This window comes from Gracilinanus agilis, chromosome 2 (assembly GCF_016433145.1).
Source record: "Gracilinanus agilis isolate LMUSP501 chromosome 2, AgileGrace, whole genome shotgun sequence".
Lineage (NCBI taxonomy): Eukaryota > Metazoa > Chordata > Mammalia > Didelphimorphia > Didelphidae > Gracilinanus > Gracilinanus agilis.
Genome location: NC_058131.1, coordinates 290,213,542 through 290,285,630, shown reverse-complemented (window position 1 = coordinate 290,285,630; position 72,089 = coordinate 290,213,542). Strand labels below are relative to the sequence as shown.

The following is a 72,089-nucleotide window of genomic DNA, read 5'->3' as shown; positions in this document are numbered from 1 at the left end:
AGGGATTAGGAAATGTCTCCTGAAAAAAAGTAGGATGTGTGTTTTAAGGAACCCAGGGAATCTAAAGGGGTAAGAGTATTCCCAGCATGAGAGAAAACCAGTGCAAAGGTTGTGACATTTTAGAAATGGAGTGTCATATGTGAAAAACAGCAAGTAGACCTGTGTAATTGGGTGGTAAAATGCATAGAATGAATAAAATGTAAGAAGACTGCTTCACAGAAACAGCTAAGGTAGCTCAGTGGATAGAGAGCCAGATGGGAAGTCCTAGGTCCAAATTTGACCTCAGATATTTCCTAGCCATGTGATCCTGGGCAAGTCACTTAACCCCAGTTGCCTAGCCCATGCCCATTCTCTGTCTTGGAACTGACACTAAAAGAGAAAGTAAGAGTTTATTGAGAAAAGGAAGAAGACTGTTCCTGGAGGTAATAGAGAACTGCTAGAATTTATGAGCAGAGATTAGAGGTGATTTAGTCAGACTTGACATTTTAGGGAAATCACGTGGGCAGCTGAGTGAAGGATGGATCAGAGTGGAGAAGGCTATTGTAAAAGTTTCTTCGATATTAGGTAATGAGGACCTGCACCAGAGTGGTAGCTATGTGAGTGGGAAGAAGAAAACAAATAAGAGAAATGCAGTGAAAGTAGGAATGATGAACGCTTGGATATGTGTGGGGAGGAGGGCAGGGAGGAGTAAGAATGAAGAGTCTAGGATGAGGGCAAGGTTTCTAGTCCCTGAAAAAGATCATGGAACCCTTGATAGTAAGAGAAAAGTTCAGAAGAAGAGTTTTGTGGGGAAAGATGAGATCAATTTGGACATGTTTGAGATGGCCATCCAGTTGAATATGTCCAAAAGGCAATGGGTCATTTAGGAGTGTAGCTCCGGAGAGAGATGGGAGCTTGACAGATGTGAAAAGTCATCTACATAGAGAAGAAAATTGAACCCAGTAGAGCTGATGAGATCATCAAGGGAGATGGGATTAAGGGAAGAGAGAAGAGGACCAAGGATAGTTCCCAAGGAGATATTCAGGGGACATAACGTGTATGGATAAAGAGCCAGAAGCAAAAGAGGCTGAGAAAGAGCAGCCAAGAGAACCAGGAAAGAGTAGTGTCATGAAAACCCAAGGAGAAAGTATTCAGGAGGAAAAGATGATCAATGATGTCATATGCTGCAGAGAGATCAAGAAAGATAAAGACTGAGACAAGGCCATTAGATTTGGCAATTAAGACAGCATTAGTAATTTTGGGGAGAGCTAGCTCAGTTAAATAATGAGGTTGAAAGGCAGATTGCATGATAGTGCTGGGATTCCTTCTGGATGTAGGTCTCCTGGTTTCCAGGCAAAACTCTTTTTAAAAGATTTCTTATAATCTTAATATGAACACCAAAATAACTAATTAAATTGCATTGAAATCAAATACGTTCATTAGATATTTATTGATGCCTTTTGTTTCTTAAATGTTTATATATTTTGTCTTTACACTACTTAAATTTCACCCAGCATCTTCTTTCCTTCCCCTCTCCTAAAGAGCCATCTCATATAATTAAAAAAACATTCTTTTTAAAGAAAAAGAATAAAATAAAATCAGCAAAACAAATTAATACCTAAGAGTCTGAAAATATAGGCAGTGTTCCATTCCCATGAACCCCCCACTTTTGCAGAGATGTGAAGTGAAGCATCTTCATCTCTGGGGTGATGCTTGTTCTTTGTAATTTTGCAACATTGACTTTGGTGGTGGTGGTGGTTGTATTATAATCTCTCTACTTACTTTACTCTGCATCAATTCATGTAAGTCTTCCGATGCTTTTCTATATTCATATTTTTTTAAATTTAAAATTCAACTTTATTTTCAGTTCCAAATTTTCTCCCTCCCCACACCCTCAGTCATCACATATTCATCATTTCTTTTAGCACAGTAATATTACACATGTACCACAATTAATCATTACCCAATTGGTGGGCACCTACCTTGTTCTCACTTCTTTGCTACTAAAAAAGTACTGCTATAAATATTTTAGTGTGTATGGGCGTTTTCTTTTTAATCAATGACCTCTTTGGAGCACATACTTTGTGGTATATCTATGGATCAAAATGCCACATTCATTTCCAAATATATCCCTTCCCACCCCATTCAGCTGTCCCCTGTAACAAAGATTTTTAAACAAACAAAAACGAGGGAAAAAAAGAACAATCCAGCAGAATTAACATTGATTTATGATGGTATACATAGCATTCCACACTAATAGTTCCCCACTTCTGTAACAGTTTACATTTAAATAAATGCATTATTTTAACACATAAAATAGCTTATTTCTCTTCATCTCCATCAGGTTTCTTTATCCACCCATTCCCATTCACTTTTCCTTTTATGTGGTGGTTGTTAGTGTGTATTCTCTTCTTGTAGGTCTGCTTTTTGAAGTTTTTCATCATTTCATAAAATCTTTGCAAATTTCAGTGTATTCCTTTATATTCTTAGTTTATTTTAATTGCATTATAGCATTCCAGTGTACCTATTCCTCTACCACCTGGCCAATGCTCTTTTTTAAAATATCAAAATTAATGTTTTATTGATATTTCACAAAAAAATCAGTCACTCCCCAATGGCACCTCTCTTCCCCCACACACCTATATATTAGAATCTTGGGGGCAGCTGGGTGATTCAGGGGATTGAGAGCCAGGCCTAGAGATGAGAGGTCCTAGGTTCAAATGAAGCCTCAGACACTTCCCAGCTATGTGATCCTGGGCAAGTCACTTAACCCTGCCTTGCCTAGCCCATACTACTCTTCTGCCTTAGAGCCAATACAGAGTATTGACTCCAAAATGGAAGGTAAGAGTTTAAAAAAAAATACGTATATATATATGTAAGAATCTTCCCCCTTAACAGAAAAGTATAGGAAAGCGATACACAGATTATGCTTTTTTTTTAAATTTAAATATTTTATTTTTTTAGAAAAATTTTCCATGGTTACATGTTTTTACTTTCCCCTTACTGCTTCCCCCCATAGTCGATGCGCATTTCCACTGGTTTTAACATGTGTCATCAATCAAGACCTATTTCCATATTATTGATAGTTGCATTGGTGTGGTAGTTTCGAGTCTACATCCCCAATCATGTCTGCCTCAACCCATGTGTTCAAGCAGTTGCTTTTCTTCTGTGTTTCCACTCCTGCAGGTCTTCCTCTGAATGTGGGTAGCATCTTTACCATAAAACTCTCAGAGCTGTCCTGGGTCATTGCATTGCTGCTAGTACAGAAGTCCATTACATTCGATTTTACCACAGTATATCAGTCTCTGTGTACAATGTTCTTCTGGCTCTGCTCCTTTCACTTTGCATCAGTTCCTGGAGGTCTTTCCATAGATTATGCTTTTAACTACATGCCTTATCTATAGTCTATATCTTTAAGTCAAGGGAAGGAGGTATGCTTCATTATAGATCCCCTGAAGTAGAGATCAGCTACTGCATTGTTCAGAGTTTTGGTGTCTTCCAGTGTTATTTTCCTCTATATTACTGTGGTTGTGATTTATATCCAAAGCATTCTCTTGGTTCTGCTCACCGCACTTGCATCAGTTAAGCTTCAAATTTCTTTGAATCTTTCCCTTTTATCATTTCTTATGGCACAATTATGCTCCTCTATATTCATATATTACAATTTGTTTAGCTATTCCCCAGCAGCAGGGCAACCACTCTATTTCCAGTCTTGTGGTACCTATCCCCAGAAATACTGCTAGGAATGTCTTAGAATATATTGCACAAGAATATAGATCTAGTGTGTGGAAAGGACCTCAGAGACCGCATAGCCCAACTTCTTGATTTTGTAGATGAAGAAGCTACATCCCAGAAAGGTTAAATGACTTGCACAGAGTCACACAGGTAGTGAACATCTGAGGCTGGATATGAATCAAGATCCTCTGACTCCAGAACCAGGACCTTCTTCAGTGTCCAGCCTCATATAGGACTTTTTTGTCCTTAACTTCCTTGGGGTATGTACCTAGTAATGGGATGTGCAGTTCAAAAGGCCTGAATAGTTTTGTGACTTTTCTAGTATAATTTCAAATTGTTTTCTAGCATGGGTGGAAGGTCAAATACTGAAACTGAAGCTTAAATACTTTAGTTACATAACAAGAAGACAAGACTCATTGGAAAAGACCCTGCTGTATGGAAAGACTGAAGGCAAAAGGAGAAGGCTACAGCAAAGGATGAGATGGAGAGATAGTATTATGGGAGCAACAAACATGAGCTTGGACAGACTTGGGAAATAGTGGACAGAAGGGCCAGCGTGCTATGGCCCATGGGGTCATGAAGAATCAGACACAAACAACCACAAATGGTTGGAGTTATTCTACCAGCAGTGTATTAGTCTGCATGGCTTTCCACAATCCCTCCAACCTTCATCACTTTTGTCTTGAGTCTTTTGGATCCTCAGATAGATATGAGATGAAACCTCAGAGCTCTCCCAATTTACATTTCTCTTATAATTATTAACTTTAGGTACTCTTTCCTATGATTATGGATAGCTTGCATTTCTTTTTCTTTTTTTTTTTAAACCCTTAGCTTCCGTCTTGGAGTCAATACTGTGTATTGGCTCCAAGGCAGAAGAGTGGTAAGGGTAGGCAATGGAGGTTAAGTGACTTGCCCAGGGTTACACAGCTGAGAAGTGTCTGAGGCCAGATTTGAACCTAGGACCTCCCATCTCTAGGTCTGGCTCTCAATTTACTGAGCTACCCAGCTGTCATTTCTTCTTCACTCATTCCTCCCCACATCCTTTTATCACTTTTCCAATAAATCAGCACTCTTATATGTTTGAATCAGTTCCTCACATGTTCCCAGTGCTCACTCTCTGCCCACTCTCACTTTTGCTCATTCACATATCTGTGGGAATTTCAAAAGGGGCTGTGTGTGATTATGCCTATTTAATTATGCCCCAGGTATGTACAGGTCAAGAGGAGAACAGTCTGCTATAGATATGATGATGATCTAGTCAACTGAGAGGAATCCTCATTTGACTGAACAATGCAGGGGCTCTGTGTCTTCTGGGGATTAGAGGAGGGAGTATGGGTGAGCAAGCAAGCTAAGATATATAGGAGGTCTCAAGAGGTTCAGATAGTTAACCTCTAGGGGTTCAGCCCCAGGCAGTGCTGAGCACCAGTCCCAAGATGAAGCCTTACAAGTTGGCAACAACCAGTGACCATCTGTCAATGAGATGGCTCAGCTGCATCTGTTCCTAGGGCCTCCGGCAAGATGCCTGGTAGAGCAAGGATGTTAGAGGGGGATGGGACGAGGATGAGGGACATTCTCTTGTCTCCAGGCCCCTTCCAACCCTGCCCCCCACTTCATTTTTTTTCCTGATCACAGAAAATTGCTTCATTTTTTAAAAATCTTGCTTAAGTGACAGCAGCATCTCATAAGTCTTCAGCCCATGTATCCCTTTCATTATAGTCTGAGATCCAGCTCTGTTCTCATTACTAAGCATCAGCATCAGAGCCCTGGGACCACTTTAGCTCCCCTCGGTGGCTGTTTTCCCTCCAGAGGGACAAAGAGATGGCTGGGGGAAAGAGGGAAAGAAGCCCTGTTATGGAATCAAAATAGTTTGGTCGGTGTAAACAGCCATACAAGCCAAGCCACAGGCTTCTCCGCTTCATCCCAGCCCAGGGAGTGATGGGAGAATCCAGGGAAGGAAAGAAGCACTTGGTGGAAGCCACCTGTGGTAGAGGGATAACTTAACTCTTGGCCTCAGGATGCTCCCGATCCAACTCTACTACTGACTGATCCATCCCTGGATGACTGAATTTCAAAGGTTAAGACACAACAGACACACCAGAACTAGGTCACAAATGATCTCTGATAACCCAAGAGGCAACTCTGGGTGTGCTGCATGGCCCCAGAGCCATCATCACAAGCATCAGTTCTCAGGATGCTGGTTAATAACATTTAGAGCAGGGGACAGCTAGGTGCCTCTGTGCTTGGGGTCAGGAGGACCTGGGTTCTAATCTGGCCTCAGATACTTCTTAGCTGTGTGACTTTGGACAAGGCACTTTTAACTCCGTTTGTGTAGCCCTTGCTTTTCTGTCTTAGAGTTGTTACTGAGACAAAAAGGTAAGGATTTTTTTTAATAGTACATGAAATAGTGTTGGATGCCCATCGTCGGTGCTCAATTAACATTTGTTGATCAAATGAATGAATGATAGAATATATGAGTTGGTGATTGAGCAAACAACTAAAAACAGATTGTTGAAATGACCGAATGGATCGTTGTGGTTAATAGAAGGCTGGGTCATAATCATATTGCCTGCATAATGCCTCTTTGAAGGTTGTGTGTGTGTTTGTACAAAGTATGTACATAAATAGAGGCCGTTTGGATGGCTTCCTGAAGAGCACTTTGTGAACCTTAAAGCGAGCTCATGTTAATAATAGGGAAATTTTCATTTCCCTTCTCATCCTTCGCCGTGCCGCCAAGCGCTTCCTTAATGATCATTGGCCCACTAAGGAGCATCCTAGCACCATAGCCTGCCCAACACCAGATACCTGCTCATGGGCATCTATAAAAGCTTGTTGAATTGAATTGGACCATATTGCCTTGGGAAGCAATCCAGCATATATGATAGCAAGAGGGCCTTGATGTCTTTTCATTGAACTCTTGCAGGAACAAACACTCTGGTGCTATGGACTTAGAAGAAACATCCAAGTTCACTTGCTGGCTCTGTCATTACCTTGTTGCATGACTGAGCAAGTTACTCCTCTTCTCAGGGCCTCAGTGTTCCTATCTGCAAAGTGTGTATATGAGTGAGGGATGGGAAGTGGACTCGGTGAGACTCTTAAGAGAATCTAAAACTCATCTTCCTGGCTGGTGCCCTGTTCCCTGTGCCACCTCGAGGGCCCTCCTCTATATCCAGTGTCAGTAGAGGGGCATCTCTGTGGGAAGGCACTACTAGAGTGAGGGTGGGAAAAGCCTCCTGCAGAAGTTGGTATTTGAGGAAGTCAGGAGGAACCGTATTTCAGGCATGGGAAGAAAATGGAGCATCCTGTGTAAGGAAAGGCAAGAAGGCCAATGCCACTGGGCTGTAAAGCATACAGAGGGAAGTAGGTATAAGACTGGAAACAGGAGTAGCTGGGTAGAGCTCAGCAGATAGAGAACCAGGTCCCAGAGACGGGAGGTCCTGGGTTCAAATGTGACCTCAGATACTTCATAGTTGTGTGGCCCTGGGCAAATCATTTAATCTTCATTACATAGTCCTTATAGCTCTTCTGCCTAGGAACTGATATTTAATATTGATTCTAAGATAGAAAGTAAGGGTTACAGCAGAATTGCTCATCAGCTCTGGGAAGGGGGAGGGAGGAGGGGAAGGAAAGAACATGAATCATGTAACCATGGAAAAATATTCTAAATTAATTAATTAAATTAAAAAATTTTTAGAAGAAAGTGAAGGTTAAAAAAAAAAGACTAGAAAGGAAGAAAGAGGCTAGGTTTTTTGGCTTTTTTTGTTTGTTTTTTTTAAACCCTTATCTTCCACCTTAGAATCAATACTGTGTATTGGTCCCAGGGCAGAAGGATGGTAAGGGCTAGGCAATGGGGGTTAAGTGACTTGCCCAGGGTCACACAGCTGGGAAGTGTCTGAGGCTAGATTTGAACCTTGAGGATCTCCCATCTCTAAGCCTGGCTCTCCATCCACTGAGCTACCCAGCTGCCCCCTGTATAGTTTTTTAAAGATTCTTAATGGGGGAGTGACAATAGGGAGGAGAAAAAAATGTGAAGGCAGAAATACAAGATGTGGCAACTGATTGGAAATGTGGGGTATGAGTAAGAAGTTAAGGATAACACCATGATGGAAAGCCTGGGTGACTGGGAGGGCAAGTGGTGCCCTCCACCACAACAGAAAAAGTTGGAAAGAGAAGAGAATTTGGGGGTAAGGAGTCTGTTTTACTACTTTCTGGGGGATTTACTTCTGGGACAAAAGAATTCATAGAAATGAAATGTTTCACTACTTTGTAAGAGTAAAAAAAAAATAACTTAAAATTGTAGTCATTTTAAACCCTGGGTTTATGGGCTCTCCCAGTCAGCAGCTACAACCCATCATCCCCATGCTAGAGGCTTAAACAGCTGTGATCGGAGGCAGGCCAGAAAGCTCTGCAGCTGCCTGGGGAAAAGCCATCCTTACTAGCTGTAGCAGCTAAGAGCACATCCGTGAAATACTATATGCCCATACAGAAAGATTCACATAACGCTGTGATGATTCAACATACGCCCAGTGAGAGAGAGTTGACTACCTAGAGGCTAGGATCCCCCAAATCTGGATACTGTGAAGCTAACTGTGGCAGTCTTCCCCTTCTCTCTAAAACAGCTGTTTTGTCCATACGCTGTTATTGAAAATAGAGCTCTAAGAATAAGCTTGTTCATATTCCTTTGGTTAAGTAAGATTTGTTACTAATTTGAAAATAGGAAAGGGGAGGGTCAAAGTTTTCTTAACAGTCATTAGTCTCTAATAAGCTGGGTGATAAACCCTCTTTATCCACTATCAAAAATGGACAGCCTTGGGAGCACCGAACCCAGTCATCTGGGGGAAGAATGGTCCAAGGGAAACTCAAACCAAAGTATTGATTACTTTATTACAAATGGCAAAACTACCAAGGGAGTTAGCTGATAGGTGGCCAGCTTGGGCACAGAGCATACAGGTATGGTACCTCCTTTCTCTCTCTCTTTTTTTTTTTTTTAAATAACCCTTACCTTCCATCTTGGAGCCAATACACACTCCAAGGCAGAAGAATGGTAAGGGCTAGGCAATGGGGATCAAGTGACTTGCCCAGGGTCACACAGCTGGGAAGTGTCTGAGGCCAGATTTGAACCTAGGACTTCCCGTCTCTAGGCCTGAATCTCAATCCACTGAGCCACCCAGCTGTCCCCCTCCTTTCTCTTAAAGGATCAGAAAGATCTCAAGACCAAGTACAGGACCAGCCACCGAGGTGAGAGGAAGGGCCTGTCTCATCCAAACTCTGGTTTTCTAACCAAATTTGGCCTTGCTGCTTTTCCTCATACACCATAATTACTGTCCTCACACCTTCACAGTGATTGATCCCCATATTTGAAATGCATCCCCGCTCACCCCCCACCATCTCTTTTTTAGTATCTTTTATATCATTCAAAACTCAGCTCAAGCATCCCCTTTTTTTACCTGAAGCCTAGCCTTACATTTCCCAGCTGCTCTTGTCCTTCCTCTCCCCATTTTGGGGTTGTTGTTTAGTTGTTTCAGTGTTTCAGTTATGTTTGATTCTTTATGACCTCATTTGGGGTTTTCTTGCCGAGGATACTGGAGTGGTTTGGCATTTCCTTCCCCAGCTCATTTTTACAGATGAGGAAACTGAGGCCAACAGGGCCAAGTGACAGTGTGCACATAGAAAAATTTGAATAAGCCTGTGATGATTCAACTTAGACCCAGTGAAAGAATAGAATACCTAGAGCAGTGATGGTGAACCTTTTAAAGACCAAGTGCCCAATCTATAACCCTCCCCACCTTACCCTAGACAGGACAGGGAGGAAGCATTCCCATTGGGCTGCTAGGCAGAAGGATGAGGGAAGTGAGGAATGTTCTCAGGAGCACGCAGAGATGGGGAAGGAAGGGGCCCCCTCTGGCACGCTCTGGCATACATGCCATAGGTTCACCAATACAGACCTAGAGGCTAGGATCTCCTGAATCTGGATATTATGAATCTGAGGCATTCTTCCCCTTCTCTTTTAAGCATCTGTTTTGCCCATTCCTACAACTCTAAGAATAAGCTTGTTCATATTTCTTTGGTTAAGTAAGATTTGTTATCATTTTGAAGATAGGGAAGGGGGAGGGTCAAAGTTTCCTTAAAAGTCATTCATCACACAGCTAGTAAGTGTCATAAGCCAGATTCGAACTCAGGGAAATGAGTCTTCCTGACTCCAGGCCTGGCACTCTTATCAATTGGACCATCTAGCTGCCCTCCCTTCCCTACTACCTTGAATATGTTTATATGTACTTATTTATGTCCCTGTTGTCACCTCTGACAATCTTTGAGGAAAGAGACCATCTCATCTTTTGCCTTTACCCCCCTGGATCCTGCGTAGAGCTTGGCACAGAGCAGACACCTAAAAAAGGATGGTCATAACTCATTAATAGAGACCTTTAAGGTTTGCAGAGCACTTTATGTTTTAAAATTTTGACTCTCACAACAGCTCTATGAATTGTCCCAAATTATTGCCTTATCTATTTCATAAGTGAAGAAATTGATGTTCAGAGTAATCATTATAGCTAGTATTTATATAGTCCTTTAAGGTTTGGAAAGTGCTTTACAAATATGATCTCATTTGAGCCTTACAAGATCCTGAGAGGTAGGTGCTAATATTCTTCCCATTTTCGAGATGAGGAAACTAAGGCAGACAAAACGGTTAAAGTGATTTGACCATGGTCACACAACTAGTGAGCGTCTGAGTCTGGATTTGAACCAGATCTTCTTAATTGCAACACGAGTGCTTGATCTCCTGCCTAGCTCTCTCATAAAGTGAAGTGAGTTGCCCATAGGCACACAGTTAATGAATGGGAGAGATAGAATTCAATCCCAAGTCTCTCCTGACCCCATGTTCAACATCCCACTTTACTATGCTTCCTCAAGAGACAGGCCATTTCTGGTTTTCCCCACGGTGGGATGTTTTCATTAATTTCCTCAATTATCCACAGGTGAGATTGTACATACCCACTAGCGAATCCCTGGCCAACCTTTGTTCATTATTATTTTGATTCCTCTAACATCAGCTAACGTTTTGGGGTTTTTTTTTTTAAATTTGTTTTTAAAACCCTTCCTTTCTGTCTTAGAATTGATACTAAGCATCAGTTCCAAGGCAGAAGAGCAGTAAGGGCTAGGCAATGGGGGTTAAGTGACTTGCCCAAGGTCATACAGCTAGGAAGGGTCTGAGGACAGATTTGAGCCCAGAATCTCCCATTTCCAGGCCTGGCTCTCCTTCCACTGAGCCATCAGCTGCCCCTAGCTAGTGTGTTTATAGAGAAATGTAGGCTCACTTCTGCATAAGCTGGATCCAAGTATGGCAGAAAGTAAATGAGAGTACTTGGAGTCCAAAGATCTGAGTTTGAGTCCAGCTGTGGCACAGAGTATCTGAACTTAAGAAAGTTATTTAATATCATTAAGCCTTAGTTTCCTCCCTTGACAAATAAGAGGAAGAGGCTAGATAGGGTGGTCTTTCCCAGCTCTGACATCCTATGGATCTATATAAAACCTAAATTAGATGTTTACAAGTTTAAAAATGAGTGTTTGTGTGCATCATGTACACATGCAAACATACACACGTGCACCCTAAGAAAAACACGAATGATGTTCAGATCATCAGTTTTAACTTTGCCGCTGCATTTTGGACTCTTCTTCTACTAGTACTGGTAATTAAAAGCTGGCTGAACTGGCCTGTTTTCTGTCCTCCCAAACATCCCTGTGCTCTCCCCCATTTCTGTTTTTATTTGTGTTGTTTTCGGTAACTCCCCTTCTTTGCAAAATTCCTCTACTTTAAAAAAATATGAATTGATTCATTTTGTTTTTGACACAAGATACTTCGCAACAAGCTCTTAAGCCTCTCCTGCCCCTCTAAAAACAATTAAGCAAAATCTAACAGCAATTGTGATTCCATGTCACTTCCCACGTTATACAGCTTACCAATACTGCGAGGATGTGGCAGAATTTCTGCGAGTAGAAGTATGGCAGCCTGCAAGCAAGGGCTAGTACAGAACCCTTTGACTCAGTGACTTCCATGAAAGTGATTTTGCTCTTTGCCCTCAAAACATCCCCAAGGCACCCATCCACGAAACATACCCACAATTATATACATATATAAAATGACTGTATTTGTATACATGTCTTCATTTGTTCTTTCATTAACTGTATTTATTTTGGTTTTTTGTCGGAGGGTTTTTTAAACCCCTACTTTCCACCTTAAAATCAATACAATGTATTGGTTCCGAGGCAAAAGAGCAGTAAGAGCTAGGCAATGGGAGTTAAGTGACTCACCCAGGGTCACACAGAAGTATATTCTTCAGGTACTAAAACATCTCTAGGTTTGGTAACATAAACTTATCAAATATAAGTAAGATGAGAATTATTTCATTCACTTATAGGATGAAACACTGCCTTTAGAATAAGTTGTTGAAGTGAAAATTGGCCCTGCTTTAGCTCTGTGTCTGCCTAGAGCAAGAACTGTATATTTACATCAATACTAAACCAATAGGTCTTAAATCTAAAATTCTCATCAGAATTCCTAAGGCTCTAAGACAGATTTAGGACTGGCCGCCATATATATTGTTATGCTAAGTAGGGAAGACTATATTATTTGTTGGTTTGTTTTTTTTAAACCCTTAACTTCTGTGTATTGGCTCCTAGGTGGAAGAGTGGTAAGGGTGGGCAATGGGGGTCAAGTGACTTGTCCAGGGTCACACAGCTGGGAAGTGTCTGAGGCCAGATTTGAACCCAGGACCTCCTTGTCTCTAGACCTGACTCTCAATCCACTGAGCTACCCAGCTGCTCCCTGGGGAGACTATAAATAATATTTCCAGGTGAAACTGCTACAAAGGCAAAGGAGGCTCAAAACTTTGGGGTATACATTTGCAAATAAGTCTTGGGGTGGTCGGAGTGTGACCTCGAGAGGCAGTAGAGGCCAAGTATAATGGATTGAATCCCGGACTTGGAGTCAGGAAGATCTAGGTTGGAACTATACTTCAGACACTTAAATTTAATTGTGTGACCCTGAACAAATCACCTACTTACTCTCTGTAAGCCTGTTTCCTCATTTGTTAAAAATAAAAAATTTTAAAACCTGATAACATCTACCTTACAGATAAAATGAAACCATTTATTTAAAGCACTTTTCAAAAATAATGGGTTTTAGAAATGTCAGGCATTCTTTGGTTTGAGCCTGGGACTCTCTATCCACCGTGCTACCCGGCTGCCCCCTCCCACCCCCATCCCTGCCCCTGAAATGAGACTTTACTAGTCTCCTCAGATCCTTGAGCGCAGGGACTCTACCTTACACCCCGAGCCGTGTTTTACACACGAGATTAATAAATGTTTGTCGAACTGCAGTTAATGGAATGAACTGGTGAGAGCCTCAGCATCCTGTCCAGACTGTAGCAGCCACAGTAAGGTTCTTAGTTTGACCATCTCAATGGCCCAGGGTTGACTCGAATTCACTGATTGCATTCATGAGATTCGCCTTTGCCTGGGAAGGACTGCTCCTCCCTGTTTGTGGCCCAGCCTCTTGGAGCTAGAGAACCAGTGTGACGTAGTCGAAAGAGCAATGACTTCTTTAGAGTCGGGTGGCCTGGATTCGAATCCTGGCCCTTCTACTTGTTTGACTTTGGACGCATCACCCCACTTAGTAGAAGCAGTAGACAGGATACAGTGAAATCAGGAGATCCGGACTACAGCCCCAGCTCTTCCTCTAATTAGCTGTGTCACCTGGGGAAAATCATTTCCAGCCTCAGTTTCCTCTAAAGGCCCAGCTTTAAAATGAGAATAATAGAGAGCAGCTGGGTAGCTCAGTGGATTGAGAGCCAGGCCTAGAGACGGGAGGTCCTGGGTTCACATCTGGTCTCAGACACTTCCCAGCTGTGTGACCCTGGGTAAGTCACTTGACCCCTCATTCCCTAGCCCTTACACAGCATTGACTCCAAGACGGAAGGTAAGGGTTTAAATAAAAAATGAGAATAATAACTTATGGGGGTGTTCCCTGCCTCACAAGGTTATTGTAAGAATCAAATGAAACCCTGCATATGGTGCTTTGCATAGAGTATCCTTATTTTTATTTTAAATGTGTTACCTTCGGTCTTGGAATCAATACTGTTATCAGTTCAAGGCAGAAGTTCTAAGGGCTAAGCAATGGGGTGGGTTTAAGTGACTTACCCAGGGTCACAGAAGCTAGGAAGTGTCTGAGGCCAGATTTGAACCCTGGTCCTCCTGACTTCAGGCTTGGCTCTCTATTTATACCTAGCTACCCCTGCATAATGTATTATAAAGGGCCCATTAAAAACAAACAAACAAACAAACAAACAAACACCTTACCCTCTGCTTAGAATCAATACTACATATTGGTTCCAAGGCAGAAGAGTGGTAAGGGCTAGGCAATGGGGGTTAAGTGACTTGCCCAGGGTCACACAGCTGGGAAGTGTCTGAGACCAGATTTGAACCTAGGACCTCCCATCTCTAGGCCTGGCTCTCAATCCACTGAGCTACCCAGCTGCCCCTAAAGGGTCCATTTTTGAAGAGAGAGTGGACAGACACCAAAGGGTCTGGAGCCCATTCTATAGGAGGGGAAATGGAACAGTTACTGGTAACATCAGGCTCAGGAAGGAGCTGAGAGAGGGGAGTGCCCCCATTCAGTCCATCTCTGAGCCTGGGAACTACAGGAATCATGGGTACCATCTCCATGGCAACAGGTCTTGGGATCACCAAGGCAGGCAGCTGCTCATGAAGGGCCTTCCTTGCAAAAGAAATTGGAATAAGAAAAGGTGAGCCTTGAAAGGGAGGCAGGCTGGAGCAGACCACAGCCCAGGTGCCCCCTGCAGATCTGGTTCTGGGGCTGGCATCCATTCTGGGAACATGGCTGAACAAAAGGCTGGGGAGGGAGGGGACGCTTAGAATCTGAGTTTTCAGCCCGGAGGCAGCCTGACCTCATTTTACTGAGCTTCGTAGATTTATAGCTAGATAGACCTTAGAGATTATCTGGTTCAGCTCTGTTTTTACAGATGAGGAAACTGAGGGTCAAGGAAATTAAGGTAGGAAAATGAAGGCCAGAGAAGAGTGAGGACTAGAGCCTGGGGCTTCCTGGCTCTAAAGGAGGACAGGAAGAGCCAGAGTTCAGATCACTTGATGCTTCCTGTCCCAGAGTCAGAAGGACTTTACTTTGAAGTCCAAACACCCAACCCCATCCTCTCTATTTGGGATCTAGAGAACTGTCTGAACTTTGGGTGAGTCCTAAAATGCAAATGATCTCCCGCCTAACAGGATGACTCCTAACCTATCCTCAGTGAAAATATGTATGCTGAGAGCAGTGGCTCAGTGGATTGAGAACCAGGCCCAGAGATGGGAGGTCCTGGGTTCAAATCTTGTCTCAGATACTTCCCAGCTGTGTGACTCTGGTCAAGTCACTTAACCCCCATTGCCTAGCCCTTACTGCTCTTCTGCCTTGGAACCAATACACCGTATTGATTCTAAGACAGATGGTAAGACAGAAGACCTGAGTTCAAATCCAGAAGGTAAGGGGAAAAAAGTATGTGTGCCCTGTTCTCCTCTCAAGAAAAGAGTTCTCTCAAACTGCTTTATGGAAATAGCTCGTTGAACCCTTGCTAGCCAGAAATCCTTTATTGTCCAGCCTAAGGCCTTTTTGCTGCAGCACACACTTAGCTTATAGCCTCCTCTTTTCCAAATAAAACAGGTTTGATTCTTTAAAAAACAAAACACAAAACCCTAACTTTTTGTCTTAGAATCAATACTGTGTATGGGTTCCAAGGGAGAAAAATGGTAAAGGCTAGGCAATGGGGGTTAAGTGACTTGTCCAGGTTCACACATCGAGGAAGTTTATGAATCCAGATTTGAACCCAGGACCTCCCATCTCTAGGCCTATCTCTGTAAGAAGGAAAATTAATAAAGGCTGCTATAATAATATAAATTAGTATTTTAATTAAAGCCATGCTGATAGATAAAGTTATTAGACCACGCGCTTGTAAGCATTCAAAACTTGCCACCTAGCCATAATTGTCTCCTGTCTCCTCCCGAGTCTGCTGGCCAAGAGAGCCACTCCCTCCTAACCCAGGAGATTTAAACTCTTCTCTGCGTGGAGACGTAGGCCTCCCCACGCCCAAAGAACCGGAACCAGAAACCCGTTGGACCACGGGAAATGTAGTTTGATACATTTCCCATGTCCATAGAAAATATATATATACTTTTAGATGGCATTTCCCAAATTTCACTTTTACATCTCTATCCACTGAGCCACCCAGCTGCCCCCTCTATTTTATTTTAAATTCTTACCTTTCATCTTAGAATGAATACTGAGTATTGGTTCCAAGGCAGATGAGCGGTGAGGGGTAGGCTCACACAGCTAGGAAGGGTCTGAGGTCTCATTTGAACCCAGGATCTCCTGTCTCTGGCTCTCAATCCACTGAGCAACCCAGCTGCCCCCAATTTGCTGAATTTTCTTTTGGGGTATTGGGGCTAGAGTATGTTCCAGTGAGGTGGAATCATTGAGACCAAATAGAAAGAAAATGATACCCTGTTGGGTTCTCTTGTAATGTTCTCTTATTCATTCTTCTGTCAGACAGACAGGCAGGTCCACATTGTATTCTGTCTCCCCGACACATTCACCTATTTATTACTTGTAAGCTTTCAGACCTCCAGGATGGCCCTTCCTCCCCTCTGACACTGCTGCTCCTAGTATAGGCACTCGTCACCCCTGCCTGGACTATTGCTGGTGGGTTTACTTGCCCCACATCCCACCTCCCTTCAACCCAGCCTCCATTCAAACACCAAAGAGATTTTCCTAAAGTAGGAGCCCAACCACATCACTCTTCCCATCCCACCCCCTCAACTCATTCAGTTCCGGTGGCTCCTTATTGCCTGAGGGGCAAATACTAAATATCATTTGGCATTCAAAGTCCTTCCTCATCCTGCCTCCTCCTACCTTTCCAGCCTTCTTCCTCCTCACTCCCCAACATATACTCTTTGATCCTGTGACACTGGCCTTCTGGCTGTTCCAGAAACAAGCCCCTCCATCTCTCAGCTCCAGGCATATATCTCGGACTGTCCCCCATGCCTGGGACAAGTGTCTCTCCTCTGCTTTACCCCTTGACCTCTCTGGCTTCCTTTAAACTGGTGATGGGCAAACTTTTTAAAGAGAGGGCCAAAGGAAAGGAAATGCTCATCTGTCAGTCTGTTTCTAAAGCAACTCTTTCGAGGTTTCATTATATTGTATCCTATTTCTTATATTTGTCAGATTAGGAATAATGTCACACAGCCCGATAGAACATTTCAGGGGGCCACATCTGGCCCGCAGGCCATAGCTTGCCCATCGCTGGTTTAAATCTCAGATAAGAGCCTATGCTCTCAACCCCTCTTAATTCTACTGTCTTCTTTTAATTGTTTCCTATTTATCCTGAGTGTAGCTTCTTTATACATCTTTGTTTCCAGGTTATCTCCACATTAGTTTATGAGCTCCCTGATGGTAAGGACTGTTTCTTGCCTCTTTCTGTAACTCCAGTGCTTGGCACTCTGGCCCACGGCGGGTGCTTTTACAAATGTTTACTGACTGATATCCATCACAAGCCGGTACTGAGTACCTATGCTGGGAGGAAACAAGTATAAAGTACAGACCAGGTCTCTGCCCTGAGGGAGCTAACAGATAAAAATTTGATTCAACAGATATTAGGTGCCTACATATATAGGGCCCTGGGCTTGGTAGATGCTGAGGATCCAGAAACAAGTGAGGTAGTAGGGAGATATGGCATGCACACATAAGGAAATAGATCATCTGGGGTAGGATATGAGCTCAGTGGCCTCCAATTCTTCAGTGTTTCAGCAATTTTATGGGGTCATTCATCACCGGTGCTTTGGCTGACCTCCCTCCCTTGATCCGTTAATTATCCAGTTCATCTCTCCTATTAGCTCCCTTGTCCTAAAGCTACTCATGCCCTGCCAAATCCTAACCCTGAATTACTCCCATCTCTGTTCCTACTCCCTTCCTCACTATGAATGGAGTTTGCATCCATTTTAAATTTACTTTTTCAAATCTCAACTGAGCCCTCACTACCTGATCCTCTGTCCTCTCTCCTCTGAGCCTCCCACACACGCCTGCCTCACACTTTACTAAGAAAATTGAAGGGCATTCCCTACCAACCCCTTCTCTATAATGCCTTCGTCTCATTCCCCATTCATTCCATTCTGATAAAGTTGGCCCTTCCAGGGAGGTTGACCGGTCTGAACACAGCCCTATTTCATTCCCTCCTTTTTTCTCTAGTAGATTAGCCCCACAATTATGCCCTGCTCCCCACCTCTAGTCTTTAGTTTCCTTATTTATTGGCTCCTTCTCTATTGCCTAAAATCATTCCTAAAGAGTCTTGTCTTTTTTTCTTTTTAAACCTTCAGTCTCAGCCAAACTCTTAGAAAGGTTGTCTGTGCTCATTCTGTGCACTTCCAATCATTTCTTCTCAACAACCCTTTGTAGTCAGGCTTCAGACTTCATCACTCATGGAATTTTTCTCTCTTCAGAGTTACTAATGATCTTCCCTAAATGCCAGATCAAGACCTTTTCTCAGTCTCATCCTTCTCAGTTTCCTCTCCAGCATTTGATGCTGACTATACTATCCTCTCTGGGTTTTTGTGACATGACTCCATTCTAGTTCACCTCTTACCTGTTTTACTGTTCCTTTTCAATCTGCTTTCAAGGATCATCATTCATAGCACACTCCCTAGCTGTGAGTTTAATACCCCAAGGCTGTCTAGGCTGGGCCCCTCTTTTCCCTTTCTACACACTCGCCATTTGATGAAATCATGAGTTCACACCGTGTTCGATGATCTGTATGCAGAATGAATTATCCAGCCCTGATCTCTCTCCTAACATCCAATCCTCTTACTATGAACTGTCTATTGGATGTTTCACAGATGCCTCAAACCCAGCATATGTTCAAAACAGAACTCAGCTTTCCTTTAAATCCACTCTTCTTCCTTCTTTCTGTTGAGGGCATCACCATCTGTTCAGTCAGTTGCCAAATCTTGTTGTTTTCTACCTCCACACTATTCTCTCATATCATTCCCTTGTCCTCACTCAGAACCCCCCACACTGCTTCAGACCCTCTTCTCACCTGGATAGGCAAGAACTTGTTCCTTGGTCACCCTACTTCTGGTCTATCCCCACTCCAGTTCATCCTCCATACAAAGTGATCTTTTTTTATTCAGATATTTTATTTTTTCCAGTTACATGGAATAACAATGCCCAACATTCATCTTTCCAAAACTATAACATCAAAATTGTCTTCCTCCTTCCCTTCCCTCCCCCTTCTCAGATATTATAGGAAGTTTGATCTGAGTTATACATGCATTATCATGCAAAATATACTTCCATGTTGGTCACTGTTGTAAAAGAATATTCACATAAATATAAAACCATAAATAAACATGAAAAATAGTATGTTTTCATCTGCATCTGACTCCAATAGTTCTTTCTTTGGAAGTAGATAGCATTCTTTATCAGAAGTCCTTCAGAGGGGGATCTAGGTTGCTCAGGAGATTGAGAGTCAGGCCTAGAGATGGGAGGTCCTGGGTTCAAATCTGTCCAGTCACTTCCTAGCTGTACAACCCCTGGGCAAGTCACTTAACCCCCATTGCCTAGCCCTTACCACGCTTCTGCCTTGGAACCAATACACAGTATTGATTCTAATACAAAAGGTAAGGGTCTAAAAAAAAAGTCCTTCAGAGTTGTCCCAGACCATTGTATTGCTGTGAGTAGCAAAGTCCTTCATAGTTGAGCACTGTACAATATTGCTGTTACTTAGTACAATATTCTCCTGGTTCTACTCATTTCACTTTGCATCAGTCAATAAAGGTCTTTCTAGTTCTTTCCGAAATCATCCTGTTCATCATTTCTTACAGCACAATAGTATTCTGTCACCATCATATCCCACAACTTGTTCAGCCATTCCCCAATTGATGGGCATCTCAATTTCCAAGTCTTTGCCACCACACGAAGAGCAGTTATATTTTTGTACAAGTAGATCCTTTCCCCTTTTTTATGATCTTTTAATGAAGTGCAAGCTTAACCATGTCAGTAAACTTCAGTGGTTCCCTTTCAGCCTTTTGATCAACTGTAAACTCCTCTGACATCTAAAGCTCTTCACAACTTGGCCCCTTCTTACCCTTCCAGCCTTATACGTCATTCCTCTTTGCACTGTATGGCCCAGCCAAATAGCCGTGTCATGTTCTTCATATACAACACTCCATCTCCCAACTCTCCCCCTGAAGTGCACTTTCAAACCTCTTCAAATCCCCTTCTCTTAGTTTTTCTTTAAAGATAGCTCATGTGATAAAGACTTGTACAAAAACATTCAGTTGTACTCTTTTGTTGTGGCAAAAAATTAGAAAATGAGGGGGTGTCTATCAATTGGGGAATGGCTGAACAAATTGTGGTGTCTAATGGTGATGGAATACTATTTTGCTGAAAGGAATAATGAACTGGAGGAATTCTATATGAACAGGAAAGACCTCCAGGAATTGATGCAGAGTGAAAGGAGCAGAACCAGAAGAACATTGTACACAGAGACTGATACACTGTGGCACAATTGAACATAACAGACTTCTCTACTAGCAGCACTGCAATGTCAGCTCCGGGAGGGGAGAGGGGAGAGGGGAGGAAATCATGAATCATGTAACCGTGGAAAAATATTCTAAATTTAAAAAAAAATTTTAAATAAAGCTTGTGTCATCTTCTTTATCACCTTTCTCAATCTTTCAACTGCCAGTGGTTTCCCCTCCTCAAATTACCACACCAACACCCATTTTGTCTCCCCTAACAGAACATAAGCTCCTTGAGGGCAGGGACTGGCTCCCTTTTCTCTTGGTGTTCCCAGTGTCTGGCGCATGGTATACTTAATAAATGCTTGACTGATAGAAAAGTACTAACAACTGGAAGGGTTGGGAAAGGCTTTATGGAGGATATGGCACCTGAGCTGGGCTGTGAAAGAGGATTCTGAGATATTTTTTAAATGCACAAAAATTAGTGTCAAATTTTAAGTGCTTTGAAAGTAAGGGAAAAATTATCATAAGCTCTAGGATGGTCAGAAGATTTTATAGACAAAGCAGAACTTGAGCGATAGCGCATTAGTTCAGTAGGAGAAAAGGGGCATTCCCAGTGGGCAATTGACATTTATTCCAGAATGAACATTGGCAAGAGATGGGAATGGGTTTGGCTGTAACTGGGATAGGGAATATCCCCATATAACTAAGAGAAGCCATGAAAAGACCACCAATTCCAGATTTTGAATAGGAAGAAGGGATAAATATCTGGGGAAGGGACAGCCTGAGAACAGTCAACTGTCACCTCATTCTTTGACCCGTCTTGACTTACAGCAATATTTCATCCTCCTCATCATCACTGATGGCGTTATCAGCGATATGGATGAGACCCGTCATGCTGTGGTACAGGCTTCCAAGCTGCCCATGTCCATCATTATTGTGGGTGTGGGCAATGCTGACTTTGCTGCCATGGAATTCTTGGATGGTGACACTCGTCTTCTTCGTTCTCACACTGGTGAGGAGGCGGCTCGAGACATCGTGCAGTTTGTGCCCTTCCGAGAATTCCGTAATGTAAGCTTTGAGTGGGGTGGGAAAGGGGATTCTGGGAAAGACGGGGGAGGGGGGGACCAAGGCAAAAAAATATATCTTGAAAATAAGATTAAGACATCAATGTTGGGATTGTTTGTAAAATAGAGCAATGGGTGTGAAGTCATGAAGAGTTGGGTTCAAATCCCTCCTCAGATCCTTACTGGGTATATGATCCTAGGCAAGTTATTCAACTCCTCTCAGCCCTAGGTTCTTCATCTGTAAAACAGGTATGCTGTTTACCTAACAAGATTATTATGAGGATCAAATAATATATGTAAAACTGCTTTAGAAACCTTAAATATATCATTTTAGTTATCATTTATCATTAGATATATCTGAGGTCCCTTCCTGCTCTAAAGTTCTATGATTTCTATTTGGTCACACATGGAAGGGTCCTAAGAGTCCATCTAAGCTAACTTCCTCATTACATTGATGGAGAAAAAAGATGCAGAGAAAGTAACTTGCCTAACGTGGCACAGGCAGCATTAAGACACTACTGTGTGCCAGGCTACCCTAGGAGGCCTTGGTGAATGAAAAGAAATATTAGACAGCTTATAGTCTTAACTGCAGGAACTGAGGCATAACCCTATGAAACAATGAGATCATACATATGACACCACAATAACATTTTAAAGCAAGGATTGTGTTAGGCACAGAGGATGTAAAAACAAAATGAAAAAGTTGAACTCCTCAAGAAGTAACCATTTTGGGGGACAGCTGGGTAGCTCAGTGGATTGAGAGACGGGAGGTCCTAGGTTCAAATCCGGTTTCAGACACTTCCCACCTGTGTGATCCTGGGCAAGTCACTTGACCCCCATTGCCCACCCTTACCACTCTTCCACCTAGGAGCCAATACACAGAAGTTAAGGATTTAAAAAACAAAAAAAAGTAACCATTTTTCTAGGGAAGGAAGAATACAACATATTACATATATATATATATATGTGTGTGTGTGTGTGTGTGTGTGTGTATATATACATATATATGTTTGTGCAATAGTATGAAGAGGAGAACATTATCAACTAGGATGTGATAAAGTGTTAATTGTGTGGTCTAAACAATAAGTACAATAAGAATTCTCCCTGAAGGGAAGCTAGAATCTGAATAGGCATGAGAGAAGGGAGCAGAGGTATGGACACAAGAACAATCATGGTGTACTTTGCTAGAAGCTATGTAACAGAGAATAGTGGGAATAAAAGGGTATATGGGATAGTACAGTAATGGTGTGTGAATTATCTTGAGGAGGATAACCTCCTCCATGAAGGACTACATAATACAATAGGGGAGAGTTGGGGTGGCTGCATTAATCAGGGTCAGCAAGGTGACCACTGTACATCTAAGAGCAGGACTGAGTCATAACCAAATGGGATGGATAGAGGTGGTTCCACATTTGGGTGATAACCTCTGGGGATTCCTCTAAGGTAATGATAGCTATGAGAGGCCATTTGTTTGCCTTCTGACATCCTAACCTTGGCTTTTCATAGACAATTTATATAGATTGATGTATGAGAGTGGGAGATGACATTGGGATCCCTGCCAGAAACAAAGTGGGATCTCTCTTGAGTTGGGGATTGTGCCTAGACCCTTGCTATGTCACTATTTATATGTGTGTGTGGTCACTGTCATTATATGTCACTATATATGTCACTAAGTGTATGTATGTCACTATATGTGTGTGCCACTGTGTTACTGCTTTGTCACTCTTAACCAAGAAAAATCTATTCTTTACTGGCCAAAGGGATCCAAGTAGAAAGCTCAAAAGTGAAAGCTGCTCTGCTCCCCTCAGCCTCCCATGAAATGAGGTGGGCAAGCCTTGAATGCTTGTGTTTTTTCGGGTCCCTCACACTTTGTGTAATTTTATCTCACGGTGGCCTTGTGTGAGACTAAACATCGAGCCAAGTTTCCCTTTATCATCCTTTAACTCTCCAAGAAAACTTTCTTGCCAAAGTATAGGCTTTTCCCTTCCTTCCCTCCAGGTCCAGTATTGTTTTTTGTTCTGCCCAGTGGCCAGGGATGAAATTAATGTCTCCATTCCTCCTTAGGAGATTTAAAGTAGTCCCTGAGGAGAAGATAATAGGAACCCGGCAGGGTTCCTCTAGAATGCCGGAGGTGAGATGGAAAGGGATAGGAATACGGGCAGAAGTAAACATCATTTTGTTTTATTTTTATTGATATCTTTAGTTTTTACATCACCTTTAATTCCCAAGATGTCCTTCCCTTCCTCTCTCTCTCTCTCTTAGCCTTTATAATAAAGAAGAAAAAAACAACAATTCAGCAAAGCAAATTTACGTATCATACAAGTCTGACATTGTAGGTAGATTTCCACACCCATGGTCCCTCACTTCTGCAAAGAAAGGAGGATCCTTCTCTTTAGGGCTATACTTGGGTATGACAGTGGCATTTTGGCTTGTTTTCCGTTGTCCTTTCTGCTTATGTTGTTCTAATCCTTGGATATATTTTGTCGTTATTTCATGTCCCTCCTGTATTATAAAATGGCCCATCAGAGAAGCCACAGATTGTGCCTTTTCTCTCCTTCTAGGCACCTAAAGAAACTCTGGCTAAAGCTGTGCTGGCAGAGCTGCCCCAGCAAGTCGTGCAGTATTTCAAACATAAAAACCTGCCGCCCAGCAACTGCGAGCCTGCATAGCCTCCTGCGTCTCCTTTCCCTTCAGACCAGCATTAGCATGTCGGCCAAACCTCATCGCAGCCCCCAGGGAAAGTGCACGTGTGCCAGGCTTTGTCACTGGTGGTTTTGTTGGGTTTGTTTTTTTTTTTGGTTTTTATTTTAAACAAATCAGCTTTTTCATTTTTTTTTTTAAACAACTGGACTATTTCCCTGCTCTCTTCCAAACACAGCTGGGTTTCCTTTGTCAGATTTGCCAATCCTGATACTACCAGGCCTTGCAGGGCCACTCCCCTTTCTTCCCTACCATCATTTTCAAGTATTGAATGTACTTTGTACAATTTTAGTGGAAGAACTATTAAAGAGAATAAATTTTTACAATCAGAACTGGTTTTTTCCAAGCATCTAGCTATATATGATAAAAAAAAAAGTGTATCCGTTATTTGTGTTAACCTCTCATGCTCTGTTCATTTTTATACTGTGTACATGTTCTATTTGTTATACTCAGGTTAATAAAGAAACTCGGACATTCCCATGAAAGCTGCTTTTCCTGGACAGACCTCTGGGAGAGGGGTGGTTAATATCCGAGGAGCTGTAGTTTCAACGTTTGTTTTACTGTACACAGGCCCTAGCCCGGAACCACCTCACTCTGGTTTGTACAGGGACAGTTCAGTGTCCCAGTCATCATTTCTGCTTGAGGAACAGCCTTTAGTCTCTGGGCTGGGGAAATGGACTACCCTCTGCTTCCAGGGCAGTCATTTCTATATCTACTTGCTAGAAACAGTAGAAAATGTATACAGGTTCCTACCTGCAAGTACCTCAGTCATTCTGAGGCTGGCGGCAGGGATGAGGAGGCTCCAGTCGAAGGAACGGTAGCGCTTCTACAGTCTCCATCCTACAACACAAACCTTTTACTCCCACAACTCTGTCTCAGGGCTGGTACACCCTGAAGGGCCACCATCTATTGCCCCAATGATGTCTCATCCCGAGCAATCAGAGGGTCCTCAGAAGAGACAACTACAACCAGCCCTGCTGAGGAGGTGCCCCTGTGGAAGGGCTCTCCAAAACCTCCCCAAAATTGGCCTATTTGTTCGATGGTCAGACTTCCCTTAAGATTATTGTTCATGGAAATGTGAGCATAACTCCACTTACTGACTCTCCAAGCTATTGGGAGGGGGAGGGGGGGGGAAATAGTTCTTTAGGAAAATGACCTAACCCAGAAAATAGATCCTAATTTTTTTCAATGCAAGTACTTCCTGCAGTTGGTTCTTCTGGCTTATGCCCAACGAAGCTCCAAATAACTCATGAGGCCAAACCACAACCCTAAAATAAAGACAACAACAGGGACAGCTGGAAAGTCTGCATTCATAACTGTCAGTTAGGTCTCTTACTGCTTATGGATGACAGCCTGGAAGATAAACCAGAAGATATGACTAGACAAGACTTCTTTTGATGCTATTAATGAAGATGCTTTTCCCAATCACCTTTCTGATAAGGAACAGAAGCCGTTTTCCTGGCATGTGTTTCAAGGGTCTGCGATTATACTTTATAGAGGAAAAATTTTAAGCAATAGGGAAAAGTTATTTTAGCTTCCTATATGGAAGCATTTTCAAATTAAAGAGTTTCCCTTCTGGAGGGTCTGTATTTTTAATTTTTTTAAATTTAGAATATTATTCCATAGTTACATGATTCATGATCTCCCCCTACTGCCCTTTTCCCTGCCCCCCCCTCCTGGAGCTGACAAGCAGTTCCATGGAGGTTCTGTATTTTATGAACTATAGAGGCACACACTTCAAACATATACCAAGAACACAGCACTCCTCAGCAAAAACTACTTGTTAACAGTTGAATTTAAAATATCTGGCATTTGTAGAGCACCTTAAAACTTATCAAGTGATTGGAAGATATTCCCATAGACACATAGACCCTCCAGATTAACCCTGTGTGGTAGACCAGCTCCAGGTATGATCACGTTCATGTTACACAGAAGGAAACTAAAGCTGAGAGCAGCGAGGGACTAGCCAGTGGCCACATAGACAAAAAGGGAAGGTGACCTGCTGGCCTTCACTACACCTGCTAGAGCCATCTCAAGCCTTAGATCTCCAGGACTGCTGCTCCTATTGAGTGTGTACCACAGAGGGCTCATTCTTCTTGAAAATAAACTATTTGTATGGCATTTGTATTTCCTGTAGTCGTGAGCTATGGGTGTTTTCTTCCATAAAGCATGTCAAATTTTTAATATAAAAATAAAGTCAATGAGGGAAAAAAGGCCGAAATCTGAACCCAAGTACCTCCTGACTCCTCTCCTTGGCTCTTTCCTCTCACACCACATGCCCTTCTCTATAACTGAATGCTACACAGCTTCATATACCACTCTAAAGGCTTTTCCAAATCTGTGATTGTGGGAAAGATTCCGATTTAATTGAAAGGTAGAAGTTTTGGGAGGGAACCTTTCTGTTTTTGTCTGACTCCTTTCAGACGGACAGGCCATTAACAGGGCCATTAGGTTCTACCTGATATTGTAACTCCACCACCACCCACCGTTGTCTATTGACTGTTCCTACACAGGTGAGCAGCAAAGTGCCATCCTTGGCCAGGGTCACCATTGAACAGATGTGTAACTGGCTTGTCACACACAACCTGTGATTGCAGACAACAGGCTAAATCTCCTGCTTCCCACTGAGCTCTAGCAGCTAAGTGGGCTGGGTACACAAGGAAATCAAGAAAATGCCCGAGTCCAAATGACTGCAGAGCCAGCAAGCTCTCATTTTTGTTTTTTTCCAGAGGGGTTTAAGACAACAGCTGAGCCATATACCCACAGCTACAACGTGGAAGCCAAAAAACTGCTTGTCCCAAACTAATTAACATTTAGCTCAGAAAGCAAGGAAGTAGATTAAGCTGGTTGATTTTGCCCTTTGCCATTTTCTAACAGTAATTCTTTCATGTCTGGTGGCATAGAAAGCTGCCATGGCTTCCTATTAGAAAAGATCCACAGGCTGGTCTGATGGCTGATCTGAGAATTTATTCAAATCAAATACTTAATATCCCGTTAAGCTCAGTAGAGACCTGGAGTTTGAGGTGGAATTACCAGCTCCAAGTTCTTCATTCCTTTACAAGTAATGGCAGTGTTGGGATTAACAAATTCTGAACTGCTCCTTTCTGGAAAGATGTGAGCCCCATACAGAAGTCCTTCAGAAGACAAGTCTGGGAGATACAGGTGTTTTAAATTAATGAGACAGGCTTTTCATCTCTAATTAGCCAGCTGAGTTGGATCTGAAGCTGAACTATATTTGCTGATTGCTTTATAAAGTTATTCTTTATGACTTAAAAGGCTTCCCTTTGTGCTTTTCGTCTTTATTCATCTTTGAATCAAAACCACAACATAAAATGGACACTTGTTAAGGCTGCCTCAGCTATTAGCCAAGCATCAGAACTTCACTTTCCTATTAGTCATTGCTACAAATACTGTGTTTTGGTCCAAGGCCAAGGATATGCTTAATGGGTATAGAGAAAAAATACATAGATCATAGTTTTGAAATCCCTTTTGATATATTAAGCACAAATACAGCAGCAGGAAGAGCTTTCCTTCTCTGTAGAGTTCTTTTCTTCATCGACAAAAGATAGTTAAATAATGTAGATTTTGTTCTCCAAATGCTTACTGAACATACATTTAAATTCATGTATATATTGTTTTTAGCAACATGCATCTGCCTCTAAGCTCCCTCTAATATCAAAAGCAAATGCTAGGTAAGCGGGGATTAGATCTCAAAAGGGCAGCAACTTTGTGCCCCGTGACAAATTCTGAGACTCCTGAACATACATGCTGGAATCACAACAGTGCTACCATAAAGACAACCATATGAAGCAGAAGATGCCTACACACCATCTTACCTAAAGAGCTGTTTGTTGGGCAGCCTCGCCTGTGCTGAAAGCCAAGGAACAATTAGTATACCGTAGCTCTGTAGAAGGAAAAAGAAGGAATTTACAAGCAGCCAGATTATTGATGAAGGGGAATTGCCATCTGCCAAAAGAAATCAAAATATGGAGAGGAGAAAAATTGGTTGAAAGGGTCTCCCTACCCACAGAAGAGCTGAATACTTTCTCAACCTGCCAACACTGATATATCAGTGTATTATGGGCACAAGTGTGTTGTGTGAGTCTCTAGGTCTGACACCTAAAGGAAAAATAATTGACAGAGGCCAAATGAAACAGGCCAAAGCAATCGTTCAGATGTTTGAATACTGCCTACTCCTCTTAATTCCAAGGAATAATCCACTGCAGCCCCTGAGGTTTCCTGGCAGGGAAGGGAATGAAGCATCAGCATCTGATATAGTCAGCGATATACTAGGCATCGGTACAGGGAAAGGCTTAGGGCAGATCCCTTAGCAATAGTCCTAAAAATATTGTTAACAGTTAAAAGCCAAAACTATATCTCACATCAAGGAAATGGCTTCAATTGAATCATGTGCCATTTGCTCAGACACTCTTAAGCATGTGTATCATTTGTGTTTAGACTTTTAGTGTTTGCCAGATTCTATAAGCTCCTTCAAGTAAGCTACATTCTCAAGAGGACTACTGGCAGCTTTTATTAACGAGTAAGATTGAAGAAGTTCTATTAATCAACCCTCAGCGCCTAGCACATAGTAGGTAGTATTTAATAAATGACTGTTTATTTGGAAAAAAAAAAAGTTCTACATTTCTACTCACGAAATTCTTTGAATTACTGCACTAAGCAAAAAGATTCAAACATACCTCAACTCTTGAGCAGAAGAAAGCCTAACTTAGACAACAGCTTTCATGAAATGTCACTGATCACACTAGTCAGTTAGGTGTTTTGTTTGGGGGTTGGGAGGAAGGATTAGAGGGGAGATAGAAGGAATAGCCAAGTATAAGGATGAGCTTGAGAATGAATAATAAATGAGTGATAAGAGCCACCCACTACAGATATGAATTTAGAATCTTTATTTAGTTACACAACATCAGGAATTGGTTAGTGTCAGGAGAGTGTTCCATTTCATCACCTGGATCAGTGCTCTTCCCCCACACACTCCAAAATGCAGTGTAACAAAACGATGCTTTAAAATTGGCCATAACAGAACATTCAAACAATAGCTGTCCAATAACTGTTTTTGCCTTAGATCTGCTGGAGAGGGAAAAAAATAATCAAGCCCTCTGAAAACCAGCAGATGTTTTCTGTTCCAGGAGACACTTTCGGCAGGTTTCTCACTTGCCCTGCCCCTTACCCAGCCGAGTAGAGTGAAAAGACAGCACAACAGGTACAGTCTCCTGTACCAAGAGTAGGAAACAAAAACAAAACATCTAGCTCCCAATATGGATTCTAGCAGATTCTTAGACTAGGTTAAAGATGTAGCTGTGTGCACAGGAAGCAGGCAAAGGAGGTTTTCAAGGAAGGTAATGCCCAAGGGCAAAATGAAGTGTCCAGATCACCCCATGGGGGAGGAGCCTCCTGCAATGGAATCATGGGCAGAAGGAATTATGGAGCCTCAAGGAAAGTGTTGGTGCGGAAAACCGACGACACAATCTTTCCAGTGGAGTTAATGGTGCCTTCACTGTCTGAGCTGGACTCAGAGTCACTGCTTCCAGAGTAGGCCCCCAGGCCTGGAAGGATTCCAATGCAGACAGCAGCAGAGGGGCAGTGAATGGTAGAACCACTCAAGGAACTGCTTCCCAGTGGCACACATGACGGAGTGTCTGTGGAAAAAAAGGCAATAGGGATTATTACATTTGTTTGTCTGTTGGCTTTATCATATTTTTCCAAGGTTGCAGGATTCATGTTCTTTCCCTCCCCTTTCCCCACCTCACTCCTATAGCCAACTTGTAATTCCCCAGAGTTTTACATGTGTCATGATCAAGACCTATTTCCATACTACTGATATTTGCACTAGGGTGATTGCTTAGAGTCAATATCCCCAATCACATCCTCATCAACCCATGTGATCAAGCAGTTGTTTTTCTTGTGTTTCTGCTCCCACAGTTCTTTCTCTGGATGTGGATAGCGTTCTTTCTCATAAGTCCCTCAGAACTCTCCTGGGTCATTGCATTGCTGCTAGTAGAGAAGTCCATTACATTTGATTGTACCACAGTGTATCCATCTCTTTGTACAATGTTCTCCTGGATCTGCTCCTTTCACTCTGCATCAATTCCTGGAGGTCATTCCAGTTCACATGGAATTCCTCCAGTTCATTATTCCTTTGAGCACAATAGTATTCCATCACCAACAGATACCACAATTTGTTCAACAGACACCACATTCCCCAATGAAAGGGCATCCCCTCATTTTCCAATTTTTTGCCACCAAAAGAGCGCAGCTATAAATATTTTTGTATAAGTCTTTTCCCCTATGATCTCTTTGGGGTACAAACCCAGTAGTGGTATGGCTGGATCAAAAGGCAGACAGTCTTTTAAAACCCTTTGAGCATAGTTCCAAATTGCCATCCAGAATGGTTGGATCAATCCACAACTCCACCAGCAATGCATTAATGTCCCAATTTTGCCACATCCCCTCCAGCATTCATTACTCTCCCCTTCTTTCATTTTAGCCAATCTGCTAGGTTTGAGGTGATACCTCAGAGTTGTTTTGATTTGCATTTCTCTAATTATGAGAGATTTAGAACACTTTTTCAAGTGCTTATTTGATAGTTTTGATTTCCTTATCTGAAAATTGCCTATTTATGTCCCTTGCCTATTTATCAATTGGGGAATGGCTTGATTTTTTGTACAGTTGATTTAGCTCCTCATAAATTTGTGCAATTGGACCTTTGTCAGAGGTTTTTGTTATAAAGATTTTTTCCCCAATTTGTTGCTTCCCTTTTAATTTTGGTTGCACTGGTTTTGTTTGTACAAAAACTTTAATTTAGTGTAATCAAAATTATTTATTTTTACATTTTGTAATTTTTTCTAACTCTTGCTTGGTTTTAAAATCTTTCCTTTCCCAAAGATCTAACAAGTTTAGAATTTTGTGTTCACCTAATTTACTTGTATGTGTTGGTTTTAAAGGGATGGTATGATGTTTTTGTAAAGAAACAAATTCACACCCTGAGCTCCTTCACCTTTTTCAGCACCTCTGTGAGGTAGACAAAGATGAGAATTACATTGATTTATCTCTAACTTCCCAACAACTACCACAGTATCTGGCAGAAGCTTCATAGATGCTTACAGCATTGAACTGACTTAAACATGATTAACTGAGATAGTGATTAAGTTATTTAAAAAATTAATTTCAAAGCTGAGATTAGGACCCAGATTTTTTTTATTATTGTGACTATAGAATCCATACTAAGTATAGGTTCCAAGGCAGAAGAGCAGTAAGAGCAAGGTACTTGAGATTAAGTGACTTGCCCAGGGCCACAGCTAGGAAGTATCTGAGACCACATTTGAACTTAGGTACTCCTGACTCCAAGTTTGGCTCTTTATTCACTGAGCCAACAAGCTCAACAACTCACATCCAGGTTACAACAACTAATCTCCATGAAGATGATTATCAGATCTATTTATCTAGCTCTAATCTTTCTCCTGATTATTTGACACTGTACTTTAATGTTTACAAAACAGTCTCAATGACTCTGCAAAGCACGTGGCATGAAAGAACTAAAAAGACTTTGGACCAGATTCCCAAGCTAAAGATCTGACTTTAATTTTGTGGGCACAAAATATAAAAGTCAGAGGTTGGCCAACCATACCCAGTCTGTGACTTGATGCTGACAGGAGGTTTTATAAGCTTTAGGCAGCTACTAAGTAAAAGAGAACCAAATATCCAGGACATATTCCTAAGGTAAGGCATTTTGCTAAAAGAGTTGATAAATTCCAGTACAAGGGGTTTATGACCAGGCCAGCCCTTTCTTTCCCCTCCCTCTGAGGTGACTTAGCATGATTAGAACTCCTTTTTTGAATATCCTGGTCAAGAAGTTACAAGGTCAGGGCCTCTTGCCTTCCATGTCCCAACCCTCTAGAGCAGTGATTCCCAAAGTGGGTGCCACCACCAGGGGAGCGGTGATGGCCACAGGTGCATTTGGGGGCGCGGTGAATAACTGTAAGGGGGCAGTGATAGTATGTGACAGGGGGCGCTAAGTAATATTTTTTCTGGAAAGAGGGGCAGTAGGCCAAAAAAGTTTGGGAACCACTGCTCTAGAGTGTGTGCCAGAGTGTGTAGCAAGGGAAATGTCACATTTTCTAGCATTGCAGAAGCTCTTAATTTTATTACTTGCTATTAAATTCTGACATAAACTATCTCTATCCTTTTCTATTATGATTAATATTTTCCTTATCTATTATTATGCTTATATACAGTTAATTTTAATCACTGGGTCTAACTTTTTCTATAAATCATAGTTACAGTTTACTACCTAAAGAATTATATATGATCATTCAGCCTACAATTAATAATATAAAAAACAATAAATGGCAATTTCCCCTTCAGGCATAAGTGTATATTAAATCCATTTTGCAGATGAAGAAACTGGGGCTCACAGGGGAAGTGACTTTGTATGCAATACTTACAACTGAAAATCCTCAACACATTAATTTGCCTAATAAATATTCATCAACCTGTGTAGTCATCATTTAAAAATATTCCCCTGGCCAGGGTCACAAAATATGCTTTATTAGTAGGTGAGCACCTACTAAAGTGAGGAATGTCTGAACAAATTATGGTATGTGAATGTAGTAGTGTACTACTGTCCTATAAGAAATGATACATGGAAAGGTTTCAGAAAAATATGGAAAGACTCATACGAACTGATGCAAACAGAAGTGACGACAACTGGGAGAAAAATTCATACTACAATAATAATATAAAAAATGAGCAACTTTGAAAGCCTTAAGAACTCTGATCAATGCAATGACTGTCTGTGATTCCAGAGCCTGCTGCCCACTTCCTGACAAGAGAGATGATGGTCTAAATATGCAGAATGAAACACATAATTCATAATTTTTGGATATGGCCAATATGAAAATAGATTTTGCTGGACCATGCGATTTTGTTTTTTCTTTTTCAGTAGTCAGTGGAAGCAGAAAGGGGGGGGGGGCTTATTTATTTAAAAAGTTTTTAACTAATAATTAACTAAAATTTTTTAAATTTACAGATGGACAGATACCTTTGGTTTCCCCAAGAAGGAACTGGACAATAAGGAGATATGTGGCACTTAGTTTCTTTTACTGGGGAAAATGAGGCAGAAATTAAATGGCTTTCCAAAGATACAGCTTATCAAAGAAATATCTATTAGTCACTTAATCTAATGTCTTTTTTTGAAACCTTATCCTTTCTTGACCTCTTTGCAACTTCAAACATTGTTCACCATCCTCTTCTCTTTGATATTCTCTTCTCTCTAAGTTTTCATGACACTGCTTTCTCCTCATTCTCTTCCTATCTGATCTGACGCCTTTTTAGTAGCCTTTCCTGGATCTTTATCCAGGTTACAATAACTGATTTCTATGATTATCAGCTCTAACCTTTCTCTTAATCTCTAGTCTCACATTTCCATCTGCTTACTGGTCACCTGAGACTCAACTAATTATTTTTCGCCCAAACCGTCCTCTATTCCTAACTCCCTTATTATCCCTTATTAATGTATAGAATTAGCATCATATTCATAAGCTCATAACACAAGGTTCATAAGCAACGTAGGTATTACCCTTAAGTTCCTCTCTCTCTCTCATGCCCTATCTCCTATCTGGTGCCAAAACCTATTGACTCTGTCTTCATAACTTCTCTTGTATATGGCCCTTTCTCTGCTCTGACACATTGGCAAGAAGGTACAGATCCTTATCAATTCACAGCTGGACTACTACAATAACCTGGTTGGTCTCTCTGCCTCAGTTCTCTCTCCCCTCTCCAGTCTATCCTCCATTGAACTGTCAAATTAACATTTCTAAAGTGTAGGTCTGACTATCTCACCCTCCTACTCAATAAACTCCAATGGTTCCTATATTACTATCAGGATATCAAATAAAATATAAAATCCTCTGTTTGGATTTTAAAGCCTTTCACAATCTGGCCTTCTTTCCTACATTTTTAGCTTCTTCTCCCCTCCCCTTCTTATTTCCCTACTCAGATTCTATCCAATGATTTAGGTCTCCTTGCTCTCTTTCTTTCACATCTCCTGACTCTATATTTTCCCTGGCTGTCCCCTTTCTCCCCCCATCTCCATATTCTTAATATTAGTGCCTTACTCCAGAGATCATCTCCAATTTATTCTAGATATATAATTGTTTGCATGTGTGAAGTGTGAACCAAACTTTGTCTATCAATCATCAACTTTTAATTTAATCATCCAAAAACTGAAAATACCCCTACTTAATGGAGTTCACACATACTTGGGAGAGCTCCATCTTGTTAACCCAATCAATCAGAAACTTGTGACAACTTCAGAGGTATATGATAAGAGTTGACACCTTCAGAGAATGAGAGGTGGATCCCACAGACTGTCCCCCTGGGCAGTGCTAGGCAATTTGGAAGCTGTGATTGGCCCCTGTGAAGAGGGGAAGGGACAGGAGGTGACTATAAAAGTCCTGAAAGTCTTCAGCTGGGGGTCTCAGACTTGACTCTTGGGCTTGGAGCTTTGGCTGGTGACCAGCCTCTTGGACTGTTTCTTGGGTGAGTGAGTAGCTGGCTTTCCTTTCCTGGCTTCTAGGGAGAGATTAGTTTCGGAGAGGCCTTCCCCTCTTGGAGGAGGCCAAGTGGGTGGGACACCAGGTCCTCTGGGGCAGGGTTAGCAAGCCCTGCCAGGCTGAGCCAAGCACTGGAGTAATACTTAGTGTGATAGGCTAGATATCTTCTCTATCCACTTTTTGTATTTCTCTACTTTCACTCTTTCCACCTGTTTGTAAATAAAAACTATTGAAAGTCATTTTGACTAGAGCTATAATATTTTAAATCAAGGACCACCATATTATTTTAGAATTCTCACATATTTTAGTCAAACCCTTAATTTAATTCCTTACACATGACATCTTCCCTGTTAAGATCGTGAGCAGGAGAGTTTTTGTCTTTCTTTGTATTTCCAGAACTTGCACAGTGCCTCCTCTTACCTTGATCTGACATAGCCAACTAGAATTCATGGGATTTCCCCCTTATTCCCTCCTAAATTCCCAGAAACTACACTGACTGTCCTAGGAGATAGAATGTTGCAAGTAGGATCATTTTTACTGAAAGACACAAATTCGAAAGAGCTCTGGATTTGGAAGACCTAAGATCAAATCCTAGCTCAGTTATTTATAACATGTATGCCCCAGGCTAGTCTATCAATTTCTTCATCTATAAAATGTGGGATGGGTTGTTGGAGTTGGTGACTTCTGAGGTCCCTTCTAGTTCTACAATCTAAAACAAAAGAACATATCCTTGATAGGAGTCTGAGTGGTTTCTAAACTAAGGACTGGCATATCATTTATCTCACCAAGCTTTTTAACAAACATCATCATCTAGTGCAGGAGTCAGCAAACTACAGCCCTTCAGCTAAATCCAAGCTGACTGGGTGCTTAGAATGGTTTTTACATGGTCAACTACAATGTAAAAAAAGTTTGATTGTATTTTTAAATGTAAAAAAATCATTACAGTAGATCTGACCCTTGTAATTGCAATTACTTGTATAAGTAATATGTTGCTTATCTGGAGACCATTTATTAGACTACCTGGACTATCTGAAATAAAGCCAAGATGAAAAACGCAAAGCCTTTAAGTAGCTGAAACAAATGTCATAATAAAGCTTCTGTAGGCTTTACATAGGTGTGATATAGTATACTTTATTGTTTATTTAGAAGATATGTAGTATGCTATATAGTCCATGTACAGTATATATGGAATTTTGTGTACTTTACTTCAGGTTCTCACTCAAGATTACACATTAGTTTAACAAGGCTTGATTCCAGCTGACAGCTGATCAGAAATAACAAGTTGGTTGATGGGCAGGAGGGATAATTACAGGACATCTAGAGGTAGACAAATGACAGAAGTAAGAAGTGGAGGCTGAAAGCAAGAGACAGAAAAACTATGGAAAATGGACATAAGGATTAAAAAAGCACAACAGTCAGAGGCCATTCAGTGTAGTAGTACAAAGAGCTCTACAAGTGGATCATTATGTCACAGTGTAGTAATTAAATATGTATAATGATGAGCAGAACTCATTAACAGATAGTTAAATTTTCTTCAGCAAATTCAATCAATCAACAAGCATTCATTGTGTTTTACTATGTGCCTGTCTTTAGGGGATACAAAGACAAAAATGCCATTAGTCCTTGCCCCCAAGGAGCTTTAGAAAAAAAAAAAAAAACCTTACCTACCCTCCGTCTTAGAATCAATATTGTGTATTGGTTCCAAGGCACAAAAATGGTAAGGAGTAGGCAATGGGAGTTCAGTGACTTGCCCAGGGTCACACAGTTGGGAAGTATCTGAAGCCAGATTTTAATCTAAAACCTCCCAGTCTCTAGGCCTGGCTCTCTCTTCACTGAGAGCTACCTAGCTGCCTGAGGCTTATATTCTAATGAGTAGGACTAAATGCACAAATAGAAATATGTGCAAAATACATTAAAAAAAAAAAACAAATAAAAAGTGAGGATGGGGGGGGAAAGGGGAAAGAAGCCAGTGATGGCCTCATACAGAAGGTGGTGTGTGTGACAGGTCTTGAATACACCTAGGGATTCTAAAAAGTCGAGGTAAGGACAGAAATACATGCCATTCCAAACTACTAGAGCCGAGGCACAGAAATGGGAAATGGAGTAGGGCATATGAGGATTAAGAAGAAGGTCAATTTTTCTGGACTAAAGAGTTCATGGAGGGGGAATAACATGAAATAAGTCTGGAAAGGCAGGAAAGGATCAAGTTCTAAGATCTCTAAATGCCGAAGAGATTGACTGTAAAAAGCAAAAGATAGAAGTATGTAACATTTCAGAAAGAGCTCAATCTAGACTTTTTTTTAAGAGGGGCAATGAGTGAGAGGAGAAAAAATGTGACATTTGGTAAGGTAAGCTTTAGACACCTGCACTCACCTACATGGAATAAGCAAAGCCAGGTGTATATATATGTTAATCTTTTAACAAGATCCTAGGTACATTTGTCAACGAAAATACCAAAATTTGAGACCCCACTTGTAAAATAAAAGTGGAAAATCCTTGTTTCCTACAGATAGAATAGTCAGAGCCAAATGAATAATAGTCAGTCACAAAAATACAGTATCATTTATATTAAAGTGACAAAGTAATGAAATAACATCAGTAGAACTTTTGGGGGAAAAAACGGAAATTAAGTTTCCTAAATTATCTAAAAGGTTTCCAAAAGGAAAAAAGAAGAACAGTTAATTGCCCAAAAGAAAGAAACCTGCCCTCTGATCTTGTACATTTGGATGTGCCTCCTGCCAGCTTCCTTCATTTGCAAGCACTCATTGTAAAGCCAAATTAACACTGAAAATGACTAATAAGAGTGTGTTCTTGGGAGTCAGAGAGATGCATGACTTGAGAGTAGATGGAGTCAACTATTGCATTCACTTGCTCTGCCCACAGAGCTAAGGAGAGGAAGCACAAAAGCAGTGCCTGCCTTCCACCAGAAGGGGCCATCTATTGCTCATGCTGATAACGGTTTTGCTAAAAGGATTCATCTCCAGAAGACTCAGAAACCAAACAACAGTTTTGAGGATTTCTCTGGGCTGATGAAACACACTGACCCCCTAACAGAATGTTTCCTTCCTAGGCCCTGCTGGAGGGGCTGAAGGGTGGAGAGATGAGGTTGGCCCCATTCAACTGTAAAGCCAACTCTGTTCCTTAGTTAGGGATTTCCCTCTATCATTACATCTGATTAGATAGCACCAGCTAAACAATCAATCAGTGAATTGGCATTAAGTGTTTCCTAAGTGCCAGGTACTATGCTAGATGTTGAAGACATAAAGACAAAAAGGAAACTCTCCCTGTCTACAAGGAGTTTATACTCTTGCAAGAGAGAGTACACATACACCTATATAAATACATACAAGATAAATATAAGAAAATATAGGGAGACATTAAAGCTGGGAAGATCATGAAAGGCTTTGGGCAAAACACTGAAGGAAAGGTCAAAGGGAATTCTATAAGAGGTTGAGATGAGAAGGTAATTCCAGGCAATAAGGACAGGCAGTACAAAGGCAAAGAAACAGAATAACAAGGCCAGTTCGGATCTACTGTAAACCAAGTATAAGAAGGATAGAAATGTAGGCTGCAGCTAACCTGTAAAGGGCTTTAAATACCTAACAAAAGTTTGTATTTGATTTTGGAGGCAATAGGGAGCCACTAGGACTTACTGAGCAGGGGAATAACTTAACCAGAGCTGAGTTCCAGGAATCTAGCAGCTGTGTAGGATATATGCAAGAGAGAAGAAGTGTGCTGCAAGGAAACCAATTATTGCTCCTGTAATAATACAAGCAAGAGGCACCATGGCCTAAATGAGGGTGGCAGCCAAGGGAGTAGGAAGAAAGAAGCTATCTAATCCAATCTCTTAATTTTAAAGCTAAAGAAATTGAGACAACTCAGAAGATTAAGTAACTTGCCCAAGATCACAATGGGATGTAAATTCTGGTCCTCTGATCCCAGGTCTCCATCCCAGGGGCACATTGTGTCCCTTCTTGGTGGACAGAAGCTGGGTGAGACTACTAGTACAACACTAGGGACAGGTGACACTCACCAGCTGAGTGATGATGAGGTTCCTTAACTTCTCAGTGCCTTAGTTTCCTATTCTGTCAAATGAGAGTGATAATAACTGTGCCCTCCCATTCAAAGAGTTGTTGTGAGGAACGGACACAGGTTAGAATGCCATTAGATAATATTATTATAGGAGCACACCATCAGCCAAGGATGGTTTCAAGAAGCCATATAGGTTTTCTCTTTCTGCCTGTGCATGTGGCTGAACCTGTGATTTCATCAGTGCAGGGAACTCTCAGTATGGAAAACTCCCCCATGGATGAAGACTGGCAACTCATTTGCAACTTACAAAGTTGGCAGGAGAGGTGAAGTGACTTTCCTAGGGTCACACAGCCAGAATGTGTCAGAGGGAGGACTTGAACCCAGGTCTTCCTGACTCCAAGGCCAGTCCAGGGCTTTATCCACTATGCTACTGAGTTGTAAGCACCATCAACGAATGAATCACATTTAATGGAGCTGTATAATCAGATAAAATGATGAGGGAAGAGATCTATTTAGCAACACTGTCAGCTTTGCAGTTGTACTGGTCCTCATTAAATCAGCTGATTCACCTACCAGAAACCCAATATGCTGCAGACTGATGCTTTGTTGAGTAGCCACATTTTTGCTTCAAACCAGATATCGGCAAAACATTTCCCTGTTGACTAAGTAAAAGATCCATCTTTGGTGAACCATTATTTTTGAAGTATTTTATATCATTTGGGGGATTGATATAATGGAGGAAAACGTAGTAAAAGAGCTTTCCAAAGGTAGTATGACCTCACTGGAGGTCTTTAGGCAGAAATTAGATGACCACTTATTGGGGATATTACAAAAGACATTATTGTTTAGATACAGAGTTAAACCAAATTTATGACCTCTGATGTCCTTTACAGCTCAGATTCTATGTTTCTAAAAAATAAGGCTAAGACATGGTTGGTTTTATAGATGAGTCTAATGATTTAAGTGCTATACCTGAGTCCCACAGATAGTTGAGGTAGAACCATAAGTAGAGAATGAAATGACTTATCAAATTCCAATTCCTGATTTAACAACAGAGCACACAGCTTCATTTTAAAAAATCCTTACTTTCAGGCTTAGTAACAATTCTAAGACAGAAGGGCAAGGGCTTGGCAATTGGGTGAAGTGACTTTCCTAGGGTTGCATAACAGGAAGTGTCTGAGACCAGATTTGAACCCAGGTCCTCCCAACTCCAGGCCCAGCCCTCTATCCACTGAACCACTTAGCTGCCCCTTATCTTCACTTATAAATACATGTCAAAAGAGCTTTCACCAAATAAATGATAGCCAAAATACAGTTTTACCAAAGAAAAGGACTGTGGGAACTATGCTAAAGGTAGAGGTTTGGGTTTATAAATTTAGACAAAACCAAATGTACAGAAGCTCTCAGATATTCTATTGCCAACTTGGCTATAATCCAAGTGGAAACTATAATCCATTGCAATCCTGGAAGAAAGAAAAACACATTTTACAAATAAAGCCAGCACTCAGGCTATGCAACCAATATTGGGAGACCACAACTGGTATTTCTCTGCTCTAATGGTCTAATATTTCTTTGCACAGTTATATAGTCAATAAACTACAAAGACTTGTTTAAAAGCATCATATTGTTCTTAAAAGCAGCATATATATATATATATAATCCCAGTTTATCCCTACAGCACACATGTACTATAGATAAAGGTAAGATATTTACACTAGTACCCACCTTGATTCTGATCATCTTGCTCACTGTCAAGCTTCAGCCTTTTCACATTGTTGCTGCCCTCTGAACTGTAAAAAGAAAAATAGTGCTTCATGTTAGGTCAGTACAAAGTGATCATCTGTTCCTGGGGAAGCAATGCTTCATTAACCATTTGGACAGATCGTGGGGAAGCTTTAAAGGTCAGGGGGCGGGAGGAGGGAAGGATCTTTTATTTGGCACAGTTGGTTTCTAGATTGTATAATTATTAATAAAACAGTTCTTAAAAAAAACTAACAGGTAACTAGCTGGAGGACTATTACAATTTTATAGCCTCAAATCTTGCCCAAGTTCCTGAACTGGCATCAATGAGAAAAATTTGATTATGCCTAAAGATAGGGCTTTCAGGTGAATCTAGACCTACTGAGCAACATGTTCACAAATGAAGTGTGTCTAATTTTAAATTCTAAAAAACCCACTAACTGGATGGTCACTTCATTGGAAAACAAGGCCAATGCCTTCATTTCTACCCTTCAAGGAGAGGTCATGAGAACTCCAAATACGTATATGCAGCTTTCTGAAAAAAAAAAAAAAATAGCTACAAAGAAATGTTAGCAGTACTGTTAATGCCTCAAAATATAGTACATAAGAGTAAGGGCCATAATCCAATGTAAATACCAAAAAATCCTGATCACCAGCCTAGTAACTCTAAGGAAGAAGTATGGGAAGGCACCCCTCACCATTCTTTATAAAGGGACCAGGAATGTAAAAATATTGCTGATAATGAGATTTTTTTGGTGTGCTAGTTAGTTTTGCTGAACTGCTTTCTTTCTTCTTTTTATTCACTATTAAAAGGAATGGTTCTTTGAGAAAAGGATGGTGGGAAGACACTGGGAAATGTAGCTTATATTAAAAAGAAAGATATTGATAAAAATTTATCTCAAAAATAACCAGTCTAGAGTCACTGAAACATGAAAGGGGTTCAAATCTAATTAGCCTGTCTAGTTTAACTTCAGGCATCAGTGAAGTAAATATATTTCCCAGGTAAAGTAAATATATTTCCACAGATTTTGAGCTAGAAAACTTAGAAGGCCATCTTGTTCAACCTGCTCTTCTCACATATGAGTAAATTGAGACTGAGAAATCAACACAGGTAGCGACAAGAGGTCTTGTCACAGATCCTTTGACTCCCAATCCAGTGCTCTTTTCAATATGCCATACTACATCCTCTAAGATGTGATAAAAAATGACCAAGTCAGTCATAATGACTGAGAAATAAGTCATGCATCCATTTAAGTCATGCATCCATTTCTTATTTCATAAGGAAAAGAGTAATTTTGTTGACTACAGATGCTACCCAACAGTAATGAACTTAAAAAAATTAAACATTACAGTTTTTCTTAAGCACCCACATCTGCATTTCAAAAATGTAAATAATCAATGTTCACCATGCCACAAGCTGGAAAAAAAATATAAAAATTTAAATAAAATCAATCAACCTCAAAAACAAAAGACATGGTAGTAATTCACTGCATAAACTTTATATTTATTACCTCTGAAACATTTCACAAAAAAATATTATTAGGTGAAAAAGTTGGTGGAAAAAGAGTCAGCTAGTTTTGCTTTTGGACTGTTCATATAATTTTAGAGTGGTTTGTGAACTTTACTTGATCAATGATTTTACCCACAAATAGAAGTGGGTCCTTTATATTACTTAAATTATGTAGTATATTCATGTACATAAAAGAATTTCTCTAATGCTATGACGAAGGTCCATTTAATCTACCTTTTTTTAAAGAGATCTGAGGACAAATGATTTTCTAATATTTCCATTTCCAAATTCCCAAAATGTTACCCTTTTAAGTCATATTTTAATAAAATATATCAGGAAAAGTAGTCACTAATAGTCTTTTAGAAAACAAGTTTAGAAAAACAACTAAGATTCAAGACCACCATAATCACACATGTGTCTCACATAATTCCTAAGTCCTCATCATCCCCACACATCACTCTTCCACCCACATTTCTAAGTAAGTACCATGGTTAAACATTCCACACCTGATAAAAACAAATCCCTTCTTTGCATTGAATTCTGAGAAACTAGAAAGGCACCCTAAATATAATTCTGGCAATAACAGAAGTGATCTTTAAATTAAGGAACAGTAAAAATTCACTTCACCAAAATCAAATCAAAATGTCAGAGAAGGAAGTAGTGTAGCCCAGCTGTCCCACAACTGCTTCAACCATGATCTAAGGACACTAATTGAGTGGTGATTGAGCAATCAAAGGAGAAACAATAGTGAATCATCTATCTTTCTAGCCCAAGGTTGCAGATTCCATCTGTAGGCAAGCAACCAGGGCTGGAATTATGGAAGAGAGGTGGGCTGGTATCACAGACTCATTTTCCGTATGTAGCTAAATCAGGCCAGCAGAGTAGAGATACCCAGAGCTGATCATAGACTCAGAGCTGAGTCCATACCATCATCATGGCATCTTACAAAGGTAACTAAAGCTTTGAGTTAGAGCCCAAAGCCCCAAGGGTGGGATTATCTAGAGCAGATATTGGACTCGCCCAACTAAGGTGAGCTATAAGGATGCCATGAATGTCTAAGAAGCAAACTCAAAAGAGGAAAATAATTCCTAAAAATAAAGAAAACCTCAAAGGAAACCAGCTTGACCATAAGTTAAATTAGAATTCCTAGAAGAAATGATGCAAGCTTTTTTTAACTCAAAAATTTTTATTTAATTAATTTAGAATATTTTTCCATAGTTTCATGATTCACGTTCTCTCTCTCCCCTCCTCCTGCCCCCCTCTCGTAGCCAACGAGCAATTCTACTGGGTTTTACATGTGTCATTATTATTAATATTTGATACAAGCATTTTTAAAAATGTTTAAAATGATGCTAAGTGAACTGAGAGTTTTTATTGGAAAAATTAGAAAAGAAATGAAAACTACAGAGGAGAGAGTTGGAAAGAGATTTATTAATAGGTTAGCACAAGAGGTATAAAACCTTATCCAAATAGGACTCCCTGAATATAAGAATGCTCCAACAGTAAGTCAATGATTCCACAAGATGCTGAGAAATATTAAAATAAAGCAAAAAAAAAATTTTTTTAAAAAGGAGAAAATGTAAGGTATCATATAAAAAAGTAACAGACCTAGAACAGATCAAGAAGATACCAAATTACCTAGAGGCCATTTAAAAAGAGCTTGAAAATCATATTTCAAGAAATTAAGAAAATTGTCCAGATCTCAGAATAGAGGGAAAAAATGAAAATAGAATCCATTGATCATCTACTGAGAAAAATTCCAAAATGAAAACTTCCAGCAAGGTCATAACCAAAACCCAGAGCTTCCAGGTCAAAGAAACAATAAAAGTAGTCAGAGAAAAAGAGTTTTAAGTACAAAGGAACAGCAGTCAGGTCCACAAGATTAAGCAGATTAATCAGAAAGGAAGAATATGATAGTCCAAAAGGCAAAAAATGGAGCCTTACAATGAAGAATAATTTATCTAGCAAAATTAAGTATAATGGGGGAGAAAATGGACCTTTCATGAAAAAGACTTCCAAGCATTCTCTCGAAAAAAGACCAGAGCTAAACAGAAACTCTGAGAAGCAAACATAGGAATGAAGAGAAACATAAAAAGATAATTGCAAGTGAACAATCAGAAAAGCCACTGTAAGGAAAAAGTATTTATATTCTAATGAGGTAGACAGGGAGAAGGAATACTACAAACACCATCCAAGAACCATAATGTCATCATCAGGAGTCAAGAGTTAAATAAGGATGGAGGGCCTGAGAGTGATATGTTAAGTTTGTGACCTTGAAAAGAGGGGCAGCTAGTTGCCTCAATTGACAACTGAAAAACAAAATTTAATTTTCCTTCCTTTCCTTAAGATTCCTTCTAGCACTCAAAGAAATCCTTAATTAAGTGTAAAAGCCTATTTCTTCTAAGTAGATCTATAGTTGCACCTCTGATCTTTGGAGATGAGTGACAATATGTTGTGTGCTGATGCACATCATTTGTGAAGGTATGAATGTTTCTCTAGCCATCACAACTATCAAAAATTCATGTACTGCTCATACAATGGATAGATTTTGCCCTATCCACTGTGAAGTCAAAGCATATAAAAAGCTATAAACTAGAGGTATCAAACAAGGGGCCTACAGAGAAGCAGCAATGCTTCTTTTTTTTTAAAACCCTTAACTTCTGTGTATTGGCTCCTAGGTGGAAGTGGTAAGGGTGGGCAATGGGGGTCAAGTGACTTGCCCAGGGTCACACAGCTGGGAAGTGTCTGAGGCCGGATTTGAACCTAGGACCTCCCATTTCTAGGCCTGACACTCAATCCACTGAGCTACCCAGCTGCCCCTGCAGCAACACTTCTAAAGGAAGGCTTAAACCAAATTAATCAGGAAATATTTAACAAATTAAATATAAATACAATAAAATATAGATAATTTTACATTTTAAAACTAAGTAAATATGCAACCTGCAGTAATCTTTATGAATGGGTTTCTTTTTCAGTGTGATATATCACTGTTGTAAACAACCAGGCAGACCAATTCCTAGGTCAAGGGCATCCATGCTGTAGAAAGCATCCTTGTTGAAAAGCAATCAATATGCCATTCTTTGGCACATCACTGGGGTATTCTCAACTTTGCATCAAGCAAAAGGTAATTTTGGAAATTTTTTTTATAGGGTCCAACAAAACATTTTAAATAATTTGTTTAATAAAAGTCATTCCCCTTATTTCTAGGGGCCTATCATTAAGAGAATGTTAAGAAAACAAGGACCCCAGAGTCAAAACCAGAGATTAATCTGTTACCTAAAGCAATACACAGTTGTGAATGAAGCCTACTTAAAAATTAATCCCCTCCTCAATTCAAAGTATAAACAAACAATAAAGATTCAGTTAATTTGTTCATAGATCTAAATAATGAAAGAAACTGGACTAACAATCAGTGTTTCTGTGATGGTCTAAAAAAAAACCTCAATTCATAACAGCAATGATGTTCTTTTTCAGATGTAAAAATGTTAGAAATACTCTAGGAATACCAATTGTTTTTCCTGGACAGTAAGGCAGCTTCAATACTCTTCCTTCCAACATGTGTTCAAATGGCAATATACATAAATTTATAAAACTAACAACACAAAACTTAGTATTATGTTTCATTAACACTTTGGTTTGTCAGGTTGGCATAACCTTAAGATTTTTGAAAGGCATGAGTAACATAGTACATTCAGTATATCACAGTATCTTTGTTTTGCTTTTTCCTGTGAATGGGAGGGAGGACTGCTTTTTAAGAATATTTAGGATGCAGTTTTGTCATTTAGCTCCCTATTTAGTTATAAGTAAAGCAAAAGCTAAGGGTCTGGTATAGCAATGATGTTAGAGAACCAGAGATCAAGAATACAACCCAAAAGCTACTGCTCTCTGAGGTCGAGCATAAAATCTCCCTAATATAAAGGCTGAAGGGTGGACAAGACACCCAGAGGATGGACAGCAAGAGGCTAACTTCAGATAAATTGTCACCCTCAGTCTCCATGTATGAAGTCAAAGGGCTAATTTGTAAGATGTGCAAGCCTCTACCTTTTGTGCTTAACAGCTCCCGCCAGCAGCTTCGCCTGAGAAAACTTGTTCTTGGTTTCTAATGGCTTCACAGATAATTTCTTCTCCCCTTCCTTTTTGGTATCTGAAGATACTCCAACTTTGGCAAGAGTGCTGTGAGTTCAAGGTTAAGGATCAAAGAAAAAACCAAAAAAAAAAAAGTGACTTTAAGAAAAGGGTATTCAATTGAGCCAATTTAAGAAAGATAGGTCACCCCACAGGAGTTTCAAATACTCTGATACTACATAATGACACTTGTAGTTGATAAAAAAAGGAAAAAAAGACTTTTCCCATTCCATCGTAAACCATTATCATTTACCATTCTAACTTGTTTAAAAGAATCAGAGGGGAAAATTAAATAAAACCTAAGTCTTACCTCAAATTTCCAGTCATTAACTACTGAGTAAATTCAAAGTTATCCCATAATTCCCAATGATATAACTAACCTGATGCTTAGTGCATGACAATTAGATGTCTTAGCAATAGTCAGGGAACAAATGGTTTTTCCTTAAAAAAGCCTTTATAGAGAAGGTAGAACTTAAGGAAACTAGATATTGCTGAATTGGTCTTATGAAAACTAATACTAATTTATAAAATATAATTAAGTCTAAGCAAACATATTCAGAAATGCTTATATAGCAAATCTACAAACAAGACTTTTTTGTCTTTAAAATGCAAATCATTTAGTTGGAATGAAGGTATTTTTCAACATTATATACTTGGTAGATATATGTATATGTTTCCTGGAGAGCACAAACAACAAATATTGCTTACTTTTCTTTCTCTTCACTCTCAGAAATTCTTTAACCAATCAGTGCTATAGAACAGAACAACAGTGACATCTAGTGCTCAAGATATCACAAATGCATTCATCATGTGTTATTTTGTTTAGCTTCACACAAAATTAACAATTTCTTTACTGAAAACTAAGGAGGATATGTATCAGCCTCATAGCACCTCATTGATTCTGTGACCAAGAGTAATGAAGAGAGGTAAGTATGGTCTGCTTGTTAAGCTACATACAAGTCAGAAACCCTCTAATTCTAATTTCTCTAAATCCCCAGGGGAAAAGCAGAGGGACAAGAGTTTGTTTTTAATTTAAATTTTATTATGAACTTAACAGGAACCACATAATATGCACACATCCAAAGAACATAAAAAAGAGATGGAACATGAAACTGTGAATCTAACTTACAGTTTTCTTTTCCTTTTATGTAAATAATAAATTCAATATGTAAATTTAATTTTCAAAGCTGTCCTGTCTGTGTTTCCTTATGGTCTTCCTTCTGTTCTCTTCTATGCCTTTTAAAAAAAAATGTTTGGGAGCAACTAGATGGCACAGTGGATAGAGAGTCAGGCCTGGAGTTGGAAGGACCCGGGTTGAAATTTGGCCTCAGACACTTCCTAGCTTTGTGACCTTGGGCAAGTCATTTAATCCCCATTGCCTAGCCTTTACCACTCTTCTGCCTTGGAACTAATACTTGGTATTGATTCTAAGATGGAAGGTAAGTGTCTTTTAAAATAATAATAAATGAATGAATGAATCTATGATCCTGTATTCCTACCCTTCCTCTCCATCCCTTGCCTGACTGTGTAGAGGTCAGTTCTGTTCTGTTCAGGCTGAAGTTTATTATGACCTTCCCCAAAGTCCTGGCACTGGCTAGCACCTATCTCAGACTTTTAGGACACCAAGTCATTTAATCATATTTGTCTAGCCTTTGCCCTTCATCTTAAGAGCTGTTACTAGTGCAGAAAGGGTTAAAAATTTATTTTTTATTTCTTGAAAGATACTCTTTTCTTTTTTGGGGGGTGGGAATCCTATTCTAACCCTCTTACTCCCATTGGGAAAAGAAAAAAAGAAAAAGAAAATCCTTATAACAAATATGCATAGTTATTCAAAAACTAATTACCACATTGATTATGTCTCAAAATGTACGTCTCCTTCTGCAACTTAAGTCCTTCCTCTCTCTCAGCAGGTCTTAATCAGAGTACTTAAGGCTTTCAAAGTTTTTTTGGTTTTTTTTTGGTTACTATATAAATTAGTCTAACAGTTCTGCTCACTTTTTATCTGTTTACATAAGTATTCTTAAGTTTTTCTGAAACTGCCCTTTTCATTACTTTTTTTGGCACAATAACAGGCTATTATTCATAATTTGTTCAGCTATTCCTGAACTGGCAGACACTCCACTTAAGTTTCCAAAATCTTGCTGTAACAAAAAGAGTAACTATAACTATTATTGCTCAGGGGAGTCCTTTTCCTCTTCCTTTGACCTCTCTGAGGGTACAAGTATAAAAGTGATGTCACTGGGTCAAAAGATTTCATGATTTGGGGTGCAAGGCTCCAAAATATCTTATAGAATGGCTAGACCAATTCGTAGCTCCAACTGTGTATTAATGTGCTAATTTTATTAATGTCTTGATATCCAGACATTAGCTACCCTAAGTCTTCTCATTTATAAAATGAGAATTATATAAGACTCCCAAATTTCAAGTAGTATTTTGAAGATCATCTTAATGTTTTTAAACCTACTATGGAAACAGATCCCACTTTAAATCTAAATATTAATTTCCAAAGAGCAAAAATTACAGAAACGTAGTTGTTATCTTTTGGGCTGAAAATGCCAACACAGCAGGTATAATGTGATTTTTTATCTATAGGTCATCCATTAACAGAAGCTAATTCCCTATGAAAATGTTTTCATAATTAATACATAAAAGAAAAATGAAAATACTTGAAATTAACCCCCCAAAACTCCTGCATTATTTATTTATTTTGGTTATCAGTGATGACTTTTTTAATGTGGAAACTTACAGTGAGGTTGACTATTTTTATACTTCTGAAGTAATTCTCATAGAGGTCAAATTTCAATAAGTAATTCAAAGCGTTGCTAAAACTCCTCTATTTGTACTACTGCAATGTTGACTAAAAATCAAGATTTAATTTTTCTTTTAGTAGCTTATAACTGCCTAAGGTTTTTGGTATACCTTGAATAGTAAGTCATTTGAAATATATGACTCAGATTCAAAGCTCAAGGAGCTAGCTGGTGGTTTAAGAGGAAAGTGCACAGAATTGGTTAAAAGGTGTTACAAAAGCAACCCATTCAAGGAGTGACATTAAAAAATCACCTAATTTTTCTGTAAAAATTATAAAAGCTAACTATAGTGCTTTAAAACGTAAAGTGCTTTATATATTCTATTTATCCTCACTTAAAACAGGTGCTATTCATTACCCCATTTACAGATGAAGGAACTAAAAATGAGAAAGTTTAAGTGACTTGCTCAGGGTTCACACAGCTGGAAGTATCTGAGTACTACAAGCATCTGAATAGTAACATAGTACTATGTATATGTGTGTGCATACACACACACACACACACATATATGTGCATATATATACACATATACATACATATACACACTCCAAACAGGTATATGTACTATATGCCTATACACACATATATTTGATGTATTTTACATGTCTGCACACATATAAACACACATGTGCATAATACATAGAATTATGTGTGAGTTATATGAGTCCATACTTGAACTCAGGTCTTCCTAACTCCAAAGTCAGTGCTCTATCCACTTATAACACACGATTGCAAAGTAGACACCTTTTAGGATTCTTGTTGTTGGTTTAGTCATTCACTCCTGATTCTTTGTGATTCCATGCACCTGTCCACAGGATTTTCCTGGCAAAGATAATGGAATGGTTTGCCATCTCTTTCTCCAATGTGTCCCCATTTTACAGATGAGGAACTGAAGCAATTAGGAGTTGTGACTTGTCCAGGATCTTATAGGTAGTAAGTGTCTGAGGCTAATTTGAACTCAGGTCTTCCTGACTCCAGGTCCAGCATTCTATCCATTTTGCCACCTAGCTGCTCCATAACCTTTTAGATTAGGGGATGCCTAAACAGACTGTGGTACAAGAAGTTAATGAAATATTTTTTTTTTTATCCTGGGACTCCATTCTAGGAGCATAGGGCCACAACCAGCAGGCAATGGGTCACACTGTCGCTCGGGGTCACCCAGCTGGGAAGTGTCTGAGGCCGGATTTGAACCTAGGACCTTTCGTCTCTAGGCCTGGCTCTCAATCCACTGAGCTAGCCCAGCTGCCCCTACTTAAGGTTGCAGTTTCTTTAGCAGATGTAGTTTTTACAGGGTGGGGTTGCTAGCCCCACGCCCAACCCTCCTCCTTTTTCATCCAGGCTAGGGACCGTCCTTGGCCCAGGAGTGGTAAGGGTGGGCAATAGGGGTCAAGTGACTTGCCCAAGGTCACACAGCTGGAAGCATCCGAGGCCGGACTTGAACCTAGGATCTCCAGTCTCTAGGCCTGGCTCTCAATCCACTGAGCCACCCAGCTGCCCCCTAATGAAATATTATTGTACCATAATAAATGAATATGATGAATTCAGAGAGGCACAGGAAGACATACGAACTGATTTAGCATGAAGTAAGCAGAACCATGGAAACATTAAAAAAAGCAATGTAAATAAAAAGAAAAGTGAACACTCTGTAATTAATAACCAAGCCTCAGAGACAGGTTGAGAAAGTATACCTCTCACCCACATTTGCAGAAGGGAGGAGCTATGGGTGTGGAACATTTTCTCTACCATCTTTTTCAGATGATGTGATTCTTTTTGGAAATGAATATAAAATAAAAACAAAAGATATCAATAACAATTTTAAATAAAAATAATCACTTGGTTTTAAATACATACAATATAGTGAAGTGCAAACTGTTTTATGTAAGAACACATGGAAGCTAAGGGAAATTATATTCTGGAGAATTATGAAAGCAATGTATTATGATAACAATCACAAAAAGTAAAAAAAATCTTAACTTAGAACTTCAATATGTCTTATCCTTCAGTTCTTATCTTAAAATGTATTTACCTACTCATGTGTCACAGTATTCGTATAATATGCATGAGCTGGTTGGGAGGTCTGCTTTTCATCTCTTTCCTGGATTATCAGAATTATTCAAAAGTTTCCATCAAGAGTAAATACTCTTAAAAAAAAAGAGTAAATACTCTTGGGGGGGGGGGGGGGGGAGGCCGTTGGGTACCTCACTGGATTGAGAGCCAAGCCTAGAGACCGGAGGTCCTAAGTTCAAATCTGGCCTCAGACACTTCCCAACCGTGTGACCCTGGGCAAGTCACTTGACCCCCATTGCCTACCCTTACCACTCTTCTGCCTTGGAGCCAATACAAAAATAAAAAAAAAAAGAGTAAATACTGTTCACTTCCTAGATATGTGATCCTAGACAAGTCACTTAACCCCAATTGCCTGGCCCCTGCTACTTTTCTGCTTTGAATTGATACTAAGACTGAAGGTAAGGATCTTAAAAAAAGGAAGAAAAAAGAGTAAACTCTCTTGGAGCCTCCAAAGAATGTTTCTGCACAATGTCACAGGACTATATATCATTTCTTTTGTATCTTGTTCATTGGAAATCCTATCTGCCATTTAAATTTTGACAGTTTGTCAGATATAATACCAAGGTATAAAAAATAAAATACACGCAAGGGTTCCATCTAACTATAGTGAGGTCTGAGGCTGTTGCCTGTTATATTGTATTGCCATGATACTATACTGCCTCTAAATAACATTATGAAATAGAATAGACCTTCTATCGACCAGGCCAAATCTCTCCTGTAGAAATTAAGTCCCAGAGGCAGAAGAACTGATTTTCTGACTTTCCTAACTTTTGAGTTACACACAAATAACTATTAAGATTTGGGGATCTGGTTATAATTCTAAACAAAGTGGATTTGAGATTGAAAGAGAGATTCTTGTTCATTGTAAGAGCTCCATAAATCACAGATTCCTGAGACCATCTAATCAAATCCTTTCCCTTTATGAATGGAGAGAATTAGACTTGGGGGCACTTGCTCCCTGACTGTGAGATTCTACTTCCCAGTTCAACATTCAGTACAAAGGATATTCTGTATTCCTTCAGTTCTTTCAGTTCTTCTTCCCTCCGCTGTTTTTCTATTAGCTCTTGCTGCCGAGAAACCTCATCAAGGAAATTTGTCTCATCTTCATTTAAGCCTCTTACCATATTTTCTGAGGAAATAATTAGAATGAGGCACATTTAATAGGCTAAAGGGAAAATATCACCACCTAAAGCCTTTTTCTTTAATATACAGCAGGTCCTCCAGGGAACATGAAGAGGGAATTAGTAAATGACTCTGCTCTTTGAATAAACAACATGACATAAAAACATTCTACTGCCCCCTTTATTACCAAATATGAGTCCACAGACATGATGGAGAACAGAGATTAAACTGGACTTCTTAAGATTGAAACAAAAATATTTAATGCTGTATGAATGGGCAAAGGGCTACAGATTTCATTTCCTTCTAAATGAGAATTCAAAATCTGTAAATCAGTCATATGATATTATGGGCTCTCTGGGGCAAAGCATCATGTGAGGCAAAAACAAGCATAAGACAATGGCCAAAGCTCATGAGTCACATAACTTTCTAAGACTTACTGAATTTGAACTGTTCCTCATATTCTTGCTGCTTCTTGTCTTTTTGTTCCTGAAGTCTTTCATATAGGGAGCGAGGATCATATACCTCCTCAGGGCATTCTGAAAAGTAGGGGAGGAAAATCCAAATGTACTTTACAACTTTCTTTAAGAGTAATTCTGGTGCCACAAGAAGCTCTTTTTTGTAATAGAGGTGACCATGAGGTCTCAAAGGCTTTGCTTGACAAACCAAAGTTCTGACAGATTCCAATAAACTGGGAAGGATCTGGGTATAGGCCCAGAAAGAGTCATCTAAGGAATAGCCTATTAGAGATGCCTATGACCTGAGGGCTAGAAACCAACAAAAAGTGCTAAATGGTCTTCATTCCTCCGTCTCCCTCTATTGTGGTAACTGACAGTGGAAAAGTGGAAGGAAAGGAGAAAAGTGTGACATGAATCATGCTATTTGGGGAAAATCTATAAATGCTAGCATGACTGTTCATACTTTCAATGTTCAATCTATCTAATGACCAAGCTGATATATTAAAATTAATGAACATTCAGTGTGTGCTGGAATGTGCACTGCATTTGGAGTCAGAGGATCTTGGACTCAGTTCTTCTCTTTATTAGCCTTTGTAACCTTGGGCAATTCAATTAACCTTCCTGGGCCATGGTTTCCTCATCTGTAAAGTTACAGGATTGGACAAAATGATCTCTAAGGCACCTCTGGCTTTCAATCTATGATGCTACAATATTGACATTCTTGCTCTGAATAAAAATAAGTTTAAAAAATAACTAAGTGAGGGAGTTCTCCTTACATACACATTGAAGCTAGTAGAGCCAGCTTAATCATGTACCTGAAAGCAACAAGAAAAACGTATTTTTTGGTCTTCCCAGTTAACAATGCTCAAGATGAATATAAGCATACAATTAACTATTAAAATTGTTTTGAGGCTTATCAGATAACCTTTAAAAAATGGAAAAGTAGAGAAGCTCTGAGAAGAAACTGTCAAGATCCTTCCAGTTCAACTGGTGCTAAGAAAAGCAGATGGGTAAAGGGAAAAGAATGAGTGCTTGTTACTTATGTGACCTTGGATAAGTCACTGCAGCTTCATCATCTGCAAAAGAGGGTTGGACTAGCTGATATCTAAGATTCCTCCCCAATCTAGATTCATGATATCATAATCTATGATCTTTGAACAACTGCAAGTGAGCATGAGAAATTGGATCTATGGGATCTATGAAGAAATTATTTAAATAACTTCAAACCATCAACAATTATCAATCATCAAACATTTGCTAAGAACCTACCATGTGTCCAGTATTGTGGGTAACTGTAGGGCTGGACATGAAAAAATGCTCCATATCACTATTACTTAAGAGAAATAGAAATTTCACCTCATACTCTTCAAAGGAACAAAGATGATAAATAGGTAGAAATAATGTTGGAGGGCTGTGGAAAGATAGCATTTTGATGTTATTGGTGGAGCTATAAATAGGTTTAACTATTCTTGAACTATTTGTAATGGTGTGGGGAAAAGTTATTACATTGTTTGATCTAGCAAAATCACTACTGGGCAGGAAACCCTAAAAGAGATAAAAAAAAACATAGTTAATTCCCATATATAACAAAATATTCATAGCAGCACTTTAGTGGTAGCAAAAAAATGGAAAGAAAGACGCCTAAAGGAGAATGGCTGGAAAAAATGTGTTATATTCATAGACTATGAGGAATTCAAAGAAACACAGGATATGAACTAGCAGATCAGAAGGAAAGCAAAACCAGATGAGTGTTGTGTATGTGTGTGTTTATAAATCTATAACTACATATGTGATATAATAAATATAACACATAATAGCTATAATAATACAAATTAAAAGAACACTAAAAAGAAGCTGAATTTAGATGAAATGCAGTGATCAATAATGATTCTAACAATGAAATACTCTTTCCTCCTTTCAATAGAGGCTGAATGATAAGTAAGTCATCAAATATGGTTGTGTTGCTTGGTTATACTCAACTGTTTTCCTTTGTAAAAAATGGTGTGGGCGGGTGGGAGGAAGAAGGTAACCAGGGAATATCTGTGGCGTAAAAAGCAAAAAGCAAAAATAAGACTTCTTAAAAAATAGGACTCCCAGATAGAGGCATTAAAGACATCAAAGGCTTTTTGACACACTAGGAGCCTCAAATCTGCTTGTATCATGAATAAGTTCTTATAAGAGAAAGTCAGGTGAGAGGCAGCATAATAGAGCTCTATCTATTCCACTACTCTCATAGTAGTAAAACACTATAAAGAGTGACAAATGTGAAGAAGTCAAAGAAACATAGGAAGGCTTGGTTGAAGAGGCACAGAGTAAAGAAAAAAGAAACAAAGAATATATACAATGACTTGCTTTGATGCATTTCTGATCTCCCTAGTGTCAATACTCCTTCCATTGGTACAGAATGAAATGACTTCAAGTCTTTTCACTCTTTGCAATTTTTGTCCATGTTCCTCTTTCTAGTGTGACTTCTACTTAATATTCTGGGAACCTTTTAGGTCTCTACATAGCAAGGCAGAAAATTGGTGTTATAGGATCTAGAGTGTTGGACTGATAATAAAAAAGACTAGAGAAAGATTTTCATATTAAAAAAAAACACAAGCTATATGACTCCAGGAAATATGTTAGGACTGTAAGTTGCAGAGAAGGTGCTGAAGTGGTGAACAACTCATACCCACTATATTCTGGCCTAACCCTGGCAATGCTTCATTTCACTCCTTGGAAACATCATTGGCTCTAGAGTCAGAGGATTTAGGTTTAAATCCTGCCAGGTACTTTGTGTGATCTTGGATAAGTTAACTTATCTTTTTAGTTCTTAGTTTTCTAATTTATAAAATAAAGGGATAAGGCTGGACTCTTAAGGTGCTTTGAGGTCTAGATCTATGATCTTAACCTCTCTGTCCTAGTTTTTTCATCTATAAAATGAAGGTAACAATAGTCTCTCTCTCTCTTTTTAAAACCCTTACCTTCCATCTTAGAATCAATGGTGTATATTGGTTCTAGGGCAGAAGAGTAGTAAGGGTAGGCAATGGGGGTCAAGTGACTTACCCAGGGTTCACACAGCTAAGAAGTGTCTGAGGCCAGATTTGAACCTAGGACCTCCCGTCTCTAGGCCTGACTCTCAATCCACTGAGCTACCCAGCTGCTCTCTATTCTCTATTTCTTAATGGTCTTGAGGATCATTTGAGACTTGCAATCTGCAAACCTTAAGTGCTATATAAATATCAGTGATTAGCTATTATTGTGAGTGGAGAGGCGAGTTCCTCCAGATACTCCTGTTGTATTACTAAAACTCATCTTAGCCTGTTACTATCAAGTTTGTTTTTGGAACATTTATCTTCCATCTTAGAATCAATACTAGGTTTTGGTTCCAAAACTTTAAGGGCTAGGCAATTGGGGTTAAGTGATTTGCCCAGGATAACACATCTTGGAAATGTCTGAGGCCAATATTTGCACCCAGGACCTCCCATCTCTAGGTTCTTCAGCCACCTAGCCACCTAGATGCTCCTATAAGGTTTTTGTTTGTTTGTTTGTTTTAAATCCTTTCTGTCATCCAACATGTTTAGTTCTTCACAGCTAGCTTTGTCATCTGCAATAAAGCAGACCTTTTATGACTTCCTACAAGTCAATATACCAAAGACAGATTCCTGAAATAGTCCATGAGGTACTTTCCTCAAACTGACATGAAATTATGCTCTATGTTCTATTATTCCACCAATTTCTGAATCCTACCTCACACATCTAACCCACCGTTTCCATCTTGTTCACAAAGATGAGATTGCCAAATACTTTGCTAAAATCTAAATATGCTATAAACCACAAATTAACAGAATGAGAAAAGATCTTAGCAACAATGAAGATCAAGTTATCATTTTTCAGATAAGATCAATGAGTCTCCAAAAGATGAACTGACTTGACACCTAGTAACATCAATGAATTGGAGCCCAGTTTGCTTATTTCCCATTCAACTATATACACCTCTGTACCTTCTGGATCCTCAGGTTTTCGAACTTTTTCCCATTCTTCCTGTCTCTTTTTACGACGTTCATCTAATTCCGTCTCAGATACAAATCTCTTTTTGATAATAAGATTACCATCATCTCCTCCATCCATAATGAAACAGCCTGTCCAAAAACAAGAGTGAAAACTAGTATTGATATTCAATATCAATTGGACAAATATATTTGTTAAGCTGCATCATATTCAGAAAATATACAAGGTATCTCAAAAATCTTAGTGCAGTTTTTAGCTTTAATAGCATAATACTTTTGGAAAGATTCCGTATACCTCAAAAGCTTCCTAGAGCATAAGAGGAGAGAAAAAAATATGAGGATGATTTCCAAAAACATTCAAAAGCATGCTGATTTTTATCTATTTCCTAATGAAAAGGATTATCTTTACTCTCAAGGAAATCATTTAAAAAATCAGCACCAGAAGCAACTGAACTGCTTTATCAACATAGTTTTGACAATGCAAACTGGATTTAGAGTCAGAGCAAATCCCAAATCTACTGCTTATCACTTCTGTGTGACTTTGGGCAAGTAGATTAAACTATTTGGGTTTTGATTTCCTATCTATAAAATGAGGGATTTGTACTAGATAACTTTTAGTACCTGTAGATAACCTGGTTTTCTATATCTATGACTCTACTTCTAGTTAGTGATTAGTTTTGTTTTTTAAACCTTTACCTTCTGTCTTAGAATCAATACCATGTATTGCATATAGGGCAGAAGAAGAGCAAGAGCTAGGCAATGGGGGTTAAGTAGCTTTCCCAGGGTTACACAGCTAGAAGTGTCGGAGGCCACATTTGAAACCAGGATTTCCTATCTTTGGGCTTAGGCTCTCTATGCACTGAGCCACTTAGCTGCCTCTGGAGTAGTTAGTTTTATCACCATTTGTCTGCTTCATTAGGCTTATGAAGCTGACCTAATTTTAAAAAATGCATTAGTCTTCCCAAGTTCTTAGTCTTCCTTGACTTCTCTACAGCATATAATAATGGTCTCTACTCCATTTTTCCTTGGTTCTTCTAACTTTAACAACTAAAGATTACTGATTTAACATTTCTTACTTAGCATTCATTTACTCTGTGGCCTAGTCAAAGGGTCCTATTGAGTAACAGAATCGCTCATTTTTATAACTATGCCAAGAACTTTAAAATTCTTAATAGTGGACTCTGAATGAAATAAAGGCAATATTTAAGAAAGTACCACCTAGGGGGCAGCTGGGTAGGGTAGCTCAGTGGATTGAGTGTCAGGCCTAGAGATGGGAGGGTCCTAGGTTCAAATCTGACCTCAGACACTTCCCAGCTATATGACCCTGGGCAAGTCACTTAACCCCCATTGCCTAGCCCTTACCACTCTTCTGCCTCTAAGACAAAAGGGAAGGAAGGAAGGAAGGAAGGAAGGAAGGAAGGAAGGAAGGAAGGAAGGAAGGAAGGACCACCTAACANGGAAGGAAGGAAGGAAGGAAGGAAGGAAGGAAGGAAGGAAGGAAGGACCACCTAACACAAGATGTATTAGATCAATGATTCCCAAAGTGGGCGCTACCGCCCCCTGGTGGGTGCTGCAGTGATCCAGGGAGGCGGTGATGGCCACACTTTTTTGGTATTACATTCTATACTGAGTTCAATAAATAGTTTCATAATTTCCAGGGGGCGCTAAGTAATATTTTTTCTGGAAAGGGGGCGGTAGGCCAAAAAAGTTTGGGAACCAATGTATTAGATGAACTTAACCCAGTTTTGACTATTATAGCTAAAAGTAATTATTGTATTTTTGGAAGGAAGAGGAGGAAGAAAAAGGAGGGAGGAAGTTTGGTTTTTAACCCTAGGAATTAATATCCAGTATAATGGTATGAAAAATTTTATTCTAATTCTTTCAGAAGTATTTCCCCAATTTCATTGTAAATCATGGCTACTTCAGGAGAGATTAATTAATTATTGGTGATTATAAATATTGGAAGATTCTTCCAATAAGATTATAAGATTTAGTGCTAGCAGTATCTTAGAGATTTGAGTCAAAACCTCCTCATTTTACAGATAAGAAAACCAGAGCCTAGAGAAATGAAAGTCATATAAGTGAATTAGTGGCCACAAAGAGATCTAAATATTCTTCAGAGCTCCTGTGGCCTAGTCCCATCCCACAAAAGGATTCAGAGGTCACCTAGACCAGATTCAGTTGGGGAGGGAGGAAACTTCTAACCCCAAGAGTCAATTTCTCTTCTCTCTGTGGTTCATTATCTCTACTTAAAAGTGAATCTAATAAAATCTTCAATAAACCTTAAGAACAGTTCATGTCTTAAGTTTCCCCAAACAGGAGCATCTTATACCTTTAATCATCCTCTCTCTTCCCCACAATTTTCAGTCTCTCCTTATCCACTATTTCTTTCTCTTCCCTTTCAAAGTCAAACATCTTGGAAGAGAAGATTATACTTGTTACTTCCATTTTCTGCTCATGCTGACTTTTCAACTTTCCTTGTAATCTGGTTTTTTATCTTCTTTCCAAGATTACCAATGAGATTTTCAATTGCCAAATCTAATGGTCTTTTTTCTCTGTCCTCTTCTACCACCTCCACTTAGGTGACCTCTCATCTCTGGGTTTTCATGGCATTGCTTTTCCCTCCTGGTTCTAATAGTCACTCTTGTTTAGTCTACTTTGTAGAATCATCACCCCTTTCCCATTCTTTTCTTTTTTTTTTTTAAAACCTTACCTTTGGTCTTGGAATCAATACTGAGTATTGGTTCCAAGGCAAAAGAGCGGTAAGGGCTAGGCAATGGGAGTTAAGTGACTTGCCCAGAGTCACACAGCTGGGAAGTATATGAGGCTAGATTTGAACCTAGGATCTCCCCTCTCTAGGCCTGGCTCTCAATCCACTGAGCTACCCAGCTGCCCCCCCCCCCCAATCCTTTCTAAGTGCTGTAGCCCATGCCTCTGTCCTTGATCCTCTTTCTATACTCAGTGATATCTTCACCCAGGGGTGTAATTATTACTGTGCAGAAGATCCATAATCCTGTCCCAGTCGCTTTCCTGAACTCTAGATTTGCCTCAACAACTACCTATTAGATACCTCCAACTCAATGCCTTACTGTCAGTCAGTTGGTCAGTACTTATAAAGTGTCTACTATGGACCAGGCACTGTGCTAAGTGTCAGGAATACAAAGAAAAACAAAAGATAATCAATCCCTACTCCCTTAATAGCACCTCAAACTCAATATATCCAAAAGATAATTCATCTTCCATCCAAAACCTTCCTCTCTTCCTAATTTTATTTTTATAACAGGCACTACTATCCTTGACTTTTTCCTTTCACATTCAATTTTTGCCGAGTCTTATTGCTTTTACCCCCACCCCATAACATTAACTCCCATCCATTCCCTTCTCTATACTCACATAGCCACCAACCTAGTTAAGACCCTCATCCCTCCTTGCCCAGACTACTGCAATAGCCTTGTAACTCATCTCTAATTCTAGTCTTTTCCTTCAATTCATCTGCTGCTAGATTGAAACTCCTAAAATATTCCAAGCTCATCTGATCATGTCACCTCCATCCTACCTAAGGAGTTTCCCTCTTACCTCTAGGATTGAATAAAAATTTCACTTTAACTTTTAAAGCCCTTTATAATATAGTTCCAACTTACCTTTCCAGTCTTATTTATATATACTTTTACTTCATTCATTCTATATTCTAGCTAAAATGGCCTGCTTACGATTGCCCATACATGACAATCCATCTCCCTTCTACATATACCCGTACAAACTATCCCCCATCCTAGAATGCACTCCTCTCCTTTATAGAATTCCTTGTTTCTGTTCAAAGCTCTGCCTATCCTGATCTCACCAGTTTCTTCTAGTACCCACCCTTCCCCTAGAAATTTTGTTTGCCTAATAGAATATAAGGTCTTTTAGCAGTGTCAGGCACATAGTAGTCTTAACAAAGGCTTGCTGAATTGACTATATACTTTCTACTACATCATGATGTAAAGGCTTGCTGAATTGACTATATACTTTCTACTACATCATGATGTCTCTCTCCCTTCCTTTAACATCCAAACTTTAAGCCCCATTCCTTTGTATTGATGAAAAAACAATCCAACAGAAATATCTACCTTTTACCTCAAAATGAAAGGCATTAAATTGTTCATTTTGTCTTACTGGGTATTTGGGAAGAAATAACTTAAGAAAACCCTCTGAGAGGGGCAGCCAATACTTAGTATTGGTTCTAAGGTAGAAGGTAAGGGTTTAGGGAAAAAAAGAAAGAAAAAAGAAAACCCTCTGAGAAAAAAGACTTACTTTCAATAATTCTCAGGGAAATCACATAAACAAGCCTTTGTTAACAAAAAAAGCTGAAAAAGTAAGAATGATCTTTACAATACTTGTAGGCAAAAGGCAAATTTATAAGACAAGAAATCTGTCCAATTTTCTTAGAATTATTATAACTCAACTTTTATTCAATAAATAGTCTAAAATAATATAACACTTAGCTGTAACAATATTATCTCAAATAGAGAGGCTGAAATTAGAAATCACAGCTAGTTACAAAAAAGAAGTAAAGCATAACTACATAAAAAAGAGAACTTAGGAACTTTTGATGTGAACAAAGATACCTCCTCTACTCGTCTGGTTGTCTCTTGGAAGCAGTCACCCAACCAGAACTAAAGGATGAATAAAAAGTGAGTTCATTTTAAGGCAATTTTAGAAGTCTATAATGACCTGGGAATCAAATGAACTAAACTAGATGGCCAGGAGATTATACAAAGAATCTCTAAGAATTTTAAGATGAACATTCTACTTTTTAATTTATTTTAATTTTCTTTTTTCCTTCATCTCATACTTTCTCATCCATCATGATTATCTCCTTTTAAGCTCCAGAATTTAAGCCCTGTCTCTCTGAAAGGGCAATCCAAAAGAAATATATTCTCTTCCATCTTAAAAATGAAAGACCAGCACACATTAAACATTTAAATAATACATGCTTATATATAACTACTAGTAGTGGCATTGAAATGGATGTTTAAATTCTACCCCTCTCCCTATTCCATCTAAAATTTCAGGAAGAAGAGTCCCATATATCACCATATCCAACCCTGTTAAAAAACATATCCAGTGTCATGAGACCTACTGCTTTCATAGGCCTTTGTGCACACATGGCTATAACATTTATGTTTATAAATAACAAAAGTAGCACACAACTATGTTGTGATGATGTTTAGCTTCGTGGCAATAAAACTTCAAAGACCATTCTAAGTATATTATACATTATTCAAGAAAGTGAAAACGTAATTAGAAGTTGAGGTAGAAATAGAAATAATTTGCTTTAGGAACTTTTTTTTTTCATTTATACTATGTTTTGGTTATAACATACTTTGTTTTGGAAAGAGAAAGCAAATAACATTGCTCTCTTTCCTTCCTTTTCCCCCTTATCCTTTTTCACTCACAAGATATTGACCCCCAAAGTGACTAATTTAATTGCCAAACTATACATAATCATAAAAGGCCAATTCAGAAAAAAAACAAGAATTCCAATAATTTTAACTGCACACTGACAAAGAATATGGTTGACAAAAAATGTGGTTCAAATAAGTTAACGGGCATTAATACCTACATTTTAAGCTAAATACTCTCATCAGTATACTAATGTGGCTGAATCAGAGCACAGAATTTTATTTCAAAATTGCTGTGACAGACATACTTCAGTACTTCATGTAACCTGCTACTCAAAATAGAGATATTTAATTACTAACTTCACAATAATGCTAGTTCTTGACTTTCTCTTTTTTTAAAGATTAGGTCTCCCCATCTTGCTCTGGCTGAAGTACAATGAAGCTATTCAAAATCCAATCCAAGTACTTAGAGAAGCTTCAAACTTTCTAACGTGGGATCAATCAGTCCTCCTTAGGCAAACTGACATACTGTTCATCTTCCCCACCCCCCCAGCTCCTCAGGATTCACCCAGTAAATGCCAACCAGTGCAGACAGATACCTAATCAACATAGTCTACTGCAGCTCAGAACTCCCAGCTCAAGAGATCCATCAGGTTCAGCCTCCTCAGTAGCTGGGATTACAGGTGTATACATGTCCAGTTTAGTTCTTAATTTAAAAAAATCATTCGATTAAACCAATTCCATATCTTAAGCTGTATGATAACAGTTAAGGCCTTCATTGTTCCTATCAATGGGCATGGCTCTGTCCAACTTAGTAATGGCTTTCTAAAATTAGACTATTGAAAAATATTTAGAAAGGGGATTCATAATTTGGACTTTTTCTCAGCTTTCTGGTAATAAATCAGATAGGCCAAACTATTCCTTTTATTTGAAAATATGGTAGCTAATATCTTCCTCTGTCTCCTAATGCTCTTTAGACCTAATCACTTAGAATTTTAAAATGCAGGGCAGCAACTGAGCCAGATGGTAAAATTCTATCCCAAATAAGGGCTAATTCGGTTTGGAAGATGTTCTATTGAGCTATACTTTTTTTACAAATAACTGTCTCTCTATATGGCACAGACTACTTCATTTCTCACTTTTCTACCTATGTTAGCATTTAACACTAGACAAAATGATCCTCTGCCAGTCACACGATCCTACTAAGTCTATAGTATATTCCAAAGGCAGGTTTGGACATAGGCCTAAAGTTAAACTAAATCCAGAAAATTAATTTTGGATTGATAATTTTAACATAAAGGGCATTTTACAAAATGCTTATAATTTTAAGACTCAATCACTTCCTAACAAAATTCAGACTAAATCATATAAAGTTTACATGTTAATTTTCCCCACATCATTAAGAATAACTGAAAGGATTTGCTTTGTTCTGAATGCAACTGAAAATCAACTAACTGATAAATAAGGAAGTTTCTAAGACAATATGATTTATATGAAAAAAGTTACATCCATATAAGTCAATAAAATGAATGTGCACTGCCATATTTGGTGGGAGATAGAAAATTAAGACACAATCTCCATCCTCATAGAGCCAGACAGTCTTCTAAGGCATGATACAATACAAATAGCTATAACATAAGGCAGAAAAATGTAATCTTGCAATAAGAACTATTTCAAGTTAAGTATCATGAAGAGAAAGAGAACACCCACCCAAGGAGGGAGGGACAGGGAAGTATAAGATTTGGCAGTAAGGACATGGCAGATAAGATCAACTGCTATGATTGCTTATAATAAAGGAATGGTGGCTCTATCTGTGCTATTATATAAAGAAATTTTAATTCAAATAACTCTGCTGTAATGTCCTAGAGAGCCAAAGTTTTGCATTGCACATCACCAAATTTTTATCAGAAACATCATTGAGGGCTTTTCAAAGGATAACCCAAGATAGGACATACTAAAGCCACTGAGTAAGAGGTCACAAAGGTATAAACTTTGGGAAAGACTAGGTCCAAAAAAAATACAGCAGAGTTCTGCACCAAATTACTATTTCATATAGTTTAAATTTTGATTTATGCAAGCAGCATGATCTTAAAATGTCAAAGTTCCTGGGAAGGAAAAAATCAATGGCTGAAGTTTTAAAACCTTATTGACTTAGAGCTTGCTTGCCATCTTTTAAATTCTTCATATTTGCCATAGCTCTCTTCTTCCCAAACAATTAAAGGGGGAGATCTTAGGCTTAAAATTTCCAAAAGTTAGCTTCTGCTTCAAGCTCAATTAGAAAGTCTACAAAATCTACCTTCATCAGAGCTCAATGTCTGTGCCCAGGACAATTCAGGCTTCACTTAAGACTATACCTTTCCTTCCAGGATTTTAATGGGTTTCATAAAAACTTTTAAGCAAGATCTTCCTGTGTTTACTTTATTGCACTACCTTTTCACACTAGAAAACAAACTCAAGAAAGCAAAAAATGTCAATAGCACATATTTTGTAACAGGTATGACTTCTCACCACCAGACTTTCAGTTTATAGAGCTATCTATATCAGGATGTATTTTCCTCTAAATATCTTCCAGGCTTTGGTTATAAAGATAGGTGGAGGAGTAGCAGGGTGTTGTGTAAAAAATGTATCCTGGACTTTGTCAGAAAGACCTACCTCTAACACTTACTAGTAGTATAACAATGAGCAAGCCACTTAATCTTTGAGCCTCAGTTCTTCATCTGTGAGATGAACATAACATCTTTAATAATCTACATTAGAGAGTTGTTATGAAGTTGAAATAAGTGGTTTCAGGAGTGTAAATAACTACATGTAAGAAAATTCTCTTAAAATAAACAACTGTTTTGCAACTTTGAATGAGTTGGTTAGTTGCCTGGTAAATGGAAAATTTAAGTGACTTGTCTAGGACCACATAAGCCAGTAGTTTGTGGGCCAGAGGCATACCCATCTCCTAATCCAGGCAAATATTTTTCAAGTCTTCTTTTCCACTTTTACCCTTCCCTTAAAACATAAGCCAAAGTCAATAATCTCATGCAAGTTAGATGTTATTTTTATATTTATGTAATATTTTATAGTTTTACAAAGTGCTTTCCTTTCTTGTCTATGAAGCTAGTCTCATTCTTCCTAAGAGATAAAGTAAATTGCCTTGGAAATCATCAAAGAAAGAAATCCAAGCTTCTGAAAAAATGCTCCACTAATAATTAGAGAAATGTAGATTAAATCAACTCTTAAGACTATATCTCACTATCAGATTAACAAAGTGGTCAAAAAATGAAAATACAGATGTCTTAAAGGCTGTGGGGAAATGGACAAATTGATACACCATTGAAGATGTGAATTGGTTTTCTGGGAAGTAATTTGAAAGCTGGCTCCCAAAATTACTAAAATGTATATTCTCTTTGATCTAGCAATACTACTACTAGTCTATATCCCAAAGAGATTTTTAAAAAAAGAGGAAAATATATGTGTACAAAGAGATTTCTAGTCATCTTTTTATGGTGGCAAAAAAATTGGAAACTGAGGGGGTAGTATCCATTAATTAGGGAATGGCTAAATAAATTATGTTATATGAATATAATAAAATACTGTTGTGCTGTAATAAAAAATAAGAGAATCTGGGAAGATGTGTATGGAATAAGAAGAAAGTGAGTAGAAAAAGAATAATCTACTATAAAATCATATTATAAAAAGGAACAACTTTGAAAAACTTAAAAACTCTGATAGAGGGCCAATGAGGAGAAATGCTATTATGGATTAAATATGAAGAATAAGATCTTATTTTACATGATCACTATGGGAATGTTTTGCTTGATTCCACTTATTTGTTATGAGGGCTTTGTTTTTCTTTTCCTGGGGAGAGGGGAAGGCAGGAGGGAGGAACTTCATAACTGAAAAAAATAAAATTTTATGGTGAGAAAGAAAAAAATAATTTCTCCTAGCATTTACTATACTAAATCCTGGCATTCGACACCCTCTTAAAATTGGATCAAGCCTCCTTTTTTTCAGCCTTTCCTCATACATCTAACTCTCTCTCACCCTAGGATCCTTCTTCCATATACTTTTCTCTCAGTTCTTTTATTTAAACCATTTCCCCAGTCCTAGAACAGAATTTTCTTCCCCATCCTTCTTAATTCTCTTTTCTTAATAAAATAATTTTATTTTTTCAATTACATGTAGAAACAATTTTTGACAACTGTTTTCTGACATTTTGTGATTCAGATTCTCTCCTCTCCCTCCCTGTGGTAGTCTAATATGTTATACCAGTGCTTTCATAAAATACATGTTTCCATATTCACCATGTTGTGACTGAAGACACACATCACATATACAAAAAAAACTCACAAAGGAAATAAAGTGAAGGATGGAGTACTTTGATCTGCAATTATATTCCAACAATTCCTTTTTTGACTATGGATATTGGTTGTTTTTATCATGAGTCCCTTGGGGTTATCGTGGAATCTTGTTTTGCTGATAATAGAAGAAGAAGAAGGAGGAGGAGGAGGAAGAGGAAGAAGGAGTAGTCCATCACAGTTGATCATCATAAAATATGTTAGTTTACAGTTTTCCTGTTCTGCTCACTTTTCATCAATTCATATGTCTTTCCAGGGTTTTCTGAACTCATTCTGTTCATCATTTCTTATGGTACAATTGTTTTCCATTACAACCACATACCACAGCTTGTTTGGTTATTCCCCAATTGATGGACAACCCCTCAGTTTCCAATTCTTTGCAGCTACAAAAAAATCTGTGAAAAATATTTTTGTACGAGTAGGCTCTTTTCCCTTAACTCTGATCTCTTTGGGATATAGACCCAGTAGTGGTATTGCTGGGTAAAAGGGTCATAGAATTTTGTGGCCCTGTCATCCTTAATCCTAATGCCTGCCTTCTGTTGATTATTTCCATTTTGTCCAGTAAATAGCTGATAGTCTTTTTTTTTTTAACCCCTTATCTTCCATCTTGGAGTCAATACTGTGTATTGGCTCCAAGGCAGAAGAGTGGTAAGGGCAGGCAACGTGGGTCAAGTGACTTGCCCAGGGTCACACAGCTGGGAAGTGTCTGAGGTCATATTTGAACCTAGGACCTCCCGTGTCTAGGCCTGACTCTCAATCCACCGAGCTACCCAGCTGCCCCCTGATACATAGTCTTTTGCATGTTGTCTCCTTCATTAGAATGTGAAGCTTCTTGAGAACAGGGACTGCCATGGGCCTTTTTTTGTAACTCTAGTACTTTTCCATATGTATATGGTAAGTCCTTAATGACGTTTACTAAGAGACACCCCCACCTCCATTTGCTGAAGTCTTTCTGCTTGAAGGTCCAGCTCAGATGCCATTTTGTTCATGATGCCTTTTTTTTCCACTGCTCTCCACCCCTCAATGTTATATCTCTTCTTCCGTATTATGGCTCTTTCCTCGGTCTACTAGTATTTGGTATCCAGGTCTCCTGCACCAGGTCTTTCTCTTCATTTCATCTCCTCTTCCTCCTCCTTTCCCCCTGAAACTCCTGCCTCTGTATACCTAGGCTCGGATCAGAAGCGCCAGACTCTGGGGTAGATGCTTAATAAACCTTGGCTGAACCCAAAGCACCAGAACCACGCTCTTAGGGCCCAGGGCCCAGCTTAGAGCCAGCTTGGATCTAGGGGCCACATCCAGGGCTCTGGGACCCTCGGCCAAGCGGATCCTCCGCGTCCTCTGGGCTCTGGGGCTCCAGATCTCCTCTGGGCCTCCTCTTCACTCAGATGGTCACACCACTTGGAACCCGACTGTCTGATGAGGCAGTGAAACAGCTACGAGAAAGCACCAGGAACGAGCAGGCGGCCGCCCTCCGCCTCCGCCTGGCCATGCACCCTTAGAGGCCGGGGCGGGCTCCCCGAAGCTACACTGGAGACCCCCGGCTTTCCCCTTTCCCGCCCTCCCCCCATCTTCCCAAGCCTCGGTACCTCGACCATAACACTAAGCCCTCCCTTCCCACATAAGTGTCTGCTCTGGAAAAAAGGCCTGGGAGTGCAGGCCTCTCCGCCTAAGCCGACTCCTCACGTCCCTTGCCGCGTTCACCTACCTGCACACCTCAGCCGAGACCCCCTCAGCAGCGCCCACCCTCCTCAACCGCCACCAAGGCCTCACTTTTCCCCACTCCGACTTTGCTTTTTGAATCCTTTTGACCCTTCAGGGCTTCTGCTCCCTCCTCCACTGCAAGACCCGCCTACCCCGAGGTAGATTGGCCAATCTTTTTCGCTCTTCCTCCCCGGCTCCCCGGGCCCAAGCAATGGGAACCCTGCTTTTCCATACAACAGCTCAGAGGCCGGGCAATCTGATTGGATTTCTCACGCCTTAGCGTGAGCATTGGCTAGCAAAGACGAGGGAGGGGCAAAGCAGATGGGTCACTTGACTACGCTACCTGGATACCGATTGGTTGATTCTAGAAAAGACCAACGGGGAGTGAGGTGGGTGTTTCCTAGGGGACGGGAGGGAAGGCGGACCGGGGCGTTACGGAGCGGGGGAGGGCTCAACGCGGAATGGCAGTGCCGGGGCTGCGCGTCCATCTTTTTCGCCCTCCCAGAGCTGTCACAAAGGAGTCGCCGCGCCGGAGACCGTGCCTCCGTCCCACCGGAGATCACGAAAAGTCAGTCACGGGGTCCCGGCGTCCTGGTTTGAGGGGATCCCCTAGGGGAGGAGAGCGGAAGGAGAGACCGAAGGGGCGCCCGTCGGGGCGGGGAGCGGCCCGAGCCGGCCCGGGGGAGGGGCCGCTGGGGAAGCTGAGGGAGGGAGACTGAGCGGGTGGGTGGGGGTGGCAAAGCTTACTGGGGACTCAATGGAGTGGACGGAAGGAGATGTCCTAGGTACGAAGGGAGATTGGAAGGAATATCCTGGGGTGCTAAGCTTCTGCAGATGGGGAGCCCCTGGGGCGGGGCAAGAGGGGAATCAATATTGAGAGCTGGAAAGAACCTTAGGGAGAAGTAGCAAGATGTTAACTCACTGAATCTAGATTCCAGGGACCTGGGTTCCAACTTCATTTTTGATATTAACTATTTATATGACCTTGGCAAGCCCCTTCCCTTCTTTGGGCCTGTTTCCTTTTCTGTAAAATGAGGGAGGGGTAGACTAGGTGATCTCTACGTCCCCTTTCTGTTCTATTTTCTATGATCCATCTAATTCAGACTCCCCACTTATTTTGCCATTAGAAAAACTGAGACCCTGAGGGGTCATGAGGGTAAAGACCAAAGGTCTAAGGCCGTATCAGATTAGTGAGTAATAAAAATGGGGTTACCCAGTTTTCTTGCCTCCCTAGCCAGAATTCTTTCAAATAAATTTACAGGACTTAATGCTGGATGTGATGTTAGAAATAAGAGTGACTTACATTGATAAAGCACTTTAAGATTTGTAGTACTTTCTTCACAATAGTCCTATAAAGTAGGTGATGCAGCTGTTCATCTATACAACGATGGTAACGAGGATGAGGAAACTAAGGCCCAATGAGGTGAAGTTATTTTTGTTCAGCTGGGATCTGAATCAGAGTCTTATTTGAAATCTGAATCCAGTACTTTTTCCATTGGGCCTTATATACCCTGCATATATTTAATCCAAATCCCCTTATTTACATATGAGAAAACTGAAGCCCAGAAAGGAATAGTACCTTACCTTCTCTCTAGGCCCTATAATCTTTCTAGTCCATGTTAAAATAGTGGATAAAATCATGTTTTTAGTTTCATTCAATGTAAAATGAGAATAAATGAAATTCTTTCAGGTAAATCTTGTACTTTGAACCCTTTATGATAAAATGTTCATATTTGTCTTGAATATTCAGCATTTTTGACCTACTATACTCTGGGAGTTTTGTGGTACTTAATCACTAGTTTCCTCAATATTCCTTGATATTTAGTATTGAGACTAGACAAAATTAAACATATTCCTTTAAAATATTCTTACTAGGAGCAGCTGAGTAGCACAATGGATTGAGAGCCAGGCCTAGAGACATGAGGTCCTAGGTTCAAATCTGGCCTCCAATACTTCCTAGCTGTGTGACACTGGGCAAGTAACTTAACCCCCATTACCTAGCCCTTACTGCTCTTCTGCCTTAGAACCAATACACAGTATTGATCCTAAGACAGAAGGGAAGGGTTTTAAAAATAAAATAAAATAAAATGGGTTTCCCATATCTTCATTTTAAATGTCATTAAGGATGCTTCTTTAATTTTTCTTAGGAAAATGTATTATAATAAATCTCAAGGAAATTTTTCTAGTCCTCTTTTCTATGTATTCACATCCTTTGGCTGTGTTCAGGTAATGCTTCCCTTTCTAATTATGATTTTGCTGAGTGATTTCAATATTTCAGTTTTTCAATGACTTTTAATAATAATAATAGTCAACATCTATATAGTGCTTGCTATGTGCCAGGCATTTGCTAAGTGATTTATAGTTATCTCATTTTAACCTCTTAACAACTGTGGTAATTAGATGCTATTACTATCCCCCTCCTATATGTGAGTAAAACTGAGGTGAACAAAGGTTAAGTGACTTACCCAGGGTGAGCTCAAGCCTTCCTACTTCCCACTGTTCCACCTAGTGCCTCCTGTGTGCCAAGCACTGTGCTAATCACTGAGGATTCAAAGAAAAGCAAAAGATAGTCCCTGCTCTCAAGGAGTTCACAGTTTAATGGGAGAGACAATGAAAATACTCAGATACAAACAAGATATATACAGGCTAAATTGGAAATAATCAATACAGGGAAGACACTAACATTGAAAGTGATTAGGAAAGGCTTGGCATAGAAGATGGGAATTTAGCTGGGACTTGAAGAAAGCCTGGTAAGCCAGGAGGCAGAGATGAGGAAGAGCATTCCATGGAAAATGAAGAGCCAGTGATAATTCCTGGAGTTGGGAGATGAAACAGCAAGGAGCCCACTGTCCCCAACTACTATTCAGTCACTAGAGTTGATTGAATAGTAGACAGTAGTGGATTTTTAGAAAGATTTGATTTGACAGCTGAATGGAGAATTAGAGAGTGACAGACTTTAGGCAGGGAGGTAGGCCAGGTTATTGCTGTAGTCCAAATGTGAGGTGATAAAGGACCTGGACCTGGGTGGTAGCAGTGTCAGACATAAAGAGGAGGAGTGGCATTCTGGAGAAGTTACAAAGGTGAAATCAACAGACCTTGGCATTAGATTAGATATGGAGTAAGAGGGCAAATATGACACCTTGCTTATGAGCTTGGAAGACTGGGAAGATGATGGTTTCTTCAATACTAATAGGGAAATTTGAGCGAGGGGGATAATAAAGAATTCATTTCAGGGAATGTTGAGTCTAATTATATCAATGGTACCTCTAGTTCAAAATATCTAAAAGGCATTTGGAGATTCAAGACTAGACATTTGGAGAGAGGTTAGAGCTGGATAAGTAGATCTGAGAATCATCACCTTGGAGATAATAATTAAAACCGGATGCTGATGAGATCACCTCTAGTGAAATAATTTAGGAGAGAAGAAGAAAAAGGGCCAAGGCCTAGTGAAGTAAGTAAGAGTGACCTGGCCCAAGATCCAGGAAAAGAGACTGAGAAGAAGCTGAAGGTCTGTGGAAAACAAGAATAAAGTAGTTTCATGAAACCTAAAGAAAAGAAAGATTTCAAGGAGAATGAAGATTTCACAACTTAAAGCCATGGTATTTGCAAGCAGATTGTATCCTTCAGATTTCCTATTGTTTTTCTAGCCTATTCTCATTTCTGAATCACAAAAATTCAGCCAACTACTGCATGTTAGTATTTGATTGTTTTCAGCATTTTCCTGAACTGAATTTTTGTAGCAGCTCACCGTGTGAGGTCCTAATCTAGTCACTGTTTTCTGAATGTATAATAATATTCTTACTTTGCAATCAATGGATATGTTTTACAGTTGTAGACTTTATTTGTATTGTCATGTTCAAGATAGTTTTTTTCTTTTTTAAAAATCTGATTCATTAGCTGTTTCTGCAGAAGTACCTTTAAAAAACAACAATGTTACAGTCATTTGTTAGTGTTCTGATTTCCCAGTATAGATGTTTTCTGGGCCTATGGGCTTTTAATTCCTGTTTTTTTGCCACATTCACAACCTTCATTATGATGGACTATAAAAAAGTATTTCCATTCTAATGAATTTGATCTTTCCTCCCAGTCAACAAATCAAGCATTCCTTCAGTAGTTAATATTTTAAGTACATAAAAAAGTACCACCCTAGCATTCTTCACAGTAGAAAGTTGGTCATTTATTCAATT

At 39.6% G+C, this 72,089-nt stretch overlaps 2 protein-coding genes across 2 annotated transcripts in view; one reads left to right on the top strand and one right to left on the bottom strand.

The window, feature by feature from the left end:
• Window positions 1-24,530, top strand: part of CPNE2 (copine 2) — an 83,303-nt gene extending 58,773 nt beyond the window's left edge. The window contains exons 15-16 of the mRNA XM_044659711.1: window positions 21,118-21,354; window positions 23,912-24,530. Of these exons, the coding sequence (XP_044515646.1) occupies window positions 21,118-21,354; window positions 23,912-24,019 (345 nt within the window). The 3' untranslated portion in view covers window positions 24,020-24,530. The remainder of the gene's footprint in view (window positions 1-21,117; window positions 21,355-23,911) is intronic.
• A 4,412-nt stretch (window positions 24,531-28,942) lies between these two features.
• Window positions 28,943-67,992, bottom strand: PSME3IP1 (proteasome activator subunit 3 interacting protein 1). The gene is made up of 7 exons (XM_044664128.1): window positions 67,907-67,992; window positions 56,466-56,603; window positions 52,462-52,560; window positions 51,910-52,031; window positions 45,945-46,078; window positions 40,379-40,443; window positions 28,943-29,707 (listed from the first exon to the last, which is right to left on the bottom strand). Exons 2-7 carry the CDS (start codon window positions 56,590-56,592, stop codon window positions 29,490-29,492), a joined length of 765 nt encoding a protein of 254 aa, XP_044520063.1. The 5' UTR covers window positions 56,593-56,603; window positions 67,907-67,992; the 3' UTR covers window positions 28,943-29,489.
• Window positions 67,993-72,089: the final 4,097 nt, after the last annotated feature.

Bases quoted from the DNA above. Each gene is read 5' to 3' on its own strand.
- PSME3IP1 (XM_044664128.1), bottom strand. From the start codon at position 56,592: ATGGATGGAGGAGATGATGGTAATCTTATTATCAAAAAGAGATTTGTA. The intron at 52,561-56,465 runs GTACAGAGGTGT...CCTACTTTTCAG, and splicing joins AAAACCTGAGGATCCAGAAG to AATGCCCTGAGGAGGTATAT. The intron at 46,079-51,909 runs ATATCCTTTGTA...CCTTGAACTCAC, and splicing joins AAGAACTGAAGGAATACAGA to AGCACTCTTGCCAAAGTTGG.